This window comes from Rosa chinensis, chromosome 2 (genome assembly GCF_002994745.2).
Source record: "Rosa chinensis cultivar Old Blush chromosome 2, RchiOBHm-V2, whole genome shotgun sequence".
NCBI lineage: Eukaryota > Viridiplantae > Streptophyta > Magnoliopsida > Rosales > Rosaceae > Rosa > Rosa chinensis.
Window position 1 is genome coordinate 54,131,817 of NC_037089.1, and position 72,089 is coordinate 54,203,905.

Consider the following 72,089-nt stretch of genomic DNA (forward strand, 5'->3'; position numbering starts at 1 on the left):
AGATGAATCGAGAAAGGGCGGTTAACTTGCCCTGGAGGCACTGGACGTCCACCTTATACTCGGGGTCCGCCAGGTTAAGGATGGCCTGTACCTTATCCGGGTTAGCCTCGATACCTCGGTCGCTGACGATGTAACCGAGAAATTTGTTAGCGGTGACTACAAAGAAACATTTTTCTGGGTTGAGGCGCATATCATAGGCCAGGAGGATGGTTACTATGATCCTGAGGTTTGCCACATGTCCGCTGGCCTTTATGCTCTTAACTAGCATGTCGTCCACGTAGACCTCGATGATTTTTCCCAGATGCTCAGCGAACATGGCGTTCATCAACCGCTGGTAAGTTGCACCGGCGTTCTTCAAACCGAAAGGCATGACATTGTAGCAGTAGAGGCCTTTGTCGGTGGTGAAGGTGGTGCATTCCTGGTCGCTGGGGTGCATCTTCATCTGATTGTATCCGGAGAAAGCGTCCATCATGCTGAGGAGCTCATGTCCGGCAGTTGAATCGACTAGCTGATCGATACGAGGTAGCGGGAAACTATCCTTTGGGCATGCCTTGTTGAGATTTTTGAAGTCGACGCACATCCGCCACTTGCCGCTGGGCTTTTTGACCATTACCAAATTTGAGATCCACTGGGGATAGATGACTTGGCGGATGAATCCAATGTTCTGTAGTTTGGCAACCTCCTCTCCGATTGCCCGGTATTTTTCCTCATCAAAGGCCCTCCGCTTCTGCTTGATGGGATAGAAGGAGGGTTTGATGGTCAGCTTATGAGTGATAATTTCAGGGGAGATACCTGGCATGTCCGCGTAGGACCATGCAAAGACGGCGGCGTTATCACGTAGGAATTGAGTGAGTTCTGCCTCCACCTCCGGATCTAGTTGGGCGCCTATGCGGACTGTCCACTCAGGGTGCTCGTCTGAGATGCAGACAACCTTCAGCGACGTGTCCGGGTTGACCGGCTCCTTCTTTACATATTTCTCCTCCTCATCCCTAGGATCCTCAAAGATGTTTGGTGGCGGTGCCTCATTACCCACCGTCAGAATTTCATGGCGGCGCGTTGACCGTGCTATAGTCGTTGAATGACATTCTCGTGCCAGCTGCTGGCTTCCCCTCACACAGCCTGTGCCGTTGGGCGTGAGGAACTTCATGAGAAGCATGTACCCGGCAATGATGCACTTGAGCTTGTTAAGCGCTGGTCGACCAATGATGGCGTTGTACGAACTGAAATAGTCGACAATAATGAATTCCGTATGCACCTCCGCCATGCATGGACTAGTGCCAATAACCAGTCGCATGTAATCCGACCCTAGCGGTTGTGTGACGTCACCAGAGAAGCTGAGCAGTGGCTCATGATCCTGGAGTAGTTTTTTGTTCCGCTTGAGATGGTCGTAGCAACCGCTGAAGATGACGTTGACAGCGGACCCGCTATCCACCAAGATTCTCCCCACCGAGAATTTGCCAAGAATGGCATCAACCAAGAATGGGCTGTCATGGGGTAAATGCACTCCGCGCTCCTCCTCCTCTGAGAAGGTAATAGGTTCCCAGCCTGATCTTGGGAGTTTGGCGGATCTTTCGTAGCGGATGTTGCAGACTTCCTTCGGATGATTAGCGCGTGCATAGCGCTTTCTTGCCCTGTGAGACATGCTGATGATTGGAGCACCGCCATCGATGGTGTTGATGCGGCCCAAGGTCTCGACGTTGGCAATTACTGGTGGTGGTTGGCGCACCCTGAACTGTTCCAACTTGCCGTCACTGTACAAGGTCTCAACGGCCGTTTTGAGAGCATTGCACCTGTTGGTATTGTGGCCGCTGTCGTCGTGGTATTTGCACCACTTGCAGGTGTTCCTGGGTTTGCCCCTTTTTGGGTACTTTGGAGGGGGTGGCGGTGGGATCTGATCCTTGCACTGATTGTAGATGTCTTCATACGAGGCCGTTAGGATCGTGAAAACTGCATACCGCTGCGAGGACTCCGCCTGCTTGTTGCGGTTATCCCCATGGGTTGGGCGGTTTCCCTTGTTGTAATGCTGGTCCTTCTGCCACTTGTTCTTGTGGTGGCCCTGCTGCCACTCCCTTTTCTTGTCAGTTGGCGGTGCTGAGGGGGTCTTGTTAGCGGTTTCCTGGTGATTGGAGGATGGCTGTGTTGACTTTGTTGGAGTTGCTGGTGGTGGTGGGGTTTCTCCATATGTGATGAATTCCTCCTGGGCGTGAATGACCGCCTCACTCATGACGTGGTCATATGTCGCATTGGGATGACTGTAGTTGAAGTGATAGAGGAACGGTCCCTTGAGAAGTCCCTTCCTGAAGGCCGCTGATGCCATCGTTTTGTCTAGGTCACGGCACTGAGACGCTGCCGCTCGCCACCTTGTGACGAAGGCCTTCAGTGATTCGTCCTCCCCCTGTTTGACGCTGAACAGCTGACTTGTGTTGTGATGCCCGGCGGACAATAAGATGAACCGGGAGAGGAAAGCGTGTGATAGTGCATGGAATGAGCTGACAGACCCCGGCGGACACTCAAAGAACCAGTTCATTGCCTCGCCATCTAACGTTTCGCTAAACAAGTGGCATAAGGTAGCTTTGGCGAACCCCTTGTTGTTGGTGACCTTCTTGAAGGTGTCCATGTGGACGAAGGGATCGGACATTCCGCCGCAATGCGACATCTTTGGGGTTTTTGCATATGCCGGTCTGACAGCCTGCAGAATTGCAGCGGTGAAGGGCCCAGGTCTGGAAGTGAAAGAGCGGATTCCGAGTTGGCGCTGGGACGCCCGACTCCGCCCGGATCAACCTCTGCTCCAGTTGGTGCATCCTTTCCAATATCTGGGCGGTTGCCTCGTCGGCGGAATCAGCCTGAATGACCCGCTGGGATGACCTGCGCCTCGGCACAGGCGGATTACCTTCAGTCCTCACCCTAGCTTCCGAGCGATTGGTGTGCGGGAGTGATTCCGCCACCTGCTCTAACATTAGCTGGGGTATGGGCGGTGGTCCCATTCCCAACAACTCAGGTGGGTTCAGCGGTACTTGCATCTGTATGACCAGCCCTGGTACCAATGTGCCGGTGCTGGGTCGACTACGCCTGGTGCTACGTGACTGCTCGCTCTGTGCTGGGCGCGCAGTGGCCGCCAGCGTCTTCTTTAGTTCCTCAAAACGTGTCATGAGCGTAGCCACCTGCCTTTGGGCTTCAGCCTTTTCCTTGCGCTCCTCCTCACGTTCTCTGTTTGCCTTGTGAAGATCCGTTAGTGCCAGCTCGTACATAGTGACGAGATCTTGGCCCTACGGGCGGCTGCTGCTTGGGTTTACCTCACCGCCGGGGTTGGCCGGGGTTGTGAATAGTGCGCGGTTAACGCCTACCGCTGGGTCTGAGGGTTGTGGAATGGCGGGGTGGTCTTCCTGCTCTTCAGCGTTTCCCCCGCTGCCGCTAGTCATGGTGATTGTGATGGGATGGTCTTTTGTTGTCTTCTTCCCACAGACGGCGCCAATGTTAATGTCTAAAAGTCCGGCGGTGGCTGGACCTTAGTTAACGCTGATCCGGTGGGCGGATCAGTACTTGTGTTGTTCTCGAAGCTCCCGCTACCTGTCAAGTAAAATACAATGGGCGTCAGAGGGAGACCGCGCCGGGCGGTCTTCAACTCTCCGATGCCTAAGTTAGTCAATGTATTTATGTTGACAAAGTAACAGTAGGTAAGTATTGAATGCGTAATTAATGAGGAGAGAGGAGAAAACCTTTTATAGGTGAGGAAGAGGTTGATCTTCTCTTAGTTTTCGATGTGGGACTGATATGCTTTAGTTCCCAGTTTCAGAAGCTTCTGATGCCATCTTGGCGCGGCGCGTCGGCGGTGATCTGGAGGTGGTCCGACGCTGAGGCTGTAGCCCGTCTGGCGGTGTGTCTGCATGTCATTCCTTTGGTTGGAATTAGTACCTTTGGCGGTACAATGAGCGTGGCCCATTATAGCTAATTATGCTTGCAAATGTACATGTATGTACATTTCCCTTGGCAATGTTTGGAGATGCTAGCGGAACTAAGTACGTATGCTTTCTTTATTCAATATGTGCATGTATATCGAGATTAAAAATCATTTGTCAAATAAGACTAAAGTCATTATATATGTTGATTAAATTTCGATTCAACTTTTTCTTCCCGAAACAAATCTTGGAAGTAATAAGACATTATACTCTTATAAACCTTGTTATAGGCCCCTAGTACGTTAATGTGTAATGTATACAGTGATTAGTGATACCTATGAGATATGTAACGTATATGATGAAGTCATGAAACAAGCAAGTAGACATTAATGTCTACAAAAACAACAAGTTTTTGCTAATTGGTGAACCTCTCGTTTCATTTGATAGTAAATGATGCATAGATATATAGATAAAAACTCGTGTAAACTCATATTACACATCTTAATTTCTCCTATTACAAAAACGTACGTAAATAAACCTCTATATAATATAAGTTTATAGGGTTTTTGTCCATTTACACCATTTTTAGAGATTTTTTTCTCACTTACCACATTAAGTTTTTTTAATTCTCTCTTACCCAAAACACTCTAAGGAGGTCTTTCCTAATACCCCATTAAGATTTTTTTTTTTTTTTTTTTTTTTTTTTTTAATACCATTTTACCCTCACCCCTTTGTTACTTAGAGAGAGAGAAAAACCATGGGAGACTTTGCCGAAGCCCGATCACCGGCCGCCGGACTCCGGTCAACTTTCGCAGGAATTCGGTCAACTTTCTCACGATTCCGGTCAACCTTGGCCGGATTCAGGTCACCGGGTACTGCCCACCTGAATTTGCTGAAAATCTTACCGGAAAGTTTTTTTGCCCCATAATATTGCCCCCCAATAGAACTTTCAGTAGCCGGAATAGGAACTAATCTTCCTAAAATTAGACAGATAAAACTTTGATTAAAGAAAAAAACGAAGAAATTATATCAATTTTAAAACATCTATTGTCTCCCAATAGACGTCTATTGCCCCCCAATAGACATTTCGATTACCGAAATGAGAACTAATTTTTCTAAAATTACACAAATATAACTTTAATTAAAGAAAAAGCGAGGATATTACATTAATTCAAAACGTCTATTGGGAGGCAATAGACGTCTATTGGGAGGCAATAGACGTCTATTGGGAGGCAATAGACCAACAACTCTGCCATTTTTGTTAAATTTGCAGTATCATCATCAATGTACCATTCGTGCAAAACAGACTTCCGAGCAATAAAGTCATCATTGTTGTACATGGAGCTCAGCTGGCGAACCCGAGAGAGCATGTCCAAGCTGATTGTAGGGTAATGTGTGTAGCAGCTGACTCTGCAACCAAATAGCCTCGCAATTGGGTAAGTGAAGGCGTATCCACTGGTGTCGAAATAGTAAGCTGGAGTGAAATTGGTCAATGCTTCCCATGATAGATACACAGAGCCTAGGCTCTGCCCAATCATAGTCAATCTAGGGTACGTTGCTTCCTCGATCCATTTCCGCTTGTACAGATACACCACCTAATCAATTGGATTAGGTATCAATGGAAATTGAATTAGGGATATTGATAGAGTAGGAAAGAGAGCACTGTACCTTTGTTGGGTGAAGTAGTTTGACTCCAAAGCGATCGACGGCTCGGGAAGTGAGTGAGTTAGGGGAGGAGTCGTGGTCGTCGGTGAAGACGACGCAGTCAAGGTTGGGGTTTTCGTCCTGGATGGCTTTGACTGGTCACTAGAGCACTCTCTCTCCGCAGCCGTTGGTGTAGGGGTGGAAGAATGCGACAGCGCGGTGGAGGTTGTTTCTGGCGGTGGAAGAGAGAGAGTGAGAAGAGAGAATGTGCTGCTGGAGTGAAGAGAGAGAGGGAGGAAAGAGAGAATGCATCATGAGGCTGGAGAGAGGAGTTGAGTGGCAATGTTGTAGTTTGTTAATTAAGCTGAAGGTAAAGTTGTCATTTTACATTAAATGAGGTTAGTGAGAATAAAAATCTGTTGTGGGGGTAAGTGGGATAACTTTAGCTTATTTTGGAGCTTTTGGTCAATGACCCATTATTATATAATTAATTAATTAACATATAATTAAAAAGGCTCAAGCATTATTTCATCATCTCGGTCTCACACAACTAACTTCTATCAGCATCAATCAAACACGTCGTCCGCGAATGATGAGCAACTTGATATCATCGATCACCGGACCACACAGAGAGCCGGAGTGATCGCTCGACATGGTATAGAACGTGCTCAGAAACATGATACGTGTGCGCGGCGACACGGCGGTGAAGAGGAGCCTGGCCTTCTTGAACCCTCCTTCGCCTTTGGACTCGTAAGGAACCTTCACCGTGTCCTTGCCGGCAAATGCCTCGACAACGAGGGAGCCTTGGCAGCCGTTGTTGCTGTCGCCAACGAAGAATGTGAGAGCGTAGCGCCTGCCGGGCTTGGTGAAGACCACCTGGGTCAATTCGCTCTCTTTTCCGGCGACGAGCTCGATGGCCCTTCGACCTTCGGGGACGGTGTAGTGATTGGAGTCGATGTATTTAACGGCCTTGAGGGATTCGATGATCCAGCCTGGTAGTGGACTGTGGTCGTCTTCGATGTGCGGTGGGATGAGGACACCCCATGATGTGCTGGGAAACAAATAAGGTCCTTCTTCGAAGTTGCCATTCTTCAACAAGTTGGCTGCAAAATGTAAATTACCAAATCAATGTTTAATCATAGAAAAACAAAAATAATGTAATGGATCTAGCTAGTCGTTGTTTATGTTATTCATTAGAATTGGGTTCTATTGATATGGTATGATAATGTCATAAAACTATTTATACCATATTCAATCATAATTCTGATAATATAGCAAATTTAAGTTTTTTCATCATGGATCAAGATCGTTCAAAATGTTTCAAACTTTTTATTTCTGACTCTCCAACATAGTATAGGACAATTCATGTGATAAATGAAAAAGAAAATTTGGATTTTTTATGGCAACTTGCATATTTTATCCTTAATTAACCTTAGGTATTACCTCTAGTACGCTGAGGAATCTCCATGACCTTCAAAGCAACCGAATCGATTAGCGGGCCACAAGCTGGATCCTTCTCCACCCCCGGGTTATGGATGGTTACCTCAATCTCATCAGCAAAAGCTTTAAAGCCCCAAGAATATGAATCCCAACCAGTGTTGCTGTACGTGGTCTGAACCGGAATTATGCCAAAGTCTTGTTTCTCAATGTTGGGATTGACTGAAATGTTCACTGTCTCCTCTTGTGCACACGTATGGGCCGCACTGAACGTTATGGAGTAGAAGCCGCCATTGGTCACCTTGATCTTCTGCTTGATCGAGGCGTCGTTTCCAAGCCTGATGGCGGAGCCACCCTCGGGGACCACCAGCAACATGTCGCCTTGCTTGTGGCCGGATTTTATGTATTCAATATGGCCTGAGGTTTCCCAGTTGGGAATGGCATTGTGGGCTGTTACCACCGTGCCTTTCATTTGTGACGGTTTAGGGCCATACTCGAAGTTGCCATTCGGTAATAGACCTGAAATCGATCGGGCTAATAATTAACCTCATGCACAATTTCTCTTACCCTAGCCAACATACACATTAAAATGACGATGGGAAATTAAACTAAGATACCTAAACTGAAACTCAATAAATATTTGGCTAGCAGTAAAAGAAAATGTGATAAATAAATTTAAAAAATTAAAAAAACTTTATAATGAAGTATTATTGTCTTTGCCTTTGTTAATGCCACGCGAAGATCACATGTACGTGGGGATGCAGTGATGGTGATGACTGATTTTGTTTAAGAACATACTTTTCATAACATGGCTGACAAAGAATCCCGACTAATTCGAGTTTGGTGACAGAAATTGGAAGGTTACTTGGTTTTTGGACTCTTGGAAATTGGAATTGCCAACTTATTATACCATTTTATCGGGACATTTTTTGTATGCTTTCTTCTATCACCCATAATGGGTTTTGACGTCGAAAATTTTACAACATTTAACATTGTAGATGTATTTGAATACAATGTAAAAGAAATTAAAACTAATCGATGATTCATACTCGTTCGATCTGTGTAATATTTCAGCTACATGCTAACAGATTTTATTTAAAAATTATTTAGTATCGGAAATTGGATATCTCGATTGATTTTGTCTGCAGTTTACTCTAGGAAAAATCTGCGCAAGCAATCCCATTTTTATACTGTTTGGACTTTGGATTGAACAACCAAGCACATGAGCTAAAATGAACTTTTAACGCCACCTATAAGCAAATCTCATAATAGGCGAGAAAGTGACATATATGCCATTCTTTTGTACATATGATATTTATGATTAATGCCAACAACAAGGATATTTTAGTCATTAATAAATCGAGTGCATGCAAAAGCATGATCGAGCCGTTTCCATGTGCAGAAAGAAAAGGTTGCCCTCGCTGGAAACTTATTTAGAACTGCATATACGAATTATTATGAAAGAAGTCGGTCGATATCTTTGTGGACTTAAAATATAAAGAGGAGCAGAAATATACTGTTTAATTATCATTCAGAAAGTAATGAAAGCAAGATCAGTTAAAGACCAAAGACAATGTCCAGCTTGATTTCTATATCTAATTTTGTAGGTATTACCGTGTTAGGAACTGGCTAGCTTTACTATACTAATTAACTACAAGACCAATTTTACAAGAATTTAAGAGCTAAGAGATGATATCGAATTGTACCGAAAGCATCCAACACAAAATCAATTAGTGTAGATAGACTAGAAATATTGTTAACTGATCATGCACATGAGACTTGAAATTTCTTATGCGAGATTCTACGTTGTCAATATGGAATACTAGGAACAAAATGGAGTTTGCAAAAGCATGAGCGAGCGAGGAGGTTAGTTAATTACCATCAGTAGGAGCAGATAAACTTGTGTGGCAACCAGCGCATAGTAGCACCAATAGCGCAGTGAGTTTGTACATGGTGGCTGAGACAGACACAAAGACTTCAATTCGATGGAGAAGAACTGATGAGAGAGAGAGAGAGAGAGAGAGAGAGAGAGAGAGAGAGAGAGAGAGAGGTAGGAATCGATAAGGTCGCAAGGAGTGAGCTGTGGTTTATATGCTGGTTCATGCCCTGAGAAAGCCACTGAGTTTGGAGGGAACTACAATAATGCCACCATTGGAACCCTATATCCTTAAAGCCAGATTCCTGGAAAATCAGATACATACTATATATGTATATATTATTAAGAAACGGCTTAAGGCCAGCCGTTTGGCCCTACCTCAAAAAAAAAAAAAAAAAAACAAAAAACAAAAAAACAAAAAAACGGCTGGTGCAAATTGAAAGCAATTTTTTTTTTTTTTTTTTTTAAAGTATGGCTACCCTCAAATCTTGATTAATGAAACTGAATACAGAGGGGGATTTAGCCTAAACCCTTGATGACAATAAGCATATAGAGAACGTCCCGAAATAATATCAGAAGTCTCTACAAAATACATGTATTCTAACAAGCGTTAATTAGCAAATAATGCACTACTAGCTACTCCATTTGCTTTAACATAACAGTGACATATCAGAAAGATAACTCAATTACAACGAAGCATAATTACTAAAATCTCAGCTTTCTCACTATGTTGTCGTCGGACAATAATTTCGACAACACTGAGTTTCATTCTGTCACTAGGAGATTGAGACCATTTAATTTATCATCACCTCGCTAGGCCAGACAAGGCACTTAGAGTGCACGCACAGACATTTAGCCTGACTAGTTCTACAAAATAGATGTAGGGACTTATTCCACACCGAAGGTGAGACAATACTAACCAACCAACATAAGCAAGAAGAAAAACAGAAATAAAAACCTAGCCCAAACAGAGGGCCCAAACCCAAGCCCACTCTGCCACACAGGAACTAGGAGAAACCACCGCGCGCCACCATCCAAGCTACAGCAGCCGCCGCTGCGCTGCGCCGCGCCGCCCCCTCGCCAGATTGGCCGGATCACCCAGATCGCGCCAGATTCGCCTCACCATCCTAGTCACTCCAGATCGCACCACCACGCTCAAACCAAAAATCAAATTCCAACTGTGCTCAATCCATCCCCAGACCGAATCTGGCTCCAAAGCAGATCCAATAAAACCACCCCAGATCCGCCACCATGACCACACCAAATCGGACACCACCCAGATCAGAGTAAACATTGCCGCCAATCCGAACCCAGCCATGCCGCGACGACAACCCTGGCAACAGCCGCGATCTCCCCCATTCCTCACCTTTCCCACTACCGCTGCAATCTCCCCAAACCAGATGCAAAACATTGATCGAGGAGCCCGACCTCACATCAAATCCACACAGGGATGACAAGGCCCGTCCGACGACGACTAAAAGGCTCACCGTCGGACAGGAAGGAAGACCGCTCTTTTTTTTTTATTACAAGGTAGCCCGAAGGCAAAGGGCAAGAAACCTAAAACACAATTAATCTTGGCTTAGTCAAGCCCAAAAGGTCAGCATTCAGAAGAGGCACGACCTCAATAGGAGGGGAGCTAAAAAATCTACAGCCAGGCTCATAACCATGCCCAATATTCGCTAACATATCAGCCACTGAATTACACTCTCTGTAAATATGGGTAAGGGACACATCCCAATTCCTACTCAAAAGCTCTTGACAATTTGCCACAATACTGTAAAGGGGGTGGAGATGAGCAATGGGAGAGAGAACCAACTTGACCGCAACAAGTGAATCCATTTCTATTTTCAACCGTCTACAACCATTCTGCCAAGTCATTTCCATTCCTTTCAGAAGCCCCCAAAGTTCAGCTTCAATAACTTGACCAGTGCCCAATTTGGCAGAAAACCCATTCATCCATTCCCCTCCATCATTTCGAAGGGCTCCTCCAGCACATATAATCCCAGTATTTTTATGAAAACTACCATCAACATTTAACTTGAGCCAATCCTTAGGCGGAAATTGCCAACATAGTTGAGCTACCTGTCTTGGAGGTTTAGCATGTGTAATCATATTTGCTTCAAAAAATTCTCTGGTAGCCTGATGAATAATTAAAGAAGGCCAAACAGGAAACCTAAAGGAATGATCCAAGATGATGCTGCACCTCCATTTCCAAATATACCAAAGCCCCATAGCAAAATAGCAACACCAAGGAACCTCATATTGCATTCTCACAGGGGACTTTAAATTGATAATCAACCAATCATTAAAGGGTAGAGTATAAGTTGAGGAGAACTCACTTGTGGGATGGAGGGCAATCCAAATCCTCATAGAAATAGTGCAGTCTTTGAAGAGATGGTCCAGAGATTCAAAGGGGCATGCGCATCTTGGGCAATGAGTATCTATAGCCAAGCCTCTACGAACCCTTACGTCATTAGTTAGCAACTTATCATGCACAAGAGTCCATAAAAAGGTTTTCACCTTAGGAGGGACTTGAAGTTTCCAAATAAAGTTCCAAGGCCATGGTTGAGGATCCTGGTTCAAAAACAGAGAATGATAAGCAGATTTAACAGAAAAGTTACCATTCTGAGATAACCTCCATATGATCGTGTCATCACCACTTCGAATACCTCTGGCATGCAAACTCAAAATTTTTAATTTCACCTCCTCAGATAAAAAATCTTGCACCCGGTGTAAATCCCAACCAGTATCACCATGAACATCACACACTCTTAGCCCTTCGAGGTTGGGAGGAATAGGCATCAAGGCTATAGCAGATAAAGTACCAAGACCTGTCCAATCATCATTCCAGAAGGAAATTTGCGTACCAGAACCAATCCTCCATTTGGATCCCCTAAGGAGCAGTTGAGCTCCATAAAGGATGCCTTTCCATGTACTAGAGCTAGAAGGAAAAGGTGAAGTTAGCTTTTGCATAATGCAATCATCTTTGAGGTACTTTTTGTTCAAAGCCCGAGCCCACAACCCTTGTTCCTGTTGAAGTAGTCTCCATCCTGTTTTGGCTAACAAAGCCTGATTCATCATACATGTCTTCTTCAATCCCAACCCACCATAACATTTTGGTTTACAGACCGTATCCCATTTCACTAGATGGATTTTATTCTGTTCTTCAGTGTGTCCCCAGAGAAAGTTCCTGTTCAAACGATCAAGAGTATTACAAATGGACATAGGGAGTCTTACTGATTGCATGGTATAAACTGGAAGGCTAGCAGTAACTGATTGAATTAGAGTGTGTCTCCCAGCCATAGAAAGGGTGTGGCTTTTCCAGGAAGTAAGTCTGAGTTGAGCCTTTTCAACAAGGCCTTTATAAGTTTCAGGAGTAACTCTCGAATGTAACAAAGGCACTCCAAGATACCTCCCTAGATCATCGGTTAAAGGAGAACCACAAATGTCTGATAGATGAGCTGCTAGATCGTCCTCAGTATTAGGAGAACAGAAGAGGGAGGATTTCTCAAAACTTACTTCTTGGCCTGAATTTAAGCAAAAGCAATCAATACAAGAGCGCATCACATCAGCTTGAGGAAGAGAAGCCTCTGCAAATAAGATCAAGTCATCTGCGAAGAAAAGATGAGAGACAGCAGGACCATTTCGAGAAATTTTCACAGGTTTCCAAGAACCTTGTTCCACCTGAAAATTAATTAAATGTGAAAGCTTCTCCATACATAAGACAAAGAGGTAAGGGGACAAGGGATCACCCTGCCTTAGCCCACTCTTTGGACTGACATTAGCAGTAGCTTCACCATTAATAATGACTCTGGAGTTAACAGAAGTAAAACATTGAATCATCAGTTGTAAAAGTTTACCCCGAATACCCACTTCCCAGAGCACACTTTTAATAAATTGCCACTGCATCTTGTCATACGCTTTAGCAAGATCAATCTTCCAAGCCATAAACCCAAGTTTCCCTCGGGAGTTGCGAAACTTATGCAAGAGTTCTTGAGCAACAATAATATTGTCAGTTATATTTCGTCCAGGAATAAAACTAACATGTGTAGGAGAGACCAGCGTACTCATAATAGGCCTTAATCTCTGCACAATTATCTTTGAGATCACTTTATATAGAGTATTGCAAAGACTAATCGGACGCAACTGCTTCATAGAGAGAGGGCTTGCCACTTTGGGAATTAAGGCAATAAGAGTGTTATTCAGATTCTCAGGGAGCTCACATTTATCAAAGCACTCTTTAACCAACTGAATAATGTCCTCTTTACATGTCGACCAATGGAGCTGGAAGAATTTAGCAGGAATTCCATCAGGGCCTGGAGCTTTGAGACCACCAATAGAGAACAAGCTATTCTTTATTTCTAATTCAGAAACCTCACGATTGAGGTCCCCAAGATCACTTGGTTCAATTCTTGGAAACATATTAGAAATAACTTCACTTACTCCTATGGTATTCTTTTCTCTGAATAACCCCTTGAAGTAGTTCACAACAATAGTATGCAGGTCATCTCTATCAGTCCTCCAAATGCCATTCTCATCTTCAAGCCCTTCAATTCTGTTTCTTCTTCTGCGAATAATGGTGGATAGGTGAAAAAAATTGGTGTTCTTATCCCCCTCTCTCAACCATGTATTTCTCGATTTTTGTTTCCAGAAAACCTCTTCACTGGACAACAGCTCCTGATATTCTTTAGTTAACTCTCTCTCCAGATTCACAAGAAAAGGAAGCTTTCGTTGACAGAGAACCTTTTGAATACCTGCAAGACGAGCAATTAGTCTTCTTTTTTTTCTAAAGATGATAGGTGCATTTTAATGTGATATTTTAAATGTTAATTCCTCACATTTTGCTTAGTTATTCCTTAACGAATCGTTTTTTAACTTAATTTCTATTTTTAGGTACATTGGAGTAGATGAAGAAGAAATGAGTGTTACGTCCATAATTACCTAGAAATGATGGAGAAGAATGAAAATGCACTAAAAAGTCAACTTTGAATATTTTCTTACTCCGGCTAGGAGAATCAGAGCCAAGCAAGGAAGAAGGAGCGGCCGCCTGACCAAATGAACTTCAAATGAGCTGAAACCTTCCAGATCCATTCTAGACACCCAAAGGATCATTTCTTATGAAGAGTGCCAGAGAAAAATATGAGTGGAAGGCCTTCAAACAATCAGCCCAATTCTCTACAGAAGCAAAACCAGAAAACTGGACCTGTAAGAGGTCCAGCAGCATTTCCGGCCCAACCACAAGGCAAGAAATTCTGAAATTTTACCACAGTAATCTACACTCATAGAGGAAAATTTCATATGAAGAAGTCGAAGGCATATAATGAAGTCTTGTTGGAGAAATAATTGAAGGAATAAAGGGGCAGAAACTGACTTGAAAACAGCTCAACACCACATATTCATGTTTCCCACCCACATGAAGAAAGCTAGATGCTTTTCTCTTTTTCCTTGGATATATTTTTTCTACAATCTCTTTAATAGATCATCATCACTTCCATGTTGCTGCACCTTCATGCTTTGCTTTCATTTCATCATTTCTCTTTCTTTTACATATTTTACAAACCACTCTCATACTCCACTTTCATTATTTTTCTTCATCTCATCATTTCACTCTTCTTTTTCTTCCCTATTTAAACACCTTCTCCTCTCATTCTAAAACCAATTCCTTCATCCATTTCATCTTCTTGTCTCACCATTTCCTCTCCATTTTCCTTAGTCACCATTTCCCATAAATTCCTTCATCCATTTCATCTTCTTGTCTCACCATTTCCTCTCCATTTTCCTTAGTCACCATTTCCCATAAATTCCTTCATCCATTCCATCTTCTTTGTCTCACCATTTCCTTTCCATTTTCCCACACACATTCCTTCATCCATTCCATCTCCTTGTCTCTCCATTTCCTCTCCATATTTCTTCTCCATTCTCTAGTTTTAAGTTTCTGCATTTTCAAGCAAGGAGAGGAAGAAGAAGAAGGAGCCGTGAAGATCATATCCTCCATCATCCACCTTGAAGGCTTGCTTCCAAGATTCAAGATCCAACCATCTAGCTCTCCATCTCCATCTCCACTCACGGTGTAATTCGTTCCTTTTCCTTGTAACCTTTTTGGTTTCCTTGTTTGATTTCGTATGAACTTGTTTCTAGTTAACAATAATGTTTAGGGCAAAGTTTAAGCCCAATTTCTATGTTTAAATAAAGTTTTCGAAATCTATAATTGTGATTCTAAGTTGCTTATGTGAGTTTGTTCGATTAAATTTGCTTTACAGAAAACTTTTATATGTTTATCTTATTTGGGTCGACACTTATAGGATTTGCATGTAATTGGTGCTAGGTTTAAGAACATGAAATCGACTTTTCGTTTTGTGTAAACTTCAATCAAAAGTAGTAAAGGTTCTGGACAAGAATCGAATTTAATTGAAGAGGATTGCAATTAGGTGGACTTTTCCATAACTAAGTTGTACACTTGAGTTGATAGCCTTTCTCTATGTCTAATGCGTTGAACATGTCATGATTGACTAGCTTTCTAGGGCTTGATTGCATGTTTGATAGGATTAATCTAGGTGCTTTCGCTTAGGTTAATTAGCATTGAAAAGTAAAATATGGGAAATCATTTGCTTTCGAATGTTTCACATGATCAACTCCTCTCTCATGACTTGGAAGAACAATTATAGGGTTTGAATCGAATTTGATTACATGGAATTGATTTTGATCTTTGTTCCTTGCGTTCCACCCTTGTATATATGTTTTTACGTTTTCTTTATTTTATTTATTTTAATTTTAATTTTAAGAATCCTAATCCCCCCTTATTTGTGTTTACTTGTATATATTTATTCTTTATTTTATTTTTGTAAATAATACTTTATTATTTTAATTCTTTATTTGTTCATACAATTATATATATTTATATTCTTTATTTTATTTTTGTAAATAATACTTTTCTTTATTTGTTTCACAATGACAGGTGTACCCTCAATCCCCGGATAGAACGATCCCTATTTGCTTATACTACTAACGATATTTCAGGGTTAAATTGTGCGCTTCCCAAAAGCGACATCAAAAGATATTCCCAAAGACTTCCGCATTCCATTTCTTAACTGCACCAGTAAACAAGTTCATCTTATTGGAGATTGAAAGGTCCTCCATGGACCAATTTTGCCTGACAAAGTCTCCAAAATCAGAGTGATTCAACCACATTGCCTCAAAACGAAAGGGTTTGAGAGTTGGAGAAGGAGTTTGAGCTCTACTCAAACTGAGAAAAATAGGACAATGATCAGATTTAAGTCTTGCCACATGTTGAACAAAGGCATCTGGAAATTCATGTCTCCACGAAATATTATAGAGGCCTCTATCCAGTCTCTCCAAAATCTCTTCCCCATTCCTGTTAGCCTTCCATGTGAAATTAGCACCAATGTAGCCCATATCAATCATGAGGTTTCGGTCAACCCAATTTGCAAAGCTACCCCCACCCAAAACAGCCCGTCCCCCTTGTTTATCTGCATCTGAAATTAACTCATTAAAATCACCAGCAATAAGCCAAGAGATGGTACAATTGGAATTAAAATTATCCAAATAGGACCAAAGCTCCTCACGTAAACCATGATCAGGACTTGCATAGACAGCAGTGAAGAACCATTGCTTATGTGAAGATTCAGTAATAAGAGAGGTAATAGACTGAAAATTACTATCCACCACATCTAACTTCACCTGTCGTTCATCCCATAATAACCAAAGACCACCAGAAAAACCAGTAGCATCTTCAAGAGCAACAGATGAGAAGCCCAAAGAATTTGCAACATTTTTAGCCTTGTCCCCACTAATTCGAGGCTCAGAAATCACCAGGATATTAAATCTATAAATTCTTCTCAGATCCTGGATAATACCAGGCAGTTTTGAGTCTGCAGCACCTCTAACATTCCAATATAGAATACTTGACATGATAACAAGATTTAAGAGGGTGAAAAACAAAGGGCATACCCTTATCAATGAGTAGGTGCAATTTCCTCCATGGAAGAAGAAACTACACCAACCATATCTGCATTAGAACTAGCATCCCCAGGAATAAAATCCTTGCTTACCCCAGAAGAGCTAGCACACACCAACGGTACTGCACCAACCATGGAAACTGTCACAGCATTCCCCAATTGAGTATCAACAGCATCAGTTAGGTTAGGTGCCTTTGGAGGAGAGGAGACTGTTAAATTCGGAGTTTGTTGAACATCTTGTGGTTGTATGACAAACGGTCTAACAACAATTCCGTTTGTTATATCTTTCAGAGCTTTCCTCTGCCGAGTAGGCTTCTTCAAAACTCTTTCCTTAGCCTGATCTGGTTCAACAGTAGGTGTTGCCCGTTCAGCAAAGGCGGGTGAGATAGCATGATCAGCTTGTTCAGATGTAGCAGCTTTACTTTTATTTTTTCCTCTGGGATTGGCTGAAAGTTTTCTATTCAGCACTGGCCGACTACTTTGCTCAACATTAACAGAGCTTTTCTTCAAACTAATTTCCCTTTGGACTGGTTTCCATGTCTTTGGAGTGGCGGGGCTGATTGTCGATGCCACTAGTTTGGCTGAAGGAACAGATGGGTCTTCAATGTCATTTGCAAGCACTTGGAACCGAGACCCTTGATATTCTACCTTCCCACTCCCAGAGGACTTATTCTTCATATTAGTCTTCTTTTTCTTATAGCTCACATCATTCCATGGCCCAAGGCCTACCACATTGGTACCATCTACATCCTTTCCCATTTCTGTAATATTCTGATCAACCTGAGACATGGAGCCAGAGGCTTCCGTTTCCATGGACACAACATTCTTATCAGTCACAGATTTGGTTGATATAACAGCGGCACTCTCATTCTCCTTGCTTTCAGGACATTTTGCTTTTGTGTGCCCAACAATACCACAAGTATAACAGAAAGTAGGCATACATTCATACTCTATTCTATACCAAGTGCTCTTCACCTGTAACTCAGCTCGCAAAGGCTTCGCTAAATCCAATTCAACACAAATTCTTGCATACTTACCTCTTGCTTGAGCAGCAGTATGCAGGTCCACTTTAACAGTCTCACCAAGAAGATTACCGATCTGAGTAAGAGAATCAAGCTTGAAATAACAGATATCCAAACCAGCAATCCGCACCCAAACAGCTAGATGGGTAACACGGTGGTTCGTTGAATCGAAATCAGGCTTCCATTTTTGCATCGCCACATATTGTCCAGCAATCATCAGCGGTCCACCTGTTAGCACAGAATCCATATCTTCCTTCAACACAAATTTGACAAGGAAGAAATCATTGGGGATATCAATAAGGAACCAAGGACCTTTCAAATTCCATCTGGAGTTGAGGCGATCTAGAAGAAAATTATAGGTCATTGGTCTACCCAACGTTTTGAGCACAACAGTATGACGCCAAGGCTTGCATAAATCCTCCTCCACCTTATCAGAAAACTGAATAGATGGACCCCGCTCCAGTTCACAAACCGTATAATCATCCACTGTGATTGGAGAGATAGCATCCAACCCTCTCGAAGAGGGATCAAAAACCTCATTTCCCATCAGAGATGCTTTGAAATTCAGAGCTACCGGAATGGGTGACGGTTCGTGAGATGCCGTCTCCATCGCAGATATACTCCCCACAGTTTCTAATCGTGCTCTTTTCTTTCCATCAGAGATTTGAGTAGTAGCATCTCCACCACTCTCCTCACAAGAGGACGAGGTAAAGACGAAGGGAAATGCCGGCGACGCCACGGTGACAGCGCCGTCAAAAAACCCCCGATGTTTTCTCTTCCAAAGCCCGCCGGCAGGAAACTGCAGCAGCAGCCGGAGGCTCCAGTCCGCAGAAACCAGTAATAGAAAGCTTCAGATCTACCTTTGTCTGCAGAGTTACTGTAGCAGCATGTGAATTATTCAGAAAGTACTGTAGCAGCAGAGAGAGAATCCTCTTTTCACTGTAGCAGCATGTGCTTGTAGCTGAAAAGAAGACCGCTCTTTTTCGTCAAGCGCGTGCATGGTTTTGTGAAAGCAATTAAGTTGACTATATTTTCAATATCATTTATGATTAAATGGTTAAATTATTGAAATGATCAAATCTGGCATATAGTCTAAATTCATATTAATTCTCTACCGTGTGTTGGTGGGGTGGTAAGGCTCTGAACTCTCATTTGGGAGGTCAGGAGTTCGAGCCCCATCATGGGTGGGGAGGGGTGGGGATTAAAAAAAAAAAAAAAAAAAAAAAAAATATTAATTCTCTACCGTCTCTCACCATCTATTACGTAACATTTAGGTTAACAACTTTGGTTAATTGTTTGTTCAACTTACATTATCATTAAAACAGCATCTTCATGTTAGATTAAGTTTTGCTTCACTGTATAAAACATAGGATAATTAGTTGTGAAAATTAACTTTGAAATCTCAAGAATTAATACTTTTTGTCCAAACAGATTAACAATTCCATGCGGAGCACAACCCTGCACACACACACACACTCTATATATACGTGTGATTCTTACGTAGGGCAAACGTATAACATGGCTGGTAAAGCTGCCAAATCAATAAACATGCAAGAGGGTGTTTTGGGTATTTCATTTTAATAAGTAAGGATAAATTCGGAACACACTTAAAATTTTCTGAATTTTGATTAGACTACTCCACCGTCACGTAGTACGCTTGCCCTACGTAAGAATCTCTCATATATAGGAATTTCTTGGTTTCAGTAAACTACTGACACTTAATTACTAGCTAGTTCTTAATAATAATACTAATTCTGATCCTTAACTTGAACTTTTAGGAACTGTCTTCTAGTGGAGGTAATTATCCTCTAGACAAGAAGTTCCAAATGCATGTGTTTTCGTCCAATATAAGGTCGGATAGTGCCTATGCGGTGTCGGTTTCAAGCCTCTACCTCCCTCCTATTTTGGTCGTTCTACTTCTACCTCCCTCCTCCTTCTAGCAAAAGTCCTCCATTCGTTTAAATAATAACATTATTTAGAGGATACTAAAATAATGTCTAAACTGTAAACTATCATACTATTTGATTTTTAAATTTTTTTTTTAACCTTTTAAGAAACGATGTTATACGCAACATCTTTACGATATATTATTTTAAAACATTTTAACTCATAATATTTTTATTATTACAGGAATATCCAATATCTTGATCATTGTGTGTGTGTATATAACCTAACCCAAACCAATCCTAAATCTTATCACGCAAACCCACATGGCTGCGGTGGACATAATTAATGTCTTCTTGGATCTTCAAATAAGATTGGAAAAACGAAACCATCCACATCCCCCAATAATTTGAATTTGGGCTACATACTGGTTTACTACCCTGTGGTTTACGTCCAAAATCAATTCAGTTCCTGAACTTCTAATTTCATCAAAAACACCAATGTATTTTCAATTTTGATCTAATAGGTCCAATTCGTTAATATTCTGCTATGTGTTCAACTTATAGTTGGATTATTTAATGAAAAACTTTTTATTTGATAGATTTCTAATAGTGAGACTCACTCTTAAATTGACTATGCATGTCACCTCAACACCACATCATAAAACATAGGCCATATATAAGTCACGTCAATAAGTTAAATGACTCAATTATCAGAAGACTAACAGATTGGACCTATTAGATCAAAATTGAAAGTACATGGGTGTTTTGGATAAAATTAGAAGTTCAGAGACTGAATTGATTTTGGACCTAAACCACATGGTAGTAACCAGTATTTAGCCCTAAATACTTTGAATTTAATCACATTCAATCAATCAATCTCTTTAATTATATATTTAACCTTGTAGCTCGTGCAATAAATCATTGTGGTACGCTAAAATCAAACACTTCTACTAATTTATTTGTATATATAATGTATACAATGATTAGTGATAGGAGCTAGGACCTGAATCAAATAGTGTATAATCGCTTAACAACAAGCCTAAAGCTACGTAAGAATAATCTCGCCTTCTAAGGAAAAACTATTCATCTAATCTAATCTGTCAAGCACGCAATTGTGGTACAATATCAACTAGAAACGTCTTAGAAAAAACATATAGAAATTACCCCTACTGCAAAGGCTTGAGTCCATAATGTCTTGTTTTGTTGAACCCTAAACAAGTATTTGCTCAGAGTCTTCAGTATCCAACAAGCTCTTCAGTATCGAACAACCTCGGCATCAGGTTGGTCCTCATGCTTTTCAACTGTTTATCATGAACCTTGGGCTTGTTCTTGCGACCTCTAGGGCTACCCTTCTTCTTCAGAGTCTTCCCAATAGTAACCGGGTCATAGCTAGATATTACGCCACAAATTTTTACACCACAACACTAGCTATATATATATATATATATATATATATCCCAACAAACTTCAAATTCATATACACGTGTTATGCAAATCTATTGAATGTATGTAAGTAAAAAACAGGAAAAACTTTTCTTCGAGAGAGCCCAAGGAAGCCACCACCACCAAACCAAGGCTGTCTTCTCTGATTCTCTTCTCGTTCGGTGATGTTCTGATGTAGACGTTGCTGCCGGATGGGTGATGCTTGGACTATGGTCTTTTGACCCCTGAGATGCTTTGGCTTGATGTTTTGACAATGGAGGTTTGATCTTTATTCAGGTCGAAGCATCCTGGCATTCTTTGTGCATCCTTTCAAGGAAAGCACGGTGGTAGAGGACTGGATTTGGGCCTAGACGAGACCAGCAGTTGGGAGGTCACCATTGATGAGGACTGCGACGACTTGGAATCAGAGAATCCCACCTTTTGGATATGCCTAGTTCCAGGACGTATCTTTGTCCTCTGATGGCAGCGTGAGGGTGGTCTTTCCTAAAGCGGGAAGGTGGCGCACGAGTCTGTGTGGTAAGGGTCTTGTGGCGGATTGTGGTGGCTGTTTCGTGGGTATGCAATGCAGGATGTGAGATCGGGGTGAATTTGGGCCTTGCCTATTAGGCCTAGGACTTATCTATCTTTCGGATTGGTAATTTGGGTTGGGGTTTTTGCCTTAGGCCTATAGTAACAATTGGTTTGTCTTTCTTTTATTTCCCTTTGTTTAGGGAACTCTAGCTAGGTTAGTAATTTAGTTTACTTTAAAAAATTCCCAAGGTTTTTTAGGGAGCTATGCACTTTTGTACCTAGCCTCTAGCGAATCTTCTAGAGTAGTACCAATGGAGGATTCCTGCTATTTCGATGTATTTAATGTCAAATAAGTGACCTAGTTCTATGTACCATTGTGGGTACTAACACATCGTCTTGTCTGTCTCGATGGCAGCGAAAAAGTATATATGGGTCATTCTGACTTTTTATCAATATATTGGCTTTGCCTTCATTCAAAAAAAAAAAAAATTTAATCAAATGTATGTGCATATCTATTGATCAAATTTCATAAAATATTTTCTATTCTAGATTGAAGAACAAAAAAATGTTGTTTAAATCTAAGCATGAGTGTATTGAAAAGAAAGAAAAACAAAAAAAAAACAATTTTTTTTTTTTAAAAGAAAACTAAAATAATTTAGAGTTACTAAATTTTGAAATGATATGATGACATTTTTCTTTTAAGTATTACATGACATGATTTGACAAATATGTGATGTGTATAGGTGACATGACATGACACTTAGAATTGATACCATAAATTTTAGGCACAATCATAATTCAAACTCAAACTACACATCTTAATTTCTCCTATTACAAGAACGTACCTAAATAAACCCCCTATCTAATATAAGTATTATATTATAAATTAATTAATTAACGGCTAATTGAAAAGGCTAGCTCAAGCAAAGCAGGCACATTTTCATCGTCTTTATCATCTGGATATCACAAAACTAACTTCCATAAGCATCAATCAAACACGTCGTCCGCGAATGCTGAGCAACTTGACATCATCGATAACCGGACCACACAGAGAGCCGGAGTGATCGCTCGACATGGTATAGAACGTGCTCAGAAACATGACACGTGTGCGTGGCGACGCGGCGGTGAATAGCAGCCTGGCCTTCTTGAACCCTCCTTTGCCTTTGGACTCGTAGGGAACCTTCACTGTCTCCTTGCCGGCAAATGCCTCGATAACGAGGGAGCCTTCGCAGCCGTTGTTGCCGTCGCCGACAGAGAATGTGAGGGCGTAGCGCCTGCCGGGCTTGGTGAAGACCACTTGGGCCAATGCGCTCTCTTTTCCGGCGACGAGCTCAATGCCTCTTCGGCCTTCGGGGACGGCGTAGTGCTTGGAGTCGATGTATTTAACGGCCTTGAGGGATTCGATGATCCAGCCTGGTAGTGGACTGTGGTCATCTTCGATGTGGGGTGGGATGAGGACACCCCATGATGTGTTGGGAAACACATAAGGTCCTTCTTCGAAGTTGCCATTCTTCAACAAGTTGGCTGCAAAATGTAAAATACCAAATCATTGTTGAATCATAGAAAAACAAAAATAATGTGACTGACCTGGCTAATTGTTGTTTATGTAATTCATTATAATTGAGTTCTATGAATATGGTATAGTAGTATCATAAAAATATTTGTACCATATTCGATCATATTTCTAATAATCACAAATTTAAATGTTTTGATCGTGGGTCAAGATCGTTGAAAATTTTTCAAAGTTTCTACTCCGACTCTCCAACATAGGGTATAGGATGATCCATGTGAGAAATGAAAAAGAAAATTTGGATCTTTTAAGGCGTTGTGCCTATATTATCCTTAAATATTACCTCTAGTACGTTTAGGAATCTCCAAGACCTTCAAAGCAACCGAATCGATAAGCGGGCCACAAGCCGGATCCTCCTCCACCCCCGGGTTATGGATGGTTAGCTCAATTTCAGCAGCATCAGCATTAAAGCCCCAAGCATATGAATCCCACCCGTTGCTGCTGTACATGGTCTGAACCGGAAATATGCCAAAGTCCTGTTTCTCAAGGTTGGGATTGACTGAAATGTTCAATGTCTCCTCCTGCGCACATGTACGGGCCGCACTGAACGTTATGGAGTAGAAGCCACCTTTGGTCACCTTGATCTTCTGCTTGATTGAGGCGTCGTTCCCGAGCCTGATGGCGAAGCCACCCTGGGGAACCACCAGCAGCATGTCGCCTTGCTTGTGGCCGGATTTTATGTACTCAACGTAGCCTGAGGTTTCCCAGTTGGGAATGGCATTGTGAGCTGTTACCACCGTACCTTTCATTTGTGACGGTTTAGGGCCATACTCGAAGTTGCCATTCGGTAGTAGACCTGAAATGAATCGGACTAGTGATTAAACTTATGCACAATTGATCTTACCACTAGCCAAAATACACATTAAAATCATGATGGGAAATTAAAATAAGAAACCTAAAGTGAAACTCGATAAATATTTGGCTAGCAGTAAAAGAGAATGAGACGAGTAAATAAATAAAACAACTTTATAATGAACATATAAATGTACGTGTAGTATTGTCTTTGCATTTGTTAATGGCACGAGAAGATCACATGTGGTGTCGACCTATACCATGTGATGGTGATGACTGATTTTGTTTAAGATCATACTTTTAATAACATGGCTGACAAAGAACCCCGACTAATTCGAGTTAGGTGACAGAAATTTGCATGTTACTTGGTTTTTGGACTCTTGCAATTGCCAACTTATTATACCATCAAAAAGATAACATTACATGCATTTTATCGGGTCATTTTTTGTCTGCTTTCTTCTATCTCCCATAATGGGTTTTGACATTGAAATTTCTACCGAATTCAACATTGTAAACGTCTCTGAATACAATGTAAAAGTAATTAAAACAAACTAATAGTTCATAATCGTTAGAAAAAATAATCTAGCCGACAAATAAATCCTTATTTAAAAATTATTCAACATTCCGGCTACAGGTTGACAAATCCTTACTTAGAAAATTATCTGATACCGAAAATTGGATAGGATGATTGATTTTGTCTACAGTACGCTAGAAAAAATCTGCAATCCCATTTTTATATTGTTTGGATTCAACAACCAAGCACATGAGCTCAAATGAACTTTTAATGCCAGCTATCGGCAAATCTCTCATAACAGGCGAGAAAGTGACATATGTGCCATTCTCTTGTACATATGATTAGTACCAACAAAAAGGATATTTTAGTCATTAACAAATCGAGCGCATGCAAAAGCTAGAGAACAGCTCATGCACCGACTCCGTTTCCATGTGCAGAAAGAAAAGATTGCCTTCGCTGGAAACTTATTTAGAATTTTATATAGAAATTAATATGAAGGAAGTCGATCGATATCTTCGTGGACTTAAAATTCAAAGAGGAGAAGAAATATACTGTTTAATTACCATTCAGAAAGTAATGAAGCAAGATCAGTTAAAGACCAATTAAGGACAATTTCCAGCTTGATATCTAGCTATATCTAATTTTCCAGGTGTTAGGAACTAGCTAGCTTTACTATACTAACTACAAGACCAATTTTCCGAGGATTTAAGAGATAAAGATGATATCGAATTGTACCAAAAACATCCAACATAAAATCAATTAGCGGGAGAGAAACTTGAAATATTGTTAATTGATCATGCACGTGAGACCTAAAATTTCTGATGCGAGATTCTACGCTGTCCATATGCGCATGGAACAGTAGGAACAAAATGGAGTTTGCAAAAGCATGAGCGAGAGAGGAGGTTAATTACCATCAGTAGGAGCAGATAAACTTGTGTGGCTAGCAGTGCATAGTAGCACCAACAGCGCAGTGAGTTTGTACATGGTGGCTCACAGACACAGACTTCAATCGATGGAGAAGAACTGATGAGAGAGAGAGAGAGAGAGGTAGGAATCGATGAAATCGGAGAGAGTGAGCTGTGGTTTATATACTGGTTCATGCCCTGAGAAAGCCACTGAGTTTCGATGGAACTACACTAATGCCACCATGCGAACCCTATATCCTTAAAGCTAGCTAGCTTCCTGGAAAACCAGATATATACTATATATGAATATAATAGTATTAGCACTGACGTGCGTGTGTGACGCGCCAGTTATCTTAATCATTTATTCTTTTGGTTTGACACTTTGACATGTGCATGGCATGGATTCCAAGTCTCCAGTTAAAACAAAGCTGAGAAGAAAATTGATCAAGGAAGATTTTCAAGTAAAACCACAAACATATATATGAAAATGCTAGATTTGATGATGAAATAGATCGATAGTATAGCAGCAGAAACCTTTATTGTATACACAAAAACAAAACAAAAGCCATGATCATGAGCTGTTTAACTCTGCCTTTCGTGTTTCATCATCTTCTTAATTTTGCTTCTGCTAGTTCAGATACTTAAGCAGACGCTCTTCTGAAATGGAAAGCAAGCTTTTAAGAACTTATGGGACATATCTTCTTAAAAATAGAACAAGAGACACAGAAGAATTGGCAAAAGCTTTACTATTATCTCCAACAAACTTCACAAAATGCCCAGAACCAGAACCGAATCGGAATCAGATCGTGAAACCCTCTGAATCTTACTGTAAAATTCGAAACACGTTTAAAACCGGCCATATATTAGTTTCAGAATTCAGACTTTCGGCCTGAAAACGATTTCAGAAGCCATGGAAATGAAACCTTGTGAGAGCCTACCAACAACAAGAGCGAGACGACGACGACAACGACCTCCGGTGTCAAAGGCGGAGGTGGGTCCTCAGATCAGAAGGAGTCAGATTTGTTCAAGTTCTGGAGCTCTGGTAGTTTTTGGGATGTCGAAGTCAAATCCAAAATTCAAAGAATTTTCGAATTTCTTGGTCTCAGTAAACTACTTAATTACTAGCTACTTCTTAACAATAGTAGTAATTCTGATCCTTAACTGGAACTTTCAGGAACTGTCTTCTAGTGGAGGTAATTTTTTTTTTTTTTGTGATCAATCTAGTGGAGGTAATTATCATCTAGACATGCAAGAAGTCCCAAATGCATGTGTTTTCGTCCTAGTGCCTATGCGGTGTCGGTTTCAAGCCTCTACCTCCCTCTTCCTTCTAGCAAAGTTCCTCCATTCGTTTAAATAATAACATTATTTAGGGGGATAATAAAATAATGTCGAAACTCTAAACTATGATACTATTCTTTAATTTTTAAATAACATTATGCGCAGCATCTTTCTCATTTATTGTTTTAGAACATTTTAACTCGTAATATTACAGCGATATCCGATATCTTGATCATTGTGTGTATTAGTGTATATGTAACCTAACCCAAACCAACCCTGAATCTTATCATGCAAACCCACATGGCCGCGGTGGAAATAATTAATGTCTTCTTGGATCTTCAAAAAAGATTGGAAAAACGAAACCATCCATCCCCCAATAATTTGGATTTAATCACAGTCAATCAATCAATCTCTTTAATTATATACTTAATCTTGTAGCTCGTGGGATAAACAAAAAAACATCAGAATCAATCAGAAAATTTCGAAATCAAAGACTGGGGAAATCCTTAACCATCCAGATCTTGTATGTGCTCGGTCAGTAGCGAATCCATGCATGTGCAAATAAGCATCTTTGGTTGAGTATGCCTTCAATTTTCTTAATCCAATTACCTTCCAAATTAGTACTTTATCATTTTCCCTTTTGCTTATGTTCTTCGGTGGTCGGCAATAATTTTAGTTGTTTATGGACGTCTGGTGGAAGAAAATCCCATGCATGGGAATAATTGCAATTTTGGGATACAATCAACATGGGTGCATGTGTAGAAGTAGTGTGTTCCAATCCAATAGTTGTCAGTTTATGAGGGTACATTTGGTGAAGTTGCTATATTGATAAAGAATAATAAGACTATTTTGTTTTCATTTGGATCGGAGCTCAGATCATGGTAGCAATTGTCAGTGACTGTAACCGAATTCCTACGTCACTCCGATTGGAATTGGATTTAGTTCGGTTTTGATCGATGTATCTGCAAGCATGCCAAAGAATAGAATTGACGTGAAACATTACTCTTTCTTGCCTTGATCGATATTGCATCTAAGTTGTGTGAGCAGTACTGGCAAAAACTGAAACTTCTCAATTGTGGGTGTGGGGGAGAGGGGGGACGTAGCCAGAAATTAAAAATGAGTTGTACATAAAAATTTTGTGAATTTCAATTAGCCTAAGGTATTCAATTAGCCAACTAAAGTTTGCCAAACTTAAAATCAAGAGTAGGCTCCTATCTTAATAATGGTCCATAATCACAGCAGTACAAGAACAGATGTACTTTGCCAAACAGAAATTAAAAATGAGTTGGGCTAATTTTAGCTACATAAAAATTTTGCAAATTTCAATTAGCCTAAGGTATTCAATTAGCCAACTAAAGTTTGCCAAACTTGAAATCAAGAGTAGGCTCCTCTCTTAATAATGGTCCATAATCACAGCAGTACAAGAACAGAGTACTTGTTGTAGCAAGCTAGCTTAAGATATGTAAAGTGTGTTTGCTGGAGATGGACTTGAAAGGGCAAAGAGAGTTTCACCGGAACATCAGACTGTGGGAATCAAAGTGTTGAAATTGAAAAATGAAAACGGAGGGTGGAGATCGACTATATAATGATAAAAGAAGGGATTTTTAAGAAATTTCAAGCAAAGTAGGCAAAAAGATTAAACACAGATCATGACACATAATATCAATCGGATACATATGAAGGTATTCAATAGTTCAATTAATGTATTCAATTCCTCTAAGCGACTAAGGAGGTATTCAATTAATGTAAACTCACAAATAACGAAGACGGAGAAACAATCGATTATGATTTAAGAGGACATTGAGCTCTAGAAACAGGAGGCATGGCTGCGTGGAGTGGTGGAGGTGGCTCGGTGGCGGTACTGAGCGTCTAAGCCTCAGAGAGTCAGAGGGAGTCGTGGTGAGGGACTGAGGGATTCGTGGTGGGACTGAGCCTCAGAGGGAGTCGCGTCAGCTGCGGAATGTTAGAATCAACATGGACTTGTCACACATTAACATATAGTAAATTGATAATTAGCTTAATGTCAAAACTAGTTCAACATGGACACAAATTATAAACCTATATTGTAACTTAATGAAAGAGTGTATCAATTCATTAAGGTAAGTAATCCTATTATTGGTCTGCAAGAAAGACTACAATGAAGTGTTACATTAAGAATCTAACTAGGAAACCTAATCCGATATAGAATGCTTTAATGGGAAGCTTCTTGAGGTTTAAGTCTCCTACATATACAGATGAATTGGTCCCTGATTACTACCGACGTTTTGCATATTGTTCTGTCCATTGAGAAGCAAGTTGGTAAGTAACAGAAGGCCATATTCAGTGATCGAGTTTAGTAGCTGCATAAGATGGAATCCATGCCAGTGATTGCTGAAGATAAGCATTGATCCCTTTTATGATTGTGTGCATATATGTTGTGAGCATGTATATGGTTTTCACAATTGGTATTAGAGCATAGGCTCACAAATATGAATTAAGTTTTGCTTGGCACAAAAATCGTTTTAGGGTTTTGCAAAACAAACACAAAAAAGAAGAAGAAGGGGTTTTTGCTTTACCAACCAAGTAACTGGTCAGGTAACTGACCAAGTAACTGGTCATGTACTTGACCAAAGTAAGTTACTTAAATCAAGGCCCAGTCACAGCACGCGGAGCATCCAAGCCCAGACCCGACCAAAATCATAAAGAACAAGTGACCGTTGTATCACAACGGTTAGTTTTGATCAAGACAAAGGTCTGGGACTGGATTCGGAAACGCGTGAGATGTTTTCATCTCGGGAAGGGATTCGAAACCCCTATTGCTGTGAATCAAGAAGCCTATTAAGTCGTTTGCTGCATCTGGTTATCAAGTTCATGCTTCCGCTGAGATTTTTTGCAACAAATTGGGGAAAAAGCAAAAACAGGTTTTTCTGTGAAATTAATTTCGATTCATAGCATGATAATTGAGTTTTTGATTGTGCTCAAGAACCCTAGTTGCATTCCCGGCGTGCGTTAGGCTAGAGTAGATGGTGACCGGATGAAATTTACAATTTCTTGATTGTTCTGTGGTTTCTTGGAATCAAATCAATTTTGGTTATGCTTGAATATGCATGTTGAATTGATTGATGATATGGTATTGTATCTGTGATTGTGTAAAATTGTATGAAGAACAAAAATCTCCCAGAAATTGTTTACACATTGTTAAAGTTGACAGATACAAGAGCTTATTTTCTTACAAGGATGAATCTGGATAGAATATAAAGTAAAAGAGCTCATATGTTTTGTAGTTTTCTATTGGCATAAGTGATTATGATGCACAAAGCATTCTTGATTGATGTTGGCAAAAAGCACTGATCAGGTAACTGACCAAGTAACTGGTCAGGATCAAGTAACTGGTCAAGTAACTGACCAAGTCACTGGTCATGTAACTGACCATGTAACTGACCAAGTAACTGTACCTGATCGAGTAACAAAACTGAAATTGTGTTTTGTGTTTTAAAACTATGCTTCAGTTTTATCTTCCAAAGAAGTGGTCAAGTATGGTTTTAGAATACAAAACAGCAGTATGCATGCTTGATGAAAATAAATTCGGATACTTAGAAATTTTTCTTCTGTCTAAAGATGTGGATAAATTTCTTTGGATAACTTGTTTTCATTGAACATGGCATATTGATAAAGAACTCCAGAATGTTATGCTTCTGCTCAAAAGTGCTGCTTAACATTGTTTTTGGTTACGGACTGATATGAATGCAAGTATGGATTGTTTAGGTTTTCTGTATGTTCTTATTTTGGTTGCTTAAAGCTAAATAACACACAGAAAACTTAAAATTATTTTCTTTATAAATTGAGAACTCACATGATTTTTGTTTTGCTCCTTAGGTAACTCTTACATGAACTTGAATAGTGTCTTGATGCTAACTGGAACCAACTATAGAGCTTGGCTAGATTCTGTAGAGAACTATATGGGAATGCATGAGAATATAGACTATTGCTTTGCTGAGGAAAAGCCTGAAGAGTTGACTGAAAAGAGCACTAAGAAGGAAACTAATCTTTACAAGAAGTGGCATAGATCCAATAGAATGGCTAAGAACCTTATCCGAACATCTGTGTCTAAGACTGTCAGGGGAAGTACAGAAGAACCTGAGCTAGCATCAGATTTTTTGGAACTCATAGGTGCTAAGTTTAAAGAAAGTGAAAAAGCAGAAGCAGCTAGGCTAACCAAGGAGTTTCATGACTTAAAGTACATGGGTTCAGGGGGAGTTAGAGAGCATATTATGAAGATGATCAATATAATTGTATAGAGATCTCCCAACATCTTCCATATCGCCTCAGCAGTTTCACATTCCTCCACCATCTGTAGCACATCATCAGTCATGGCTCTAAAGAAATTACAAACCCATCATCATCTTTCCATTTAGCATAGGCCTCCACGTCATCTTCACTAGGAACCTTGATTGTTCCTGTCACATGCCCCATCTTGTGTATCCCACGAAGATAAACGGATATAATCTTCTTCCATGTTCGGAAATTGGTACCAGCGAGTATGGAAGCTCCAAAAGAACCACCTTTTGAGCTCTTGACAGAGACCTCAACTTTCTGAACCTCGTTGGCCTTAGAACCTTGAACTTCACTTTTATCATCACCTATCACAACAATACAGTAGTAAAAATCACAGAGTATGCAACGGAAAAAAGATAGGAAATTCCAACAATTGCAGCGTTTTTTTTTTTAGAAAGAACTTGTTGTATGGGTTGACCGAGACTGAGTTTAGGTCGAGTTGACTCGGTGAAACGGTGAACGAAAGGGACGATCTGACCGGAGAAGATGGCCTAAGGTGAGCGACCAGTCTGAACAGAGTAGTAAGGTGACGTCAAAAACTGGCAGCGATGGAGGATGAGCTATCTAAAGAACCGATCGGGAATCTTGGACCAGTCACGATATGGAGAAAGGCAGCGAACCTGATCTGGAAATCAAGGGACAATGCCGGCAACTGGGTCCGAACGGCGGAAGGAATCCGGTCTGAAAGGGAGACGAAGCCGGTCTGAACAGAAGAAGCCGGCGGTCTGTGCGACGAAGACCAGTCTGGAGGGCTGAGCGCCGGCGTGGCTAGGTTGGCGCAGTAGACCCGATTTGGATTGATAGGAAAGCGACGCAAGGTTGGTTTCTAAGGAGACGAAGACCAGTTTTGATAAATAACAGAGGACGACAAAAAACAAACCCAAACAAAGGGGTTTTGGTTCTGTACCAATTCCTCGGATTGAGAAAATAAAGAGAACTAAAGAGACAAAGTTCTTCCGGATCTTTGCTCTGATACCAAGTCAAAAATAAGATAAGAACTTGGGAAGTATTGAGAGAATGAATTTTTTGATAATCTTATTCATCTCACAAATGGAGGTATATAAGGGTGATTACAGGTATACAATCGACTTACGTCTCTACCCTCTACCACACAAAGAATAGGAAGGTACTAACTACAAAATAATTACAATATATTCTATCCCTAATACTATGCTATGACTCACGCTAATATTACCCCGTAATCATTCCCTCCTATTCCAAGTAAGTAAACGTGCCCTTAGTGGAGTAAGTGAGCAATTTTTAAGCAGAAATTGGGTAAGTTGTCACAACCCCTTTTTAGTATCAATAAATTGATACGGAAAAAAACATTAAACTCTTGAATTGACTTTATCATGAAGGAAAAAAAAAACTTGAATTAAGATTTGAAATATTACAAGTCATTACCCCAGGTTTTGATCCCTTGTAAACTAAACAACCATTTAGTTTGAGCTTCCAATCAATAGTTCATCAAAACTTTTTTTTTCTCTCGAGAAACTTTTCCTCGGTTTCTCTCAAGAAAACCCTTCAACATAGTTTTCCTCCTCCTTCCCTCTTTCTAGCCAGATTTCGATAATTTTTTATTGGTTTTATCCTTTGCGTTTTCTTCCCATCTGCTGTTTTGGTTTAGTTTTCCCAAATTCTGTCTCCTACCCAGCCCCGTTCGGTTTCTCCTCGGAGCTTCAATCAAAGTGGGATTTGCCCACTAGTGCACTTGGTGATGCTACAAGAGAGTGTGTTACCTGTCAGTGCCTCTCTCTTTGGTTCTTTGCTAGATCTCACCTCTTCCTTTCAACCGGCCTCGTCGAAGGCAGTTGCTATTTTGGTTTCGTTGGTTCTCTTCTTGGCAAACTATGTTCTATGTGATGGAGGTGGTGTTTGTACTTATTCTTAGAAAACTGGTGACTGGGTTCATCAAAATTGGCATGGTACTCGCCTCCACTCGTCTAGTTTGGGTGGAACAGCGAGCACGCTACTTCATGATGCGTAATGGTTTTTTTTTCTCCTTGTCAATGATTATCGGTGGTGGTTTGTAGATGTCCTTTGTTTTCTTCTTGTTTGGGCCATTAGGGCTTGGCTGTTTGTTGTAGTTCCTCTTGGGAGGCCTTGGGCCTCTTTGTAACTGGTGTTATCTTTTTTTTTTCTTTTTTTTTAATGTGAAAATGACTATGATTAAAAGTTGAAGCTTCTAGGGCAACCGCAGTTTACAACATCGAAGACTAGAGTGTTTGATGCATTTCGGGAATGAATTAGTCCACGAAAACCATCAATTGCATCAGCTGCAAAGTTAGCTTCCTAACTAGTTCTATCAATGAATTTTCATGTTCTTTGACCAAAAAAAAAAAACTTTTAGTTTTAATCTGGTCAACAGAAGTAACCAACCATTAATATTTATCAAAGTTATCTAGTTCAGCGATAATAACTGAAATTATCCATACAAATTAAAAGTTAGGGTGCGGCTATTGCCACCCTAAAAAAAAGGTATTAAAAAGATTTTGATGAAGTTAACACTAATGGTTTTGTGAATTGAATAACGAATTAACGATGGAGGATGCAACAAAAAGATAAAAAAGAAAATTGTACTAAATTGAAATTTGGATGGAGAAGATGAATATTAATGTTATCAGAAGAGAAATTAAGTATTTTTGTATTTAATTAGTTATGTATTTAGTTTTCCTTACAGATTTGAATTTTTAGAAAATTAGTATACTTATTAGTCATTTTGCATTTGGGTAATATGATCTTTTAATAGCTCAAGTTCAAATATTTGTAGAGTAAACAAAGAAAGTTATTGCACATAATGCTAAACTCATATGTATAGAAGGATTCTTCTAAAAAGAAAAAAGATGTATAGAAGGATTAATAGTTTTTTTTTTTTTAATGAAAGACATAATGATCTCAATGGATCTAAATGGAAATTCTAATTACTCCTCCACCTAGTTGATCTAAATGGAACGCATAGGACCTAGAATGATTAGCAAATTGACAATTGAGTTTAATTAGTAGGTTGACAATTGAGTTTAAGGCTATAACACATAGTATAAGCATCATCATACTCCATTCTCACAGAAAGCAAATAGATGTGGATATATGGCTATTGCAGATAGAAGTGCCTACGGAGCATTTCAAACATGGTAAACAAACAGAAATTCAAGTTCGATTAATGTGTTCGTGTCATGCATTGAAAAGGCAATTGGAAAAATTATAATCGATATATATACAAAAGAATGGAAGTTACAATATTCACAATTTACAACAACACAGAAATTAAAGAATGGATCAACAATGATGCCAGAAATCCAAGCTTCCTAAACCAAACAAAACTCCTCCACATTCTTCCCAGAGATCTTTCCCTTTGTTCTTCTCCATCTTGAGCATCTTGACAAACGTTTGCAGTGTCAAAAGACTATCAGAACCAGCCTGGTGGCTACTCCCAGCCACACGGTCAACGCCAAGGGTTTCTGCCACGCTATTAAAACCGCCAAACAGTCCATCACAGAACTTCATCATGTACTTGATGTCGTACACATTCGGTCCGAAATATGTCTTCACGTTGCCCATGAACTCCTTGATATCCTCTGGCAGTTCCTTGTTCCCAGTGAACATCTTTATCAAGTACCCAAAATCATATGCACTCTGGAAAGTAGCCCAAGTCAAGCAAGGAAGCAACTCCACTAGCCCAGACCTCTCAATCTCCTCAGCAAAGTCTGCAGAACAAATACCAGTGCATTTGTTGTCGGAAAAGTCTATTCCCTGCCGCTTCAGGACATCAATCGAGACAGTATTCCTCAAATGTTGAGTACAGTCCACATCAAAATCACTGAAATTAAACTCCCAACAACAGTAAGCACCATCATAAACCGGCAAATTCCCAAATGGGTCAGAGAGTGAAAGACCCAATTGGATAATATGGGTTTGGTCCACATTGGTCTTCATCATCTTATACACATCAACCGGAACAGCTTGAGATATCAGATGCTTCGGAATTTCGGATTTAACCACTGTCCCGGGGAATTCGGTGTCGAAATTAGCAAATCGGTAGCCGGCCCTGATTAGACTCTGAATTACGGCAATCTCGGCTTTGTAATTATAGCGACAAACACTTCGAACCTCGAACCGATCGGCTTTCTCCACAGATCCTTGACGACAAATTGGGGCGCCGACAACGCTGAAAACAGGGACGCGGCTCTGAAATTGAGGAGGGTAAAGGGGTATAGGGCGGTGGTGTAGAGGAATCAGAGGCACAGGTCGGCGGTGGAAGACCACCGGAACTCCGCCGCGGAAATCAGAAGCAGGCCCAATTGGGAAGATCGGAATTCCTCTCTGAACTATCATCATAAAACGCTCTAAATTAAGATCACGATCTAAGTTGCGAGATTTCAATCGAATGTAAAACCCTAGAGGGCGATCTGAGATTTCGATCACACTTTTGGATCACTGCAATGTAGTAACTTTTACATCGAAAGCAGGAGGAGAAATGGAAACTTACACTGGCTTCGCCACTCATATATAGGCTCCGACCGCCGACTCCATCAGCTGGCGTCGGATCCACGCCGTTCTCTCTCTCTCTCTTCTTGCTCCGCGTCTATTTCTGCGTGGGATTAACATTCAGCGTGGGGTCCACGCTAAAATAACTTTTGTTTTTCTTTCTAAATTAATATTATAATTTTGTTTAATTTAAAAAAATAAAAATAAAAATTCGACCTCCAAGTTTTGATCTAATAACAACCAGTATATATATATATACGTATCAAAAAAAAAAAAACAATATATATATATATATATTTTTTAAATAAAACATATCAAAACTTTCAATTTTTTATTATTATCTAAAAACATAAATATATATATATATGTATATATACTTGATTTAAGTTATGTTTGGATCCCCCAGAGAGGATTCCATGCATCGTCGGGTCCGTTGCACCAGCAGTGTGCAAATCACGTGCGTTAACAAACGTTGCCATCCGTTGGTCGGTGAAGAAAACGGAAACGAAGAACAAAAAAACCAAAGTGCAGTAAAAAGAAAATTTACCCCGACCAGTTGGCATGCACGTGGTTGTTGAGATCGGCCTTTGTGGTTGCATTAACTGATTGGGTTTTCTGAAGTTGTCATAAACTCATGATATTTAGAACCTTGCATACAAGAATCATTTTGTGGTTGCATGTTAGGATTTAATCGAATTGAGTGTGTGCATTTGATTTTGGGTTGAGCTCATTTAGTGAGCTACGATTGTGGAGATATCTCAGTAACCCTACGACCTAAATCACCCACATTTAACAACTTCAAATTCTCTGTTTTATCAGAGCTCAAGGATGAAGATATATTGATATAGAGACACTAATCAGTCGATTATTAATTTATTTTCATGTTCAAGTACTTTGTCAAAATCCTGAGATAATGTCTCTATAACTGGATTTTTTTTTTTTTTTTTTTTTTGTAGGTGAAGCTAGTTTGGTATTATAATAATGCACTTGGACGAACAGATAAAAAGAAATTCATAGCTCGACATAAATCGTATATTCACTACTCAATTAATTTGTTTTCTCCTTATTTTCTCTGGTCATTGTACACAAGTCCTTTGATGTTATCTTTGTATTATGACAGGTACCATGGTTCAACTTTGATAGCAGCAAGCCTTTCTGGGTATGATACATATTCTAGTGAAATTTCAGGAAAAGATCACCCTTCAGTTCATTAACTGTAAATTTCTTTTCACAGCCTCCCAGCTCTGCATCAAAAATTTGATCTTCCTGCTCCATTTGTATTGCACACTGATTGCCCCCATTATCGGCGCTATCACCAGCCAGGTCTTTTTACATTTCACTGGTTTAATCTTTCAGATTCATGTTCGACCAGTTCTATCAAACTTTATCTTGCTAATGGATATGACAGGTGAGTCGGAGGAGGAATTCTCAACCAGATTAGCCAATAATTTGGAGAATCTTATCCTCAAAGAAGGACCAGAGACTGTAAGTTATTCATAATATTATCTTAAAGACTTGCACAGATAAAATCATTTTACAAGTGCAGAGAATACTTTGTGTGCCTGACACAGTTTATTACCTTCAGATTGCTGCGTTCATTGCCGAACCTGACATAGGTGCAGGAGGTGTGATACGTCCCCCTGCAACTGATTTTGACAAGGTGAGCTTATAGTAATTAAGAAGCACGAAGTACCTGCAAACGTTTCATGCCCATATTGCCCACTTTTAAACTGGATAGGAATGAGACACTTCTTTGGTGTTCTGCACAATACTATTAAAAAATGCTTACATGAATAGGCTAATCATCAAAAGTATCCAGGTTATATTGATATGCTTACAAATAGGTGTCTGAGCTCAAATTTAATTTTTACTGCTACATGTTGTGTAAATTGTCATGGTTCCATATTATATGGTTCTGTATATAAAGTCAAACTCACATGTTCCATGAAATTCATTCATGTTATCACATTCTCTGCAACTTGCTATATAAACTCAGACTTCTCTTTTTAGTTATTTGATACTTCTTCGTATCCTTTTTTTTCTAATTGCTCGATTTTTAGATTGAAGTATTGTAAATACAACTGTAATGTTCAGACCATTTGACCCAGTAGTGTAACAAGTCACTGCTGATCTGGCTATATATCCTTTGCTATAATTTGGTATATATAATAGATTGACTCAAAATCAGCACGGAGAAAAATGTTTTTCTTGGACCAGACATCAATGCATTGGTCATCCTTTATTTTGGTTACTTAATCATCTGTCTCCCTTTGAAGTTTGTCTTTGGAGATCCGTTTTTTGCTCTATTAACAGTGTTAAAATTTAAGAGAAAAAAAACCTCCCTGAAATATTCCTGTAGTGTCTTCGGGTCATAAATTTAGATGTTATCTACGTGTCAAGACTAGAGGGAATTGGCTTCCATGTAATAATGTCTTGCTATAGAATTTAGTGATAGTTTGCACTCATCTCTGGAAAACAGACATGCAGCCTCTGTTTGGAAAATGTTCAAGGCTTTAGGCATGCATTATGGTTGAAAATGTTTTAGAATCTGTGAAAAGATACACATGTTTTCAATTCCAAACACAATTTCGAGTTGAATTTTTGTGTGTTACCTACCTCTAAACAGCATCCTTAAGGCATTGGGTATTTTACATGCTGAAAGGAACGTTAAGGTGTCAAACATATTAGATCCCTATAGGTGCCTTTTAATCATTTAAATCCTCTTTAGTGCAGAACTTATACCCTTAAAAATACGGTCTTTGACCCATTAGGGTAGTCTGCATATGCTGAAACAACATAACTTGTTTTTAAGTTATGTAATTTGGAGCTTGATAAATTTTTAATCACACTTTTTTTTTATGTACTTAAATATTTCTATCATTATTAACTTGTATCAATCCTATTCTTATGCGTATTTATGTCCTAATATATGGGGATTGCAATGCGTCCCAATATCTAGTACTATTAGGCAATATGTTAAATCTCCAGTTTCTTGGTCTCCATTTGTGGCAGTCTCTTGAAGAACTGTAACTTTACTCGTCTAGTATTGAGCTTTTAATAAACCTTTTTCCTGATATTTTACTTCCATCCTCATGTTTTAATCTTTGTTTGAATAGATTGTTAGTTTCTTTACAGGCAATGGATAAAGTTTAAACGTTGTATTCATGCTACCTGACGGACAACTTAAAAAGATTGGAGAAAGAGGTGAGAAACAGATTAGAAGCTAACTGCTCGTCAAGTAATATAGTGCAAGCATTTTCGTTGCTCATTGGTTTTTCAAATGGTTACGTATTCGGATATTCCAGGAAAGATGCAGAGGACTTGTGCAGGGAAAGGAGAAGACTGCTGGAGATTAAAAGGTGGCAGTTTGCATATATATCTTGACTGCTGGAAGACCCCACTCCCTTCCTGAATTTGTTTTGCAGAAGATTTGTTAAAACAATCTTATTCCTTTCAAAAATAGATACAATGTCAGTTGTATAGTATAATAAAGTGAACTCATGCTATGGGTTTAAGATATGTAACAGGCCAATCAAGATCCAATGTGTTTTAAGTGTAGAAGTTGCAATTCAAAATACTGAGTATTTTGCCTTTCAAGGAGAGTTGCAGAAAATGGGATTCTGATGTTGTATTGTGTGAAATTGAAGTTCTAGTCATTGATAGAGCTCTTGTAAACTCCAGTTATTTTTTTTTGCCGTTCATTTTGCTTTTCTAAGTGATCTAATGTGAAAAAAGTATGCCTATTTGCACTGTCCCTTGGGATGAGAAGATAATTTTCCTCAGAGATGTAAAGTAGAGCATGTATGGCATACATAATATTTTGGGTAACTTGAACGAAACAGAACAATGTGCTCTCTGCTTTTAACTTGAAGCCATACGGTAATTATACAAGCAAAAAAATTATTGAATTCCTATTTGCACTTATCCTTTGGGATGAGAGATTTACAGAAACCTTTACAATACAAACCAGATCTAAATACTTCACAATCTAGACTATTCTCACAAGTCAGTACCTTTCATGACTCCCTCTAGTAAACGGAAATAGCCTCTTTGGTCCCCATCTGATAAACCGGAAACAACCGGATCTTTACACGTAATATGCACCTCCTTGGTGGAAGTCACTAGCTGACCACTCTAGTCTCACTCATTCCCGTGATCATGTCTAGTTACCCAAATACTTTAGTAACTGGTAATTAAGATCAATCACTAGTGGCATAAGACAAAATGACCAAAACCTGCTGTAGGTTAAACCCAAAGTCTTAAACTCAAAAGAAAGCAATTTAGAATCACTTTGTCGAACACCTTGTGTGCATAAGTAACAATTCGATACTGAATAATATAACACCCTTGTTTGAGTGAACTGATCCATGTCCCCCTATCGGCGCTCGAATGAAACTGTGTCCCACCCACCAAATTCCCGGTGTGACACAGTGAGATTCACATTATTGAATCTCACACTAACAATTCAAACATAATCTCAATCCAAGAGAATCAATAAGCACGAAGAAACATAGTGAAGCTCGTCACCGTACTTCGGCGTATATCCCAGCCTTCACCTTCCTTGAGGAGTTTTTTCTTCAATCCCTGCTTTCCGATCTCCTTCTCCTCGCCGTCGACAGCTTGATGCCCTTGATGCTATCGCGGAAGACCTTACGATGTCATTTTGCTCCTCCCTTACCCAGAACCCTGCCTCCATTTCCACGCCCAGACATCAGTGCTCTGCTTCAATCTCAAAGATCTGGAATCAAAAAACAAAATCGAAGAGTTAAAGAGACGAAATAGGGAAATTGGATGCGTCCAAGAGTGACAGGGTTTGGGGGAGACCTCTGAGACAGACTCTCCTTTAGGGTTTAGGGTTTGTTTTTTCTCCCCCGCTTTGTTTTTTATTAACTCAAATTTAGGGAGCGGGAGAACAAAATTCGTGGCGGGAGTTTTTGAGTTTTAATTCAATTTTTCAAAATTGAATTTTTTTTAAATTGTTTTAGTGATAAGGTATTTTTCACATTGTGCATATTACTATGAGAGATATATTTGGACAAGATTGAATCTATCATTTTTCATTAATTGATTTCTTAAATTGCACGAAATTCTTAATGTACCTATCAAAATTTGGACAAGTTGTTTGTTAGTTGTATAGAAATGTATACATATCAAAATTAATTGATCAAGAAAAAGGAAAATGATCAAATCAACTGTTGGATGTGATGACCGGGATGTTACAGGCACATGGTAAAATTCTTAGCCATTGTCGTCATCTTTTCGATCTTGATCCACGTGGTCAACCAAATATACATGCATACATCAAAAGTCAACCCCATCAATACATATGAAATTTGGAAAGTTGACCGTTGGATATGACCATTGGAATCTTTTATAATTACTGTAAATTTTTCAGCAAGATTCGTTTACGTGTCGACTTCAATCCATTTGGTCAACCTATGTTTTCTTTATAATCCTATATTTATTTATTAGATTCTTCAAAGGACAACACCTTTATGGGATATGAAACTTGGGAAATCACCCATTTGATGAGATGATTGGAATATTCTATGCTTTCTATAAAAAATTTAGCTAAGGTCACCATAATTTCAACTTCGATCCACTTGGTCAACCAAAGTAACCTTCATAACCATTTGGTGAACCGATGTCATATCGACCGCGAACCATGCCAGTTTTTTCATATGGCATACATAACTGCATGGTGGATACCTGTTAAGAGTTGAAAACAAAAAATTTCAATTTCAAGTTGGCGGATCACAAGAAATAGCGATGTGTCTACTAGTGTTGTCTAATTTGTATATTGCATATAAAGTGATGTTGACCTTCCAAAAGTGACGACGGAGAGAAAAATGAATTTGGTTAAACCAACCGTTGGATGAAAAGATTGGAATCGTGGTTATTGTAAAAAATGTAGTCAATTTTGTCTTTGTTTTGACTTCGATTCACTTGGTCAACCATTGTTAACTTTATAACCCTATGTTTATAAATTAGATTCCTCAAAGGGCAACCTGATCGAGATAAATGAAATTGGAGAAGTCAACCATTAGAGGAGACGATTTGAATATTTCATCCCTAGAGTAAAAAATACATCCTTGTAGTAAAAAATACAATGACTTTCATATTTGTTTCAACTTCGATCCGCTTGGTCAACCGAAGTTACATTTATAACCATATAACTTTCAATTAGATTCTTCAAAAGGAGTCCTCATCAACTCCTAATGAACTAGGAAAACCGATATTTGGATGCAATGATAAAATAAATCAGCCATTGAATTGTGGTTTACTTGTGTACTCTTTCTAGTTAGTTTGGTTTTCATAGTATTTTAAAATATAAAGGGTTATTTTACACATAATTCTTATTTGACCGACAAACTCGTTTATCTTAAATATAGTTAAATATAGTCATATATATATATATATATATATATATATATATTTATAATTAGATATAGTATAGATAAGCAATGTAGTTTATAAAAATAACAAACCACGAAGTTTTATTGAAGTAGTAGTTTATTAATGCTTGATAAAAAAGAATTTAAAAAAAAAGTAGTTTACTAAAGCAAAGATTAGAAAATACTAGTCTGTAATCACATGCTCTGCATGTGTAAGAAAAATTTAATTGTAAAAAAAAAAAAAGTTATCTCTAGAAGAAATAGATTCAGTGGGTAGTTATTGCAAAGTGAAAATAGTGGGAGAGAAAAGTGGAGGTTGTGGAATCATTTCTTTTTAATTTTCTGAATAAAAATATATTTTATAATTGTCCTATTTACCCTTGTGATTTAATTTATTCTCAAAGTTTTTTAATATTTTAGGGTTAAATCTGTCAAAAATTTCAGTTTTGGCTAACAAAGTCTCTTCTCTTAATAATAGTACTAGCATTTTTCCACACATGCTCTGCATGTGCAATTTATTAAATTTTTTTTTCAGAAAATAAAAAATAAAAAAGTTGGTTATTGCAGAGAACAAAAAGTGAGAGAGAAAAAAGTGGGTTGTGGATATTTTTTTTCAAATTTTTTAAATAAAAATATATTTTGTAAATGTCTTATTTATCCATGTGATTTAATTAATTCTCAAAGTTTATTAATATTCTAGGGTCAATTCTGTCAAAAATCTACCACACTGCAAGGTGTCGGTTCTCGTATTGCTCAAATGCAGTCATTGCCTTATGAAGTACCAGCCCTCCCTCCCATTATGCCTCATTGACTATTTCAAAGGCACATCACTCGTTTTGCTAAAGATACAAAACAAAACGTTCCATTCTTACAAGGATACAAAGAAATGTCTGTGGACCTATCCATCCAGAATGCGGACCATTCAAGTACTTAATGGTTCTGGTGGATGCTTCGACAATCTGATCACATGTCGTTTTATTGTCCATAAGAAATGCTGCAATACTCCTAGCACAGATTATATGTTTAAGGGCTCACCACCCTAATCACCCTATCAAGTCTATATGGCTTGATAATGCTGGATAGTTTACATCAAAAGCATTTGGTGATTATTGCTTATCTATTTGGATCGATGTAGAGCATCTTGTACCCCATGTGCATACACAAAATGGTCTCGCATAAGCCACCATCAAAAGGCTACAGATGGTGGCTAGGGCATTGGTTATGCGCACCAACCTACCTATATCTGCATGGGGTTATGCAATATTGCACACAGCTTTACTTCTTCGTTTCAGACCCACAACTAGCCAACCATTTTCTGCGTACCTGTGATGCCCCGGAAATTCGTAATTATTTTCTGAGGATTTTCCAGAATTAATTTTATAACTATTGGACGGTTTCGTGGCTCGTGGATGGAGCAGAAGTGTTTCGGGCGAATAATTAATTGAAGGATATGGTTTTAGGGGGTTACTAAAGGTTGACTTTTTATTCGTTGAGATTCTCCAAAAACTTCCTTCACGAAAGTTGTAGAGCGTGTCGATACGAGTTCGTGGACATGCGGAATGCATAAATCGGAGTTCGTATGAGGAAGTTATGGCCATTGGAAGGAATTTCTATTTTAGTATAAATAGAAGTTTCCCGAAGGAGAAACTTACTATTTTCATTTCCTTCCATTTCCGGAAACTCATTTTTTTTCTCTCCCTTTTTCTCTCTCGGTCGGCCTCTTCAGAAACGAAAATATCCTGCTGACCCGACCCGAACCCGGCGTTCCGACCCGACTTTTCCGGCCGACTGCGGCGGTCTCCGGCCGTGAAACTTGGCCAGACAGGATCGCCTCCGCTGTCTGGTCGTCCCTCTGGTGGTCTCTTACGACGATTCTCAGTCTCGGTGGCAGTTCAAGGCGGCCCAGATTGAAGAATTCGGACCCGGCCGGCGATCCTTGTTCCGACGTCGGCGCGGCTTCGATTTTCTTGGGTTGAGTTCAGAACAAGCTCCCTGGTCGATCCTTGGTGTTTGTTTCGACCGGTTTACGTGAAAACTCGATCAACTCGGGTTGGATCACTGTTCACGGCTTGTGAGGTAGTTTTCGATCCCTTAAGCTTGTTTTCTGACTTCGATTCAGTTATGAAAGTTCACAAGCATGCTTAGATGAAGCTTTTGATGTTGGGAGTTTTGTGAGATTTTGAGTTTTTGGCCGGCGGCGGTGCACCACCGTCTGTGGTGGCGTTCCGGCGGTGTTCCGGCCACTTAAGGAACTGTTTCTGGTATTATATGTCTTCTACTCGTCGATACGAGCGTTTCGATATATAATATGCAGATTTTGGAGTTCGAATGGATTTGTTATGATTTTTGCCGTTTCATATCGGTGAATTTATTTGATCCGTGAAGATACGAGCGTCCGATCGACTTGTGGTTTGGTCACATCGATCGTGGACGTATTCCGAAGGCCTTGGGAGGTCTCGGATGTGGTTCTGCCTCGATTGGCACAACTTTGGGGATTTTAGTTCAAAAACAGGGGTTTCGAACTTAAATCAAATGTGAATCATTACTAAGTTGGAACCATATGTGATTAGGTACTTGACGAAGTATTTGGACGAGCTGTTGGTGATAGTTTTGGTTCGGTTCTGTATTGAAGACGCAGCAGGAGTTCGAGGTGAGTAATCTCACGAAGTTCATATCACGAACGGGTTAACCCTATTGCTTTGAGAGTTATTTAGTTAACTGCAAACTATAGATGGTGTTAGTGACATTCTGAATAGATGACTATGTGTGTGTATATATATATTATGGGATGTATATATATGCATACGTATTCAAGTATTAGTTGTGGATTTGTGGAACAATATGCATGAGTGATGCTTTTTATTGTTTTGGGTTGTGGCTTTTGGAAAACAATTGGTGGGAAATGGTATTTCTATTGTTTTGAAAAGTGTTTGATGATTGAGAGTCACAGGTTGTGATATCTCCTTTTTGGTTGATTTAATGTTTTGATCCGACGACCGGTGGTCTGAGGATTTGAGAGTCACAGGTTGTGATTTCTCCTTTTGATTTGATTTGACGTTTTGATCTAAGGGTCAGGTTGGCCTAAGGATCCGGGGTTGCAGGTTGCATCCTCAGGCAGCATGTATCGTAAGGTTGAACCTTGGCCGAGGTGACAGGTTACGATATATTCAGTTAGAGCTCTAGTCTGTCTGCTATCGTACTTTAGGGATCTAAGTAGGTTACTTAAGATTCCTGGGTACATGTTTTGTCCAGGTTGGACCGATTTGTTGTTTTGTCCAGGTTGGACCGATTTGTTGTTTTGTCCAGGTTGGACCGATTTGTTGTTTTGTCCAGGTTGGACCTATTTGATGTTTTGTCCAGGTTGGACCGATTTGTTGTTTTGTCCAGGTTGGACCGATTTGTTGTTTTGTCCAGGTTGGACCTATTTGCTGTTTTGCCCAGGTTGGACCGATTTGTTGTTTTGTCCAGGTTGGACCTATTTGATGTTTTGTCCAGGTTGGACCGATTTGTTGTTTTGTCCAGGTTGGACCGATTTGCTGTTTTGTCCAGGTTGGACCTATTTGTTGTTTTGTCCAGGTTGGACCTATTTGCTGTTTTGTCCAGGTTGGACCTATTTGCTGTTTTGTCCAGGTTGGATCGATATATCATATTTGAATTGTTAGGTTAACGATTTATATGATTTTGTCACGGTGTGACTTTCGTTGTTTCTTTTGGGAAAAGGGTATTGTTTTTGGAAGCATGGTATGTTTTCCTTATTTGCGAGTTGAAAGGTTTTCCTCGTTTTTGGCGTGAGTTGAGCATGTGTGGTTTGAGTTACTCATACGGGCTTGCAAAAGCTTACCGGGTTTGTTGTGTGGCAACCCGGTGCACCATTCCAACGGTGTAGGGGTTAATCCTGCAGGTTAGGATAATCGCGCTGAAGCTGAGGTAGCGCCTTTGCAGCTTTACGGTAGGAAGCCAATTTTGTGACTTTACCGTTATAAGGACTTCCGTTGTATAGTTACTCTGAGTAGCATTACGTTTATCTTGTTGTTGACAATTTAATTCGTAAGCTTATGTAATATATAACTCTTTGGAGCGAGTGTATATTAACCTTGAGGGTTCAGGGCATCAATATGTGTGTAAGTTTAAGGGAAAAAGAATTCAGGTATTTTGTATTGATGACTGAACGTTCACGCATATATAATTATGGGGTTATATATATCGATTTTCATGTGTGTAAAATCAGGGGCGTGACAGTTTGGTATCAGAGCGTAAGGTGCATATTTGGTGACAATCAATACTCCTCGAGTGATGGCCCGTCTGCAGCGGATCCCCATCTGATGCTCTTCGGTATTGATATAGTCATTGGGTATGCAATGAGTGTTGGATTGGGAGTCATCAGGGTAGTGTTGGTTCAGTGAACAAAGTGTAGGAGCTTAAGGTAGCTTCTAGGAGTTATAGTCTTTTAAGGAGTACGGTGAGGACCTTTAGATTTAACTCTTGTTTACGTAGGGGATAGAATTGTATCTTCTGACGTAGTGTTGCGGTTGATTTAGTCATAACGTTGACTTCTACTTGTGTTTGGGAGAATACCTTATGGTTACGCTATGTTCTTTAGGTAATGGATCTTCAGGGAGACAGTGCTAAGGATAGAGGCAGATTTTTCCCTCTGAAGGAGTTTTACCGGAAAGATGAAGTGCAAGAACCGCTTTTGATGCAGCCTGTTCTGCCTGTTTTTGAGGGCATTAATACTACTCGCCTATCATGGTTGACTGGGGAAGTTACTAGATTGGGAGCAGTCGCATTTCATGGTGGTACAGACTACATGTTAGCTGAATGCTGGATCGAGAACATGGAGACCTATTTTAAGATGATTATCTGTACTGACGTTGAGAGGTGGATAGTAGCTACATTTCTCCTCCAGGATGAGGCAAAGCAGTGGTGGGATTTTGTACTGAAGACAAAGGATGTAGCCGCCTTGACCTGGAGATGTTTTGTGGGACTCTTTAGAGATAAGTATTTTCCGGCTTCTGCTAGGGAGCAATTGGGGATCGACTTTATCTCATTAGTTCAAGGAACTATGAGTGTCAGAGACTATGAGGCTCGATTTTCACAACTGTATCGGTTTGTCTGGCCGATGGATGCAGAAAAGTTAGCTCGTAGGTTCGAACAAGGATTGAACTATGATATCAGGGAGAGGGTGATTATCCTTCGATTGCCTACTGTGGCAATGATATTGGATAGGGCTATGGCAATCGAGCGGGAACTCCCGGCTTCTCGGAGGGAGTCATCAATCGTAGGAGATTTCCGAGGAAAGGGAAAGGCAATTGCGGAAGGCAGTGATGCACCAGGTACTCATGATGGGTCTCAGAAAAGACGGAAGACTTGTCAGCAGGCTCCTGTTGGTGCAGCCGCTGAACCTACTTGGATTGCACCTATTGGGCAAGCTGTGCCTTTGAGATGTTTTAACTGCAAAGAGTTGGGGCATATGGCTAGGAATTGTGTGAAGCCGAAGTGCAGGAAATGTTACAAGTGTGGGCAGAAGGGACATGTTGTTCGGGAGTGTACCCAACCTAAAGTTATGAGAGAGAGGACTCATCAGCAGGCGCTAGCTAGGGCTGTAGCTGCACCTGTTAGGGTTGCACCTGTGGGGCAGGTGGCAAACCATAAGTGTTTCAATTGCAATGAGATGGGCCATGTTGCTCGAGCTTGCACGAAACCTAAGAACTTGGCATGCTTCACATGTGGCCAGACGGGGCACTTCTCAAAGGACTGTACCCAGCAGGGTAGGGGACAAGGGAATCAACAGAGGCATCTACCTCCGGGAAATGCAAGGGTGTTTGCTATTGATCAACAGAATACCGAGGAGGAAGGTACTTTATCTATTTCTACTTGGGTTGTTAGAATGATGTGTGATAGTTGCGTACTTCTTTCCGTATGGTGTGTTGTGTTGGGTTTTGCCTGTTGTCTATAGTTAGACTTTTGAGTGTGGCATGTGACATGGTGTGATGCATCCTTCATTGTTGTGGTAGTAGAGGATCTATACCACTTTGGTTGTGATTATAATGACAGGTGATGATATATGTGGGGGTCAGGCGGTGCCGGACCTTAGCTTGATTTGGTGTTCCCAGGTTGGGTAGACACTTATTAGGTTGTGAAGCAAAGGCATGATTTGAGTTGAAATGAAGGTTTCATTTTAAATTCTTGTAATGTAAGGTTTACATTAACGATAATGTGATTCAGATACTATCGTGATGACAGGATTCTGGACTCTTGTGTGGTCTGTATGTGGTGCTACAGTCACAGAGGCTTTGTTAGATAGTGTACAAGGATGAGATCCATGAAATGTTTAGGTTACCACCAAGCGGTGTGGTAAAGATTCCTAATGCTGTGATACTAGGTAGGGTACCTGTATCCATTAATGAGCTAGGTATGTTGTAATGTGAGACAAGAACAGGTTGTTGAGAAATGAGAATAGGATTTGAGCTTGGTTTATGCGTATTGTGGGTGTGGTACGTGTAAATTTCGGGACGAAATTTCTTTAAGGGGGGTGGAATGTGATGCCCCGGAAATTCGTAATTATTTTCTGAGGATTTTCCAGAATTAATTTTATAACTATTGGACGGTTTCGTGGCTCGTGGATGGAGCAGAAGTGTTTCGGGCGAATAATTAATTGAAGGATATGGTTTTAGGGGGGTTACTAAAGGTTGACTTTTTATTCGTTGAGATTCTCCGAAAACTTCCTTCACGAAAGTTGTAGAGCGTGTCGATACGAGTTCGTGGACATGCGGAATGCATAAATCGGAGTTCGTATGAGGAAGTTATGGCCATTGGAAGGAATTTCTATTTTAGTATAAATAGAAGTTTCCCGAAGGAGAAACTTACTATTTTCATTTCCTTCCATTTCCGGAAACTCATTTTTTTTCTCTCCCTTTTTCTCTCTCGGTCGGCCTCTTCAGAAACGAAAATATCCTGCTGACCCGACCCGAACCCGGCGTTCCGACCCGACTTTTCCGGCCGACTGCGGCGGTCTCCGGCCGTGAAACTTGGCCAGACAGGATCGCCTCCGCTGTCTGGTCGTCCCTTTGGTGGTCTCTTACGACGATTCTCAGTCTCGGTGGCAGTTCAAGGCGGCCCAGATTGAAGAATTCGGACCCGGCCGGCGATCCTTGTTCCGACGTCGGCGCGGCTTCGATTTTCTTGGGTTGAGTTCAGAACAAGCTCCCTGGTCGATCCTTGGTGTTTGTTTCGACCGGTTTACGTGAAAACTCGATCAACTCGGGTTGGATCACTGTTCACGGCTTGTGAGGTAGTTTTCGATCCCTTAAGCTTGTTTTCTGACTTCGATTCAGTTATGAAAGTTCACAAGCATGCTTAGATGAAGCTTTTTGATGTTGGGAGTTTTGTGAGATTTTGAGTTTTTGGCCGGCGGCGGTGCACCACCGTCTGTGGTGGCGTTCCGGCGGTGTTCCGGCCACTTAAGGAACTGTTTCTGGTATTATATGTCTTCTACTCGTCGATACGAGCGTTTCGATATATAATATGCAGATTTTGGAGTTCGAATGGATTTGTTATGATTTTTGCCGTTTCATATCGGTGAATTTATTTGATCCGTGAAGATACGAGCGTCCGATCGACTTGTGGTTTGGTCACATCGATCGTGGACGTATTCCGAAGGCCTTGGGAGGTCTCGGATGTGGTTCTGCCTCGATTGGCACAACTTTGGGGATTTTAGTTCAAAAACAGGGGTTTCGAACTTAAATCAAATGTGAATCATTACTAAGTTGGAACCATATGTGATTAGGTACTTGACGAAGTATTTGGACGAGCTGTTGGTGATAGTTTTGGTTCGGTTCTGTATTGAAGACGCAGCAGGAGTTCGAGGTGAGTAATCTCACGAAGTTCATATCACGAACGGGTTAACCCTATTGCTTTGAGAGTTATTTAGTTAACTGCAAACTATAGATGGTGTTAGTGACATTCTGAATAGATGACTATGTGTGTGTATATATATATTATGGGATGTATATATATGCATACGTATTCAAGTATTAGTTGTGGATTTGTGGAACAATATGCATGAGTGATGCTTTTTATTGTTTTGGGTTGTGGCTTTTGGAAAACAATTGGTGGGAAATGGTATTTCTATTGTTTTGAAAAGTGTTTGATGATTGAGAGTCACAGGTTGTGATATCTCCTTTTTGGTTGATTTAATGTTTTGATCCGACGACCGGTGGTCTGAGGATTTGAGAGTCACAGGTTGTGATTTCTCCTTTTGATTTGATTTGACGTTTTGATCTAAGGGTCAGGTTGGCCTAAGGATCCGGGGTTGCAGGTTGCATCCTCAGGCAGCATGTATCGTAAGGTTGAACCTTGGCCGAGGTGACAGGTTACGATATATTCAGTTAGAGCTCTAGTCTGTCTGCTATCGTACTTTAGGGATCTAAGTAGGTTACTTAAGATTCCTGGGTACATGTTTTGTCCAGGTTGGACCGATTTGTTGTTTTGTCCAGGTTGGACCGATTTGTTGTTTTGTCCAGGTTGGACCTATTTGATGTTTTGTCCAGGTTGGACCGATTTGTTGTTTTGTCCAGGTTGGACCGATTTGTTGTTTTGTCCAGGTTGGACCTATTTGCTGTTTTGTCCAGGTTGGACCGATTTGTTGTTTTGTCCAGGTTGGACCTATTTGATGTTTTGTCCAGGTTGGACCGATTTGTTGTTTTGTCCAGGTTGGACCGATTTGCTGTTTTGTCCAGGTTGGACCTATTTGTTGTTTTGTCCAGGTTGGACCTATTTGTTGTTTTGTCCAGGTTGGACCTATTTGCTGTTTTGTCCAGGTTGGACCTATTTGCTGTTTTGTCCAGGTTGGATCGATATATCATATTTGAATTGTTAGGTTAACGATTTATATGATTTTGTCACGGTGTGACTTTCGTTGTTTCTTTTGGGAAAAGGGTATTGTTTTTGGAAGCATGGTATGTTTTCCTTATTTGCGAGTTGAAAGGTTTTCCTCGTTTTTGGCGTGAGTTGAGCATGTGTGGTTTGAGTTACTCATACGGGCTTGCAAAAGCTTACCGGGTTTGTTGTGTGGCAACCCGGTGCACCATTCCAACGGTGTAGGGGTTAATCCTGCAGGTTAGGATAATCGCGCTGAAGCTGAGGTAGCGCCTTTGCAGCTTTACGGTAGGAAGCCAATTTTGTGACTTTACCGTTATAAGGACTTCCGTTGTATAGTTACTCTGAGTAGCATTACGTTTATCTTGTTGTTGACAATTTAATTCGTAAGCTTATGTAATATATAACTCTTTGGAGCGAGTGTATATTAACCTTGAGGGTTCAGGGCATCAATATGTGTGTAAGTTTAAGGGAAAAAGAATTCAGGTATTTTGTATTGATGACTGAACGTTCACGCATATATAATTATGGGGTTATATATATCGATTTTCATGTGTGTAAAATCAGGGGCGTGACAGTACCAGTTGGTAACTGGATATGAGCCTGACACTTCACACTTACGCATATTTGGTTGAGCAGTATATGTGCCTATTGCGCCCCCACAGCGCACCAAAATGGGTCATCAGAGACGATTAAGTATTTATGTTGGATACGAATCCCCAACAATTATCCGCTATTTGGAAACCTTGACAGGCGATCTCTTTACCTCTAAATTTGCGGACTGTCACTTTGATTAGACAGTCTTCCTGTCGTTAGGGGGAGATAGGAAAAAGGATTTTCCAAGGGAACGACAGGAATTGTCGTGGTTTGTCCCTACTCTGTCTCATTTTGATCCCCGCACTTCACAAAGCAAAAGTGAAGTAAAAAGAATAATCAATCTTCAGAACGTAGAAGATTCGATGCCTGATGCATTTACTGATATCGTAAAAGTGACGAGATCACATATACCAGCTACAAATGTGCCTGCAAGGTTAGAAGTCCCCAACAAGGGGCACGGTGCCGCAGATAGAGGCACTGCAACCGCACTTAGTGGAGATGTGGTTGAGGCCGTGGCTCCCTAAGGAAGAGGGGGAGGTCACTTGGTTTGATTGACACTCACCCAAGGAAGAAAAGGGTGAGTAAGGCACAAACCAATCATCAATGTATAAAATCCCTCTCATGAGATTGTCTCTGATTATAGTTATGTCCATGAATCAATACTGGAGGATGCTCCGATGTTAAAAATGATTCTAGAGGACAAAGAAATCTCAAAGGATTACGAGAGTGCGTATGAGTTGATAGAAAGATCTCCATACACATTGATGATATATACTATTACTCAAGGAATCATAGAGCACGATGATATCGAACCATGCTCTGTTGAAAAATATCAACAAAGAGCAGATTGGCCTAAATGGAATGAATCAATCCAGGTAGAATTAGATTCACTGACAAAGAGACAAGTAGTTGGTCAGGTAGTGCTAACCCCACCAAGTGTAAAGCATGTAGGACATAAATGAGTTTTTGTCAGAAAGCGTAATGAGAAGAATGAAGTCCTGAGGTACGAGGCTCGCCTTGTGGAGCAAGGTTTCTCATAACGCCCTGGAATTGACTACGAGGAGACATACTCCCCCGTAATGGACGTTATAACGTTTCGCTACTTAGTTAGCTTAGTAATTTCAGAAGGACTGGAAATGCAGCTCATGGATGTGGTTACTGCATATCTCTATGGGGATCTAGATTCAGAGATATATATATGAAAAGTGCCTGATGGCCTTGCATTACCCAAGTCAAGTGACTCTAAATCACAGAGTGCGTTTGCAATTAAGTTGAAACGCTCACTTTACGGATTGAAACAATCCAGGCGGATGTGGTATACCCGTCTAAGTGACTACTTGATTAGAAAGGGATATAAGAACGATGAAGTATGCCCCTGCGTATTCATAAAGAAAACAAGTTCCGGATTTGCAATTGTAGCTGTATATGTCAATGATATGAACATAATAGGTACTCTTGATGAAATAAGAGAAATCGCGAGCTACTTGAAATCCGAATTTGAGATGAAGGATCTTGGGAAAACTCGATTCTCTCTAGGCCTTGAACTAGAACACCGAGTTTGTGGAATACTAATCCACCAGTCTGCGTATGTCCAAAAGTCAGGTGATAAAACATAGACAAAGTGCATCCTGCTAGCACTCCCATGATCGGTCGAAGCTTGGATGCAAGGAAAGATCCATTTCGTCCAAAAGAAGATGACGAAAAGGTGTTGGGAGCTGAAATTCCCTATCTAAGTGCAATAGGCGCATTATTGTACTTAGCCCAATGTACTCGACCAGACATTACATTCTCAGTGAACTTGTTAGCTAGATTTAGCTCAGCGCCAACGCAGCGTCACTGGAATTGTATCAAGAACATCTTCGATACCTAAAGGAACCATTGACTTGAGACTGTTCTTTCCCTACAGAGAGATAGGAGGGACCGCATATGGAACTACAATCCCTAAAGGAAATATTGATGGCGAAAGCGCCACTAACTACACTAAAACACCAAATGACGTTTTGGTTGGTTTTGCTGATACTGGGTACCTCTATGACCTACATAAAGGTCGTTCCCAAAATGGTTATGTACTCACCATTGGGAACACGGCGATATCTTGGAGATCAACCAAGCAAACATTTATGGCTACCTCCTCGAACCACTAAGAGATCATTACTCTACTTGAGATGGTTCGTGAGTGTATATGGTTAAGAGCTATCATTACACATATTCGAGGGACTAGTGGTTTGAGTTCTACCACTGAAGAGCCTACTTGCATTTATGAAGACAATGCAGCTTGCATCGAACAGATGAAGCTAAGATATATCAAGGGGATAATACAAAACACATATCGCCAAAGTTTTTCTACAATCAGTAACAACAGACCCTCCTCAAGTTTCAAGTGAATCAAGTAAGGTCTGAAGAGAATGTGGCAGATTTGTTCACCAAATCACTGCGTAAGGCCACAGTTGAGAAACATGTGAAAAGTATAGGAATGCGAAGACTTTCCAAGCTCACTTGATTAATGTAAAGATCAGGGGGAGGTGTAGACGTCAGGGGGAGTCTAACACACACATGTCATTCTCAAATGTAGAAGGTGCGTTGTGCTCTTTTCCTTCGATCAAAGTGTATTTTTGTACCACAGGGTTTTTATTGTTACTTGGCAAGGGTTTTAGTGAGGCAACAACTCATGCACCATTTAGTCTTTGACTTGGCACAAGGGGGAGTGTTAAAGGAAAAACATATTGTGTGTCTTCGTCAAAGCAACTGACGGAGAGGGAATCAAGAAATCAGTGATTACCATCAATCAACACAATTATAGATCAATCAGCATTCAATGTATTTAATGTAATTAATATTTCCGTTGTAACTCTATTCCTATATAAAGGGACTATGAAATGAAATGAGTAGACCGATTCCAATCTATTTTTATTAATAAACATATATTTAATATTTAGAAAAAATACTTATGTCAAAACAAGGATATAATGTTTTGTTTCATTATTTTGACAATATAAAATAAAGTATTGGTGGAATTGTCATGAGATTTTAAATAAAAAAAGTCTCATATTCAAATCTCATCATTGTATTTTTTTAATATTTTTAAAAACAAAATGAAATTTTGTGTTGTAACGGGCCCGCCCACAATATGTCGTGCTGGGGCCGTGCCGGGCCCATTACGGGTTTCGGACTAGTCCGGGCGGGGCCAATGGGCCAATATTCTTAGGCCCAGCCCGACCCGTTATTCTAACGTGCTCGCGTCGTGCTTGGCCACTAACTGGCTTGGGCAGTGCCTGGCTGCTTTTAAGCGTGCCGTGCTCGTGATTAGTGGCCCGTTTGCCACCTCTAATTAGAGTGTTGTAATATGGTGGCAAGCAAAATAAAGTGATGGCTTCTTTTCAGTTCATAGTTATCGTTCTAGTTATTCTAATTTTTAGATTTGTGTTCAAATTTCAAATAAATCTATACCCCTTAGGAATCTATTTTGCCTTTTTTTTTTTTTTTGAATAAGGGCCGATACGGCTGCCCTCAAACCTTGATTAATGAAACTGCAGAATATCGACATGGTGCCTGAACCCCGGATTACAATAAGTATCAAGAGAACTTCCTGAGATAGTAACAAGAGTCTCAACTAAAAGTCTAAAATAATATATTCTAACAAGCACCAACTAGCGAAGACTGCTCTATTGACCACTCAATTTGCTTTATAATGATGGTGACATAGCAGAAAGATAACTCTATAACTAAAAAACATCATTTATATAGTTTTCCCACTATATTGTCATCGAAAAATAAATACAGTGACACTTAGTTTCACACTGCCACTAAGAGGCGGCGACCATTTGACTAACCAAAGAACTCACCACTTATCTAGAGCAGACAAGTTAGAGTTTGAGAACATTTGGTAAAGCGAAAAAACTCGCCACTTATATGAAGTAGACAAGACACACAAGGTGCATAGATGGGAGCACATATCATCCCACCAAAAAGTGGTAGCAACTTATTAGCCCAACTACAAACAGGAAAACTACTAATTATTAGTAATTTCAACATGATAATTAAACCATCTTGGACCCAGATTGATACCCCAGCCACGGGCCACCACCATCGCGCCGCCAAGCCCGCCGCGCCTCCGCTTCCCCTGGTTTCCGGTCACCGACGAGACACTATTGCAGACCCAGCACCGTCGCGGCAAACTCACCGCGACAACCTCAAAACCCGACCCAGGACGACTCCCTCCGCCGCGCACTTTGATTCCCGTTCACGATATTGCCTTGTGGCAAGATCAAAACAGCGGATCCAACCGCAGAACCAACCAGAAAGGGTGCGAAATCCAGCCACACAACGGGTGATATGCGTCGAGATCCCATCGGATCTGATCTGCCACAAACCCACTGTCTGTGACACAAGGAGCCCTTTCAGCCTAAATTCTAAAAATGGTAGAATTTAGGCCAAGTTGACCCCATTACCATTACAGGGACGAAAAAAATATTGCAGGCAGAAAAACAAAACACAGCTTAATAAATAGACTAATCTGCAATTTATTTCCAAACCACAAAAATATTAAAAGAAAATTACAACACCAAAATCACAAAATTAATTATTTTCTGTGATTTTCATTTCCACAAATTGCACAATCTCGCTAACCGACGGCGAGAAAGCCACCGGCGCTCCGGCCACAGAAACTACTGGTCCGACAAATCAGAGGCGAGCCGAGACGCAATGGCGGAGTGGTACATGATATCGTGGAATGCGGAGGTCTCCAGCGTCTTCTTCCGGAGCTGCCTTGCCTTCTCTTCCGTGAAGCAACCCAGCGCGAATCTGGACCCGGGCCGGTTCGGGTCACGCCCGGAATCCGGAGCCGTACTGAGATTCTGCGGCGGGGGGCCGCCCGTGATGTAGTCCGGGTCGGACGACATGCCGAAGAGCGGGGCCCACCAGTTGGAGTTAGCGGGCTTGTTGCGGCGATTCGGGTCGGGTTTGTGGGAGGCGGAGGCATCGGCTCGGATCGAAACGGGTCGGAAAGCCGTGAGAGGAGTCGCCATTCGTCAGTGTTGGGATGAAGAGATGGGGAATCGGAGACGAGGGTTTTAGAGACGGAGAGAAACGGTGGGAGAGAAAATACAGGGGGGGTGGCCGCTTTTGATGGTTTTTGGGTTTTGATCAGCTGCGGTTACAGGTACAACTGAAACTCCTACACTTCCATTTCGATTGGTTTTTGAGTGTTTGAACTTTGGGGAGTAGTGTAGCATGGGGTATAATGGGAAAGAAGGTACTTGTGGGGTGATGGGTACAAGTGGAAAAGGGTGCAGGTGATTCGAGTTATTGTTAGGAGTGGATAAGATCGGACACGTGGAGACGTGGAAGAGTGTGTTGAGTGGGCTCGTTTTCTGTTTTTTATTATTTTCCAAGTGTTCTTTTTTGTTGTTTGTTGACCATTTCTGCACTTTTTGAAGACTAGACGAGTTAGAGATATTTTCAAATTTTTCATTACAATAAGGCTCTTGCAACACACATCTATTTATTACATAGTTTTTTTTTTTTGACGATATATTTATTATATAGCTTTCTTAGGGGAAGTTGATAAATTAGAGTTGGATTTAGGAAAGATAGAAATGAAAAAGAACCATGGTAGATGAATTTTTTTTTTGGCTGAATGGTAGATGAGCTTGCTATAAGCTATATAGGTATGTTTTACATGTCAAGTATTGTGTTTGCAAAATTGAAGGTGCAGATGAATCTGAACTCCGGTTAATGATGTGCTTAATTTGTTGCAACTATGAGAAAAATGTACTCAGTTTCTAGGAAAGTCTTCAGTTTGTTAATATACTAATACATCAATGGTAGATTACTAGTCCATTCAGTAGTAGAGGTTGGGGAGGACTGGTACTGGACAAAATGCCAAGTATTTCTAGGGAATGCTTGTAACTCTCTCCCATGCTTCTCCTCATTAGAATCCCAAGCCTACTTTTTTTTTTTTTTTTTTTTCCTGAGCCATGAAGATTGAGATATGATATTCATTATCGAAGCTGAGAGTGGGAGTTTAATTGCATTATATTAGCAATTTATGTTTAAAGCTGATAGGACCTGTCCCGAAATTTCACTCTGAAATCTAAGGTGATCCTACGAGGTTCATTTATAAAGAAAGTTTTACTAAAAATTCAACAGAATCTCCCCTAATAGTAGGCAGCCCAAAACCTGTAAGAACACATTTACATTTCTAACAATCCAACTTTATTCTCCTGGAGTCACTTTGCTCCCTAATACATCAACTCCACCATAAGATTATCTAATAACCAAATATGTCCAACAAATAATTAAAAGACTTATCTAACAATTCAAGTTTACAACACAATCTCCAGAAAATTCTAAATCGATCCAAACCCAAATATTACAACATCAATAACTAACATTCCATGGTTATCAGAGCAGTTTAAGGAAGATAGAAAAGAATTACACTACCAAGTTAACGGGTAACCTACGAATGATAGATGGCAGCAGTGGTTCCAAGTCTCAACTCCTAATGCCGAATAGCTACACTGTGAAATGGACATTTGAAACCAAAGGGCCTAGGGGAAAAGCATGTAAAAATGTTAGCGTGAGTGAACAAAAATAAATATTTCAAGGGTGATCGAAAAAGGAAGGGATTTTATACTTTCCCACATTTATTGCTTTATAAATTCCAATGCATGCAACAGTTAACAACAATACACTTCGGAAAATCGAAATCATAATACTCATTCCAACTCCGTTGGTAAAATATAAAAGTATGGGGAAGAAATATCACCATAAGAGTAAGGGAGCCTCCCCAGCCTCGAGTCGGAGCCTCTCAGGCTCTTGCTCAACTCACCCGCAAACATAGAGCAAGCAGCGAGGAGTAATAACAGGCTAGCTAGCAATAAAATAAAATGACCCAAGTATGGTGGAGAAAAGAAAGAGGACAAAATACTGTTTACTCCATATACATATATGGGGTTGACGTTTCAGTCCCTAACCTTTCAATTTCACCTAAAAACTCCATAAACTCTCCAATTTCACCCAATTGGTCCTTGCAGTCAACTTTCCGTCAGAAGCTCCGTTATTTTGCTGATGTGGAGTCATTTTCACACCAAAATGTCTATTTTACCCTCACTGACAATTTTTTTTTAACACTCTCTCTCTGTCCTCTTCTTATCTCTTCTTCTAGCTCTTTCTCTTCTTTCTACACCTGCGACCTACTCCGGCTTCTGTGTCTAAACCTGCGACCTAGGGATGGCAATGGGGAGGGTAGGGTAAGGGGGTTAAATTACCATCCTCATCCCCAACTTCATTTCTCATCCCCTTACCTGCCCCAATCCCAGTAATAAGAAACTGGGGATTCCCTCTCCCCGTCCCCATTGGGGATTAGGTCCCTATACCCGCCCCAATCCCCGTTAACAATATTACTAATTTATTATATAAAAATTCATACAAATAATAATAAATTGTAAAATATGAAGTTAAAATCAAACATAAAAATAAAATAAATTTCTTATTTCAATCAAGGAAAATTGACATGTTGATAAAGTTTTTTTATTGTAAGAGTCTTCCTTTTTTTGAACATATTTATTAAAAAAATTTAAATATTGACAAAAAGATGAAGTTTACATAAATATTTATTTATAAATAATAAAAAAAAATATAATATATAATAAATAATATATATATATATATATATATATATAATTGGGTGGGTATGGGGATGGGGATCAAAATACCATCCCCGCTCCGTACCCGATTTTAGAATTCGAATACTGGGGAACCTCATCCCCGTTACCCTATTTCATCCGAATTTCTCCCCGTTAGGATCGAATACCCAATGGGAACAATCCATAGCTTATTTGCCATATTTGCATAGTTGGGTTTGTTTTACAGTTCTATGATAGAGCTCGGGAATATATAGATAGTGTAGAGGAAGAATGGAGAAGAAGGAAGGAGGAAGAAAGGTTAACTGAGAAGTTATGGATCAATGAAAATAGAGGTAGGAAGAATCAAGAATGGTTTCGATTGTAAGGTAGGTGAATGAAAGATTTGCTGATTGCTAGTTGTGTCTGAGGACTATGGGTTTGTATGTCAATGTGATCGATACAAGGTTGAAGTGAATTAGTCTGACAATGAGGAGGTTGAGAAGGAAGGTGGTTCGGCTAAGGTTATGGATGAGGATCAAGACCAGGAAATGGAAGGAGAATTGGAATAAGAAGCTGGGAGTACAAGGAGAAGCTGATTTTCCACACGCCTATTTCTTAGTGAGATTTATGCGTAGTAGAACCAATTGCCTATTTCTTTGTGAGAAGGCCGAAGAGCAGGGACAAGGTGGAAGAAGAAGAGATAAAAAGAAAAGAGCAAGAGAGAGGGAAATTTTTTTTTTGTCAGCGAGGGTAAAATAGAATTTTGGTGTGAAAGGGATGCCACGTTAGCAAAATAACGGAGTTTCTGACAGAAAGTTGACGGCAAGGACTAAGTAGGTGAAATTGGAGAGTTTAGTGAGTTTTTAGATGAAATTGAAAGGTTAGGGACTGAAACGTCGACCCCTTATAAGTATAGAAAGTAAACAGTATTTTGTCCCAAAAAAAAGAAAGATACAAAAACCGAAAACCAAGAGACTTCCCCAAAATCTCGCAGAAGAGGGTTCGAATACGATGCCCAACCATACTCGGAAAATCTAAAGAGAAAAACAAATAAATCATAAGTGTGTCCCACACACCAATATATATTCAATAAGAATACTGATGTCGCTTTTAGCAAGCGCACAATTTAACCCTGAAATGTCATTAGTAGTATAAGTAAGTAGGGATCGTTCTATTCCGGGGATTGAGGGTACACCTGTCATTGTAGGACAAACAAACAATTAAAATTAAAACAAAGTATAATATTCACAAAGATATTCACAAGTATAAACATTATTTACGAAAAAGGGGGGATTTTGTTTTTGGATTTTCGAAAATAAATTAAGTAAAGAAAACAATTAAAAGACAAAAACATAAAAATACAAATGGAATGAGAGAACAAAGATCAAAACCGAAACTTATGATTAAAATTGATTCAAACCCTAAAATTGTTCATCTAAGTCATGAGAAAGGAGTTGATCATGTGAAACGTTTGAAAGAAAACAATTTCCCATATTTTACTTTTCAATGCTAATTAACCTAAGCGAAAGCACCTAGATTAATCCTATCAAACATGCAATCAAACCCTAGAAAGTTAGTTAATCATAACATGTTTAACGCATTACACATAGAGAAAGGCTATCAACTCAAGTGTACAACTTAGTATGGAAACGTCCACCTAATTGCAATCCTCGTTAATTAAATTCGATCTTTGTACAAAACCTTTACTACTTTGATTCAAGTTTACACAAAACGAAAAGTCGATTTCATGTTCTTAAACCTAGCACCAATTATATCGAAACCCTAAGTGTTTGCAACCACATAAGATTAAAATAAAAAAGTTATCTATAACGCAAATTTAATTAAGCAAACCCACATAAGCAACTCTCGAAGAACAATAATATGAATCTAAAAATTCTCAATTAATCATAAAAATTCCAGAAATTAATATTTGTTCAAACACATATGTCAACTAGAACAAAACCAACGAAATCAAAGCAAAGGTTACAAAGGAGAATCGGATTACACAGTGAGATGGAGATGAGATGAACGAATTGAGGATGTGGTCTCTTGAATCTCGAAAGCAAGCTTCAAGGATGGTGATGGAGGATGATGCTCACGGCAATTCTTCTTCTCCCTTGGCCTTGCTTGAACTCGTGGCTTGTTCTAGAGGATGGAGGAACTCACGGCTAGGCTAGAGAGATTTTCTGATTTTTTTCTAACGTCTAAATTGTAAAGAAGAGGAACCCTTGACGTCTAGAGGAAGTGAGTATATATAGGGGCACGGCTAGGGTTCTCCAAGCAATCAGAAATTTCCACATCACTTCAACCAATGGTATGATGCCAAGTAAGCCTTGTGATGTGGTCCAACCAATCGTAGAATGCCAAGTAAGCCTTGGTGTGTCATCTAACCAATCAAAACTCTCCAAATTAATTCCCTAAATTCCTTTAATATATATCCTTGCCGAAATTATATAAGGATTTTCTGATTTTCTTCATTAATTTCGGCCAAGAATATATTAGGAGAGAGTAATTGCCGAAATTCCATAAATAAATTCTGATTTGCTTCACCAATTTCGGCCACAAATATCCTTGGGAAAGTAATTGCCGAAATTCCATAAATAAATGCTTATTTGCTTCACCATTTTCGGCCAAAAATCACATTTAAATCTTCCAAGAATATATCTCTCCCTTAAAAATCTCCCTTGAATTACTCCAATCAAAATCTTCAATTATATTTTCAGATTTTCATGTTGCCTCCTCCTTTTCCTCTTTGTATTTTACGGCAAACACATATATATTCTCCAAAAATATCTCTCATGTGTCACAAACCCTAATTTCCATGGGCCTTTATCCATTTGCCGAAATCCATAACCTCTTGAGAGTTCTTGGGCCTTTGTGCGTCACCTTCAAGCCATGTCATCTTCTAAAGTCTTCAAGAAGCTTCTCTCATGCCATGTCACTTCATTAATTCGATCTCCATTCATGGTTGGCTCAAGAGTCTTGTTTTGGCAAGCTTTCCTTTTCTGGACAGGGTTTCCTGGTTGGACCAGGAAAGCTTCATTTCTTCATTTCTGCTCATTTGTGCTTCCCTTTGTACTTCATCTTGTCTCCCTCCAACGTTGGCTAGCTTCTCTCTCCATTTGTGAGCTCATTTCAACTCATTTGTGACAAGGACCTGAAAATAGAAACTGTTAATGAAAAATAGAAACTTTCCTAAAATGAAAAATGGTAACTTTCCTAAACTGAAAATGGAAACTTTCCAAAAATGAAAAATAGAAACTACAAAATAGAAACTTTCTACAAATAGGAACTTTCCCAATCGAAGAATGGAAACTTTCCTAAACAGAGTTTTATTAAGGAAATAACGCAAGAAATGTAGGGAAATACAGTTAAAACGTCGCATTAAAATGCTCCTATCAAATACGAATCATACAAGCAATTCAAATGTAAGATTAAAGAAATTCGTCACTCAATTTATTTAGCAAAATTTCTGAAATTTCATCGGAAGCTCTAACTCAAATCCACCCATAAAGTAATACCAATCCAGAAAATCATAATTGAAAACAAGTCACGACTTTTCAATAATAAATCCAATACGTCCAAAAAAATTAAATAAAAGTGTTCACTTTTAAAAATGGTTGCATGTATATTTAATTTCAAAATAAAAGTCCACTCACAGTATACGGCTAAGCCTGCTGTCTATCCGAACTCTCCTTGCGTGGGTCTTCCTCATATCCTGTAAAACGCAGCACTCATAAATAACTAACCAAAGACTGAAATCTAATTTTACGTTAAATAGAAACCAAATTCTAAACATCGCCTCTATGTACCAAATCCTCCAATCTTCCTCGGATTCAATCCAAACTTCACAACTAATATCGATTCGTTGATTAAAGTATTCTATAGAATAAATGAGGGAGATCCAACGGTTGGGTTCCAGTAAATCAACAACTGAAATTCCAAACTTCAGAAATTCAAGATCGATAACAAACTTCCTTTGATTTTCACCAAATTCATACCTACCAGTTCTACACACTCCACATAGCCCAAAATAGAAAGCCAGAATCAGTCATACAATCCTCCACGCGCCACTAACAGTGGCCGCCTGCCAACCCCCAAACTGGGTATCAACACCTATGCCAAATTCTTCCTCTCATCCTCGCAAACAACATTCACAACTACCACAAAGTCCAATTTGAAGCATAAAGACCGGAATTTACCTCGAAAACAAAATAGGGCGATTTGAAATCCTGGATCTTCAATCCTTCGATTCGGCCTCCACACTTCAAATTGGAACAAGAGGCTTGGAGGGATTGATGTGAGTTCCAAGTGCTCCAAGACCCAATAAGAAATTCCGTCATAGGTGGCCGGAAACTCGAGTTCCGACCAAAAACTCGTAACGACGGCGCTGCCTTCTTTTCTTCCTTGCTGCGCCTTCCATGGTCCAAACCGAGCTACCAAACCACCCTAGAATTGAAGAGGACGGTGAGAGCTTTCCAACGGTACTTGTGGCGCCAATATCCTTCGCCGGACGGAGGAGAAATCGTCGGTGAAAAAATGACAGGGTCAGGGCTGATCGGGTTGGGGAGAGAGAGTGAGAGGTGAACAAAGTAAAAGAGGTAGTTTCCGAAAACAGTAAGTTTCCAAAGTAAATTTTTTCATTTATAGTAAAATTTTCTGAAACAGTAGCTTTAGTTTTTTTTATCATAACTTTCACATGTGAACCTCGATTTAAGTGCGTCATATGTGCACGGACTCGGTTAATGTTCTCTACAACTTTCATGAATGAAATTTTCTTAAATTATCAACCCATAAAAAGTCAACTCTTAAGACCCTTAATCGGTAAAATGAAAATCGAGGAAAGTAAAACTTAAAGTATTTAATTTATATACAGTAAAACTTGAATACGGGACGTATCAAAAACCCTCCTTCTTATTGGGTAGAGTCTGTATTTCCCAAACGGACAATGATTTACTTGGTTCAGAGAAAGGTAGTAGAGCTTCATAAGCATGGTCTAGTGACTCTAGTCATGGTAGAGGGGGCTGGCTAGATCGGAAGTTTTGAACGTAAACTCTATCAGAATTTGGGCAGACAACCGGATCCCATACTTTTGATGTGGTTATTATACTCCCGAGACAAAGTTACTGCTGGTATTTTAATTACCTCCCCACAATGCAAAGATTGTCCACAATGCAAAGATTGTTTTAGAAGAAAGGTTCTAGAAAACCATGCATATATGCCCTGTTGCAAGTCAGCCTCTGAATTAGTTGAATATTTCTTTTTCTGTCCTTGCATGGAACAGAGAGTATTAATTGCAAGCAAATTCCAAACCCAAACCGATTACTTAGAAGTTTGAGACGAGAGGGCTGAGACTTGAGTTTTAATTAGTTGGAGCTTTGTGATTTAAGTTAAGTGTTTTTTTTTTTTTTGCCCTACAAGCTGAAGAGGACTATGTGTATAGTTGTGACTATTAAGGTTGTGAAATTAGAGATTTGTATTACAACCTTCTATTTCATTGTTAACTCGGGTAACATTTTATTTTTAGGATTCTTGACCCAAAGCACTAAAATGAATAAAAACTATCTCACTTACCCCAGCAACAGAATTTTATTTCCACTTACCCTGTTTAAAACAAACTGATAGTTTTGTCATCTCCTTAATTAATTAATTACAAGAGAGGCTCTCTCCTCTTTTCCCGATATGCAGCACCTCTCTCTCTCTCTCTCTCTCTGGTGAAGGACTGGGACCGCAACAGCCAAGGCTGGCATAATTCCGACGCTCACTTTAATCCATCGCACGACAGAGGTGGCAAAGAAGGTTTCAGCGACGGAGGAAGTTCCCGTGTCGTGGCTCCAACGCCGACTCATGGCTTTCGAGTCGTCGACCTTTGATCAATTCAAGTCGTCCAATTTTCACTTCAACGACACACTACCTGGCTCGAACTTTCGCTGCCACTGCCGAGCGGGCAATCGACAACGGGGCTCTTGCCAGACATTTACAGGTGGGCCCTTAAAACGTCTGACAGGGTCGAGGAGCCGCCCCAAGTTGACTCGCCGGCGAGAAAGGGCCAGGTTTTCATGTCTCACAGTCGGAGAAGATGTGTGGGGTGCCCAAATCAATTTTTTTTTTAAGTAATGGGACAGAAAGGAAAGAAATTTTTTTTTGAATGTCTATTGGGGGGCAATAGACATCTATTGGAGGGCAATAGACATTTTGAATTTATATAATCTCTTCGTTTTGTTATTTAATCAAAGTTTTATTTGTCTAATTTTAGGAATATTAATTCCCATTCCGGCGACCGAAAATTCTATTGGAGGGCAATAGACGTCTATTGGGGGGCAATACATGGCTGATAGACGTCTATTGTCTATTGGAGGGCAATAGACGTTTATTGGGGGGCAATACATGGCTGATAATCTTCTATTGGAGGGCAATTCATGGCTGATAGTCGTCTATTGGGGGGAAAAAAATATTTCCGGTGAGATTTTTAGCAAATTCCGTTGGGCGGCGACGGGATTCCGGCGGCCGGTGACGAGGCTCCGGCGAAGTCTCCTATGGTTTCTCTCTCTCTCTCTCTCTCTCTCTCTAAGTTTCAAAGGGGTGAGGGTAAAATGATGTTAAAAAAAAATTAAAAACAAAAAAAAATCTTAATGGGGTATTAGGGAAGACTTCCTTAGAGTATTTTGGGTAAGAGGGAATTAAAAAAACTTGATGGGGTAAGTGGGAAAAAATCTTTAAAAATGGGGTAAATTGACAAAAACCCTTATTTTTACTATATATTTTATACATTCTAATTTTAGAAGTTTCTTATTTTCTATAATTCGGATATAAATCACACCTAAATTTGAGGATCAAAATGATTCCTGAATTGAGATGTAACAACTCTCTTTTATAAAGTTTTCTTAGTACATATATTTTGCAACTTCAGAATATTTTGTTTATGTGCATAATTTTATTTTTATTTTTTTATTTTTTTGTTGGGAGGGGGGATCATGCTAGCTCATTTAGGGTCCATTGGAGATGCTCGATCATGCTAACGTGTGATTTCCATAAGTTTCCTACACCAATTTTTGCCTTAGTTGTTCTTTTTTTTTTTTTTGCCATGCATCTGTTTCTTTTTGTCTTGTCATAAAAAAAATGCCATCCATTATTTAATAACCTAGAATTGTTCAAGTAAATCCAGAATATGTGTCTGACCCAAACTCTAGGTTACTTACTCTAGTTGTAATAGGATTTATATTAGAGATATTCTCGGAGAATCTTGGTAGATATCCAATCAATGTACGATTATGTTTCCATGTACAACTCTATCTCTATACTTGTAATTCTCTATATAAAGATGTCCCTATTATCAATGAAAGCATGACTCAATTCTCTCCTAATTTTAGTTTTCCTTGAACACGTTATCAACACGAAGCCTTAAAATCGTAGCCTTCAAACCCTAGCAACCACCGAGCCCCACCTTGAAGCTCTCGATCCTAAGAGCCTAGAACCGCCGGTGGCGTCTCAGGAATAGGCCGAAAAAGTACCGAACCGGCTTCTAGAAGAGAAAAAAGATACCTACTCGGTTCACAATCTTCTAGACCGCCTGCTACTGTCAAAGTTGGTCATCATCGACGCCCTGACCCCACAATCGGGGAGCGGAAAAAATAACGGCCAAAACCTGCCGAAAAGTGGCCGGACCGGCTTGTAGAATTGTCGGACCTCCTTGAACTGCCAAAACCTACTGTGCCTTGTTCCAGCCTATCCAGCCCAAGAGAAAAGGAGGCCCGCGGCCTACATCAGCAGAAAAGAAAACAAGGAAAAAAAAAAAAAAGGGAGAAGAGAGGCGGCCCAGAAAGGAAAGAAGAAAAGAAGAAAAAGGAATTAAAAAAAAAGGGACCTGCGGCCCATTGACACAATGTGGACCAGAAGATGTTAGGGCCGAGAAGTAGAAGTCACAGATTTGACCCTTAGTAGGCCTGGGCCTGGGCCGAAAAAAAAAAAGGGAACAGGGCCTGGCCGTAGCTAAGAAAAAAAAAAGTGAAAGGGAAAGGAAGGGCAACCCACCGCCAAACAATTCCAGCCAACCACCGCCAAGCTTCGGCCACCTCCGATGACCAAATTCCAACGAGATTTCCGGCAACTTTCTGATCACTATTTTGAGGTATTTTTTTACTAAAAGTTCTCGTTTTTTAGTTTTTTCAATTTCTCTTCTTTTTATCGGGGACTTGTAACCTCCTTTCTTCTACCACTCTTTCTTCTTCATAGGGGAGACCAAAAGCTAAACTGTGGGGGTTCGGGCTCACTCCAAACTTGGAGCTTGTAGAGTCCTCCAAAGTTAGAGTTTGTTAAGTTATGATCAACCACAAACACATCATTGTTTCGATCTAATCTAATATATTTTGGAATCTGATTTCTTGGAAGCGACTACGCTTAGAAATCCATAATTTCTTGGAAACGATTACGCTCGGAAATTCATAATTTCTTAGGAGCGACTACGCTCATAAATTTTATATGTCTTCATGGTAGCCTTTTACGCTCCGAAACTAACCCTAATTTCTTGTTCTTTTTCAGGATAAGTAACCTGAACAAATTGGACTTTGCTCCATTAGGAACAACTGACTCTGGATATGACAGGTGGTTCGTGATATTTTCCAGCATCTCAAGGCCGATGGAATCCTGAATACGATTCTCGAGCCTAGCGAGGATGTGTTAACTGTTGAGCAAGCTTAAGCTTTGGAAGCAAATAGAGCAGCCTTGGAGGTAAATAAGGCGAAAACCATCATCCAAATGACTCGCCATACGGATAATTTGCTCCAGTACGAGTATATGAATGAAGAAGACCCCAGAAGGCTGTGGGTCTCACTCGAAGAAAGATTTGTCAATGTCCATGACTCCTTGCTTCCTGACTTAGAAGTGAGATGACATAGCCTCTACTTCTATGATTTTAAGTAAGTTCTTGACTACAACTTGGAAGCACTTCGTATTAAATCCTTAAAGTGTGTTTGGATGAAGGAAAAAAATGATGGAATTTAATTGAAAGTGAGGATTTCATAATTCCTAGAAGCTAATTCTCTCGTTTGGCATTATCAGATTGAAAATTTTAAATTTCTCTGCGAAAAAAAACGAAGGAATTCATTATTTAAATTCCCCACTTCAATTTCCACCAAAATCGGTGTCATTTACGAATTCCTTTGCAGTATTCAATTTTCATTTCCAAAACAAGGCTTTTTTCTATTTTTTTTATTTGTTTTAAAATTTCTAAATTTATTACACATTTCAAATCCTAAATAGATACAACCAAACAACATGAATTGCAATTAATAGAATTTTAGATCGATGGAGTTAAAGATTCCATCATTTATAAATTCCCATGGATTTCATAATTTTCTCATCCAAATAAACCGTTAATGAAATTCAGTGCTAAAGAGATCACAAAAGCGATTTTGATTGAGAAGAATCTCTCTACATTCTCTCTGCATTGATGGTTGCTAAGAACTATCAAATCGATGTTACTGCAGGATGGATCACAAGGTGTCATGAGCTCATTGGAGCTATGAATGTCGCTGAAAAGAATGAAAACATCCTTGTGAAGAACTATAATTCGAGACTTGTGGAAATAGAGCATACTCTGGAGTCTAATTATAGTCGCGCCCCTAAGAGAGGGCGCCAAGAGCGAAACCCTAATCTTAGGGATACTTCTAGACATTCTGGTCCATATAATCGCTCTACTAAGGAAGGTAACCGCCAAAATAGGCGATAACGGAACTGAATAGGTCAACGTGGAAAGAGAGAGAAAGGCAACGCCTCTGGCCATGTTAGTGGCGCCACTAACACTAAGAGTCAACCTTATGACTCTTCCAAAGCACCTCAATCAATGGAGTCTGAGCACAGAGATATATGTCTCTAATGTGGAGTGTCCGATTATTGGGAACACATTTGTAGAGCTCGTGGAAATATTGTCACCACCTACAAAGTATATTGTGAAGCAAGAGAAGCTCACTATGTGGAACAAGAAGATCAATAAGACGATCTAGATTGAAGGGTTGAAGACTTCAAATCTGGCTGGGATCAATAGATCGCCAACTCTGTTTAAGTCTTATTTTTCTAAGAGATGTAATAGGCAATTGCGATATATTTTGTACTAAATGCCATTGGTTTAGTTTCTCTTCAAAGTAGGCTCATCCAAAGTGACTATCATGTCTAGGAAGGTTTTGAGATAAATGGTACTTAAGCGAGCTTTGCTCCACCAACATCTCTCTACTCACCTGGTCATATTTATTTTGTAGTTACCAAAAGAAGTCAAATAACTACCTTTGTTTTGCATTAGCTAGCGGACAATGATGTACACTGTTGGCTTATGAATAAAATTTCGAGTTCTTTTCATTATGACTCCATTTTTATTCTGAGCATATTACTTTGTGACTACGATGGCTGGGCCATCAGGATTAGTTCAAGGACATGGAATAGCCCAAATTCTGCTTGCGAAACGGCACCTTGATTATTGTCATAGAAACTCTCTACACTCCTGGGGTCAATAAAACCCTATTGAGCCTTTTGAGCTAACAGATTCCATGGGGGAACTCATGTAGGGAACGGAAATGAGTTCCTTTGCAATACCTCTAATGATTGAGAACAAAAGCGAATCTTAAAGTAGTATATGTGTCTCTTTAGTGGACTTTTTGTCACTATTCGAGCTATTAATTCCAATAAAGTTATGAGAGAAGATCTATTGGATTTAGACACATCTTGACTTTTTCACGACATGATATGTCATCCTAGTCAAGATGATCCATCTACCAAAGACATAATATGGACATCCATTCTTTCAAGTGAAACGAAACATGAATCAAAAGTTGATTCCTGGACTAAGTGACTGCCGCTACTGCCTCTGGCACCGCTACCGTCCACCACCAACCTAGGGCTGGCACAGTCTCTATCTATGACGCCATGGATGGCGTCCATCATGGTGATGGTGCCATAGGTGATGCCGCAATCACCAACTTTGCTTCAAATAGAGCTTCAAAAGCTCAGACCCAACCAAAATACTTATTGGTTTCTTCTAAAGCTTCTCGCTCGATTTACAAAGCTTGTTCCTTAGGGAAATTAGGACTGAAACCATCATATGCAAAGGATATGAACATACTCATTCTGTTCTTACATAGAATCTGTGGGGAATCTGTAGACTGATTCAACCAACTTGCAGACGTTTAAATATCTCATGATGTTGGTTGACACGCAAACACGCTGGTCACGTGTTGTGCCATTGTCCACTTGTATTTTCTGCTCATGCAACACTCCTAGCACATATCATATGACAACGGGCTCAGTCCCCGAATCATCCTATTCAGTCAATTAGACTTGACAATGCTCGAGAGTTTTACATCGAAGAATTTCGATGGTTATTGCATTGGGACTGATGTTGGACATCATATTCCCATGAACACACCCAAATGGTCTTGCGAAAACGACTACGATGGTAGCTCGGAGATTGGTAATGTGCACCAATCTCCTTATATCAACTTAGGGTGATGCAATATCACATGCAACTATGCTAATTCATCTACTACCCACCACTACTCAATCTATCTATGGGTTACAGCTAGTGGCTGGATACAAGTACCTCGCATATTTGAGTGAGCCATTTATGTGCTTCTTGCACTGCCACAGCGCACTACAATGGGTCATCACAGACGACTAGGCAAATATGTTGGATATGAGACTCCAACAATCGCCCATAACTTAATGCCCTTACTAGGCGATTTCTTCACTGCATGTCTTGCGGAGTGTCACTTTGATGAGACAGTCTTCCCGTCGTTTAGGGAGAAATAAGAACACAAATGTTTAACAGGAATGACAGGAATTTTCGTAGTCTGTCCCCACTATGTCTCATCTCAATCCCTGTTAAAGTGACGAGATCACACATATCTACTGCAAACATGTCTGCAAGGATGGACGTCCCAATGAGAGGACACAGCGCCATCATACACGGAGTTAGTCATGGTGCCAACACCATAGAGAGTGACACTCTGGCGTTAGAGGCCATGGCCCCAGTTAGGATGCGTGGGAGGCCCGTGGGTTCGACGGATACTTTGGTACAACCCAATCCTTTGATCATCAATACTCAAAATCCGTCTCATGAGTATCTTTAGGATTATGGTTATCGTTGGGGGACGCCTCAACGTCAAAACCTATTCCTAAGAATATAGAGCTCTATGAAAATTACACTAGTGTACATGAGACGTGGGATAGAAACTCCATCATGATTGATGATGTATTCGCGCATTTCATAGCGCATGAGTTTGTTGAGTCCAATGATATCGAACCACACTCCGTTGATGAATGGATACCAACGTAGAGAAATTTGGCCTAAATGGAAAGATGCGATTCAGGTTAAGTTGGATTCTCTAATGAAGATGAAGGTTTTCGAGCCAATGATGCCAGCACCTCCTAACATAAAACCTATTGACTAATGGGTCTTCGTTAGAAAGGGTGATGAGAAAAAGAGATGGTAATCTCGCCTCATGGAGCAAAGCTTCTCGCCCCATGGAATCGACTATGATGAGACATATTCTCTCGTAGTGGATGTCATTACACTTCACTACCTTGTCAGTTTGGTAGTATCCGAATAACTGAACATGCAGCTTACCAATGTGGTCACTATGTATCTATATGGGGATCCATATATGGAATATACATGAAGGTTCATGATGAGCTTCATTTACCCAAGTTACGTGGCTCTAGATCACAGAGCGCGTTTACAATAGGGTTGAAACGCTCACTAAAGTGACTACTTGATTGGGAACGGATATGCCCACGCGTTTTCATAATAAGTTTCGGATTCTATCGTGGTTTATGTTTGACATGATCTTCATTAGAAACCCTTAAAGAATTAAGGGAATACTTGAAAATTGATTTTGAGATGAAGGATTTTGGGAGAACAATTATGTCTCTGTTTGGAAATTGAGCATTGTGTTGATGGATGCATAGGCATTTTGACAAGGTCAAGCCTTCAAGTACCTCCATGATTGTCCATAGTTTTGATCCTAAAAAGGATCCTCTTCGTCCAAAGGATGATGACGA

At 40.0% G+C, this 72,089-nt stretch overlaps 4 protein-coding genes across 8 annotated transcripts; 1 reads left to right on the forward strand and 3 right to left on the reverse strand.

Moving 5' to 3' along the window:
• Nucleotides 1–5,969: 5,969 nt before the first annotated feature.
• Nucleotides 5,970–26,660, reverse strand: LOC112183447. 3 transcript variants are annotated; one of them, XM_024321829.2, is made up of 3 exons: nt 25,478–26,660; nt 6,984–7,496; nt 5,970–6,643 (listed from the first exon to the last, which is right to left on the reverse strand). In XM_024321829.2, exons 1-3 carry the CDS (start codon nt 25,548–25,550, stop codon nt 6,111–6,113), a joined length of 1,119 nt encoding a protein of 372 aa, XP_024177597.1. In that variant the 5' UTR covers nt 25,551–26,660; the 3' UTR covers nt 5,970–6,110. The 3 variants fall into 3 exon arrangements, with proteins under 3 accessions (XP_024177597.1, XP_024177598.1, XP_024177596.1); XM_024321830.2 differs by lacking the exon at nt 25,478–26,660 and adding an exon at nt 8,857–9,021; XM_024321828.2 differs by lacking the exons at nt 5,970–6,643; nt 6,984–7,496 and adding exons at nt 22,429–23,214; nt 23,544–24,056 and having other exon boundaries at nt 25,478–25,660.
• A 7,617-nt stretch (nt 26,661–34,277) lies between these two features.
• LOC112184534 (probable CCR4-associated factor 1 homolog 11) lies at nt 34,278–35,673 on the reverse strand. Its single transcript, XM_024322798.2, has 2 exons — nt 35,550–35,673; nt 34,278–35,388 (listed from the first exon to the last, which is right to left on the reverse strand). The coding sequence occupies exon 2, from the start codon at nt 34,997–34,999 to the stop codon at nt 34,340–34,342; it is 660 nt and encodes a 219-aa protein (XP_024178566.2). The 5' UTR covers nt 35,000–35,388; nt 35,550–35,673; the 3' UTR covers nt 34,278–34,339.
• Nucleotides 35,674–36,407: 734 nt separating this feature from the next.
• On the forward strand, nt 36,408–39,232 carry LOC112189491 (gamma aminobutyrate transaminase 3, chloroplastic-like). 3 transcript variants are annotated; one of them, XR_005807117.1, is made up of 6 exons: nt 36,408–36,707; nt 36,783–36,871; nt 36,957–37,033; nt 37,134–37,208; nt 38,684–38,752; nt 38,854–39,232. XR_005807117.1 is itself a non-coding variant. In XM_040515237.1 (5 exons), the coding sequence occupies exons 1-5, from the start codon at nt 36,646–36,648 to the stop codon at nt 38,699–38,701; spliced, it is 321 nt and encodes a 106-aa protein (XP_040371171.1). In that variant the 5' UTR covers nt 36,408–36,645; the 3' UTR covers nt 38,702–39,232. The 3 variants fall into 3 exon arrangements, 1 of the variants encoding a protein (XP_040371171.1); XM_040515237.1 differs by having other exon boundaries at nt 38,684–39,232; XR_002931944.2 differs by lacking the exons at nt 37,134–37,208; nt 38,684–38,752; nt 38,854–39,232 and having other exon boundaries at nt 36,436–36,578; nt 36,669–36,707; nt 36,957–37,111.
• A 15,917-nt stretch (nt 39,233–55,149) lies between these two features.
• LOC112183394 lies at nt 55,150–56,589 on the reverse strand. The gene has a single exon (XM_024321761.2). It carries the CDS (start codon nt 56,439–56,441, stop codon nt 56,082–56,084), a length of 360 nt encoding a protein of 119 aa, XP_024177529.1. The 5' UTR covers nt 56,442–56,589; the 3' UTR covers nt 55,150–56,081.
• Nucleotides 56,590–72,089: the final 15,500 nt, after the last annotated feature.

Excerpts from the sequence above, each read along its gene's own strand:
- LOC112183447 (XM_024321829.2), bottom strand. The coding sequence starts at position 25,550 with ATGTACAAACTCACTGCGCTGTTGGTGCTACTATGCACTGCTAGCCAC. Across the intron at positions 7,497-25,477 it reads TTTATCTGCTCCTACTGATG|GTCTATTACCGAATGGCAAC; the intron begins GTAATTAACCTC and ends GATCGATTTCAG. Across the intron at positions 6,644-6,983 it reads GATTCCTCAGCGTACTAGAG|CCAACTTGTTGAAGAATGGC; the intron begins GTAATACCTAAG and ends TACATTTTGCAG.
- LOC112184534 (XM_024322798.2), bottom strand. The coding sequence starts at position 34,999 with ATGATGAAGACCAATGTGGACCAAACCCATATTATCCAATTGGGTCTT.
- LOC112189491 (XM_040515237.1), top strand. The coding sequence starts at position 36,646 with ATGTTATCTTTGTATTATGACAGGTACCATGGTTCAACTTTGATAGCA. Across the intron at positions 36,708-36,782 it reads ATAGCAGCAAGCCTTTCTGG|CCTCCCAGCTCTGCATCAAA; the intron begins GTATGATACATA and ends TTCTTTTCACAG. Across the intron at positions 37,034-37,133 it reads TCAAAGAAGGACCAGAGACT|ATTGCTGCGTTCATTGCCGA; the intron begins GTAAGTTATTCA and ends TATTACCTTCAG.
- LOC112183394 (XM_024321761.2), bottom strand. The coding sequence starts at position 56,441 with ATGGCGACTCCTCTCACGGCTTTCCGACCCGTTTCGATCCGAGCCGAT.